Source organism: Panthera tigris, chromosome A2 (genome assembly GCF_018350195.1).
Source record: "Panthera tigris isolate Pti1 chromosome A2, P.tigris_Pti1_mat1.1, whole genome shotgun sequence".
Classification (NCBI taxonomy): domain Eukaryota; kingdom Metazoa; phylum Chordata; class Mammalia; order Carnivora; family Felidae; genus Panthera; species Panthera tigris.
Window position 1 is genome coordinate 67,722,366 of NC_056661.1, and position 72,089 is coordinate 67,794,454.

The following is a 72,089-nucleotide window of genomic DNA, read 5'->3' on the forward strand; positions in this document are numbered from 1 at the left end:
CTTTCCTCACAGTCTTCCTGTCCTCCAGTTCTGCTAGTTCTTTTATTTTTTGCTTGTTTGTTTGAATTTTTTCTTGGGATCCTATGCTGGCTCAAAATTTAGATCAGTAAAGAAATAGTGAGAAGAAGTAAGTCAATGTTTTCTTAATTTTCAAGAATTTTAATTGTTTTCTCTTCCATTTCTCATTTTGGTTTTTGGATCTTCTTCTTTTTTTTTTTTCCTTAATGTAGTTAAAGCATTACCAATTTTGTTTGTTTTTTTTTAAACTGGTCATTAATTTCAATGTTATATTTTTATTTATTCTGGTCTCTATTTTATCTGTTCCTGATTTTTCTTTATTTCCTTCCTCTACTAAATTTCAGATAAGCTTCTTCTTTTTCTAGCTCCTTGTGATGTAATGTTGTTTATTTTATTTTTTTCTTAATTCAAACATTTATAGCATAAAAAAATAAAAATAGAATTACCCTATGATCTCGTAGTTCCACCACTGGGTATTTACCCAAAGAAAACAAAAATGATAATTCAAAAAGATATATGCACCGTGTTTATTGCAGCATTATTTACAATAGCCAAGATATGAAAGCAACCCAAGTGTTCATTGATAGATGAAAGGATAAAGAAGATATATAAATATAAATATAAATATAAATATAAATATAAATACATATATATACATATATATGCGCATATATATGTATATATACATATATATGCGCATATATATGTATATTTACATATATATGCGCATATATATGTATATATACATATATATGCGCATATATATATGTATGTATATATATAATGGAATATTAATCAGCCATAAAAATGAATGAAAGGATAAAGAAGATATATAAATATAAATACAAATACAAACACATATATATACATATACATATGTATATATATGTATATATGTATATATATGTATATATATAATGGAATATTACTCAGCCATAAAAATGAATGAAATCTTGCCATTTGCAAAAACATGGAGGGATCTAGAGGGTATAATGCTAAGTACAATAAGTCAGTCAGAGAAAGATAAATACCATATGATTTCACTCATATGTGAAATTTAAGAAACAAAACAAATGAACAAATTTCAAAAAGAGACGAACAAAAAACCAGACTCTTAAATATAGAGAACAAAGTGGTAGTCACCAGAGGGGAGGCAGGTGCAGAGATGGGTGAAAGAGGTGACAGGGATTAAGAGTATACTTACCTTTATGAGCCCTGAGAAATGTATAGAATTGTTGAATCATTATATTGTACACCTGAAATTAATATAACACAGTATGCTAATTATTCCCCAATATATTGCTACTTCACCATCGTTAGTCTCTGATGTGAATTAAGTGTAATCCTGTATGGGCTTGGTATAAATTGTGTTAAAAATCACTTCTGCCTTGAAAACATAGATAGACACTTCTCTAAAGAAGACATCCGGATGGCCAACAGGCACATGAAAACATGTTCAACGTCGCTCCTCATCAGGGAAATACAAATCAAAACCACACTCAGATATCACCTCACTCCAGTCAGAGTGGCCAAAATGAACAAATCAGGAGACTATAGATGCTGGCGAGGATGTGGAGAAACGGGAACCCTCTTGCACTGTTGGTGGGAATGCAAATTGGTGCAGCCACTCTGGAAAGCAGTGTGGAGGTTCCTCAGAAAATTAAAAATAGACCTACCCTATGACCCAGCAATAGCACTGCTAGGAATTTACCCAAGGGATACAGGAGTACTGATGCATAGGGGCACTTGTACCCCAATGTTTATAGCAGCACTCTCAACAATAGCCAAATTATGGAAAGAGCCTAAATGTCCATCAACCGATGAATGGATAAAGAAATTGTGGTTTATATACACAATGGAATACTACGTGGCAATGAGAAAGAATGAAATATGGCCTTTTGTAGCAACGTGGATGGAACTGGAGAGTGTGATGCTAAGTGAAATAAGCCATACAGAGAAAGACAGATACCATATGGTTTCACTCTTATGTGGATCCTGAGAAACTTAACAGAAACCCATGGGGGAGGGGAAGGAAAAAAAAAAAAAAAAAGAGGTTAGAGTGGGAGAGAGCCAAAGCATAAGAGACTGTTAAAAACTGAGAACAAACTGAGGGTTGATGGGGGGTGGGAGGGAGGGGAGGGTGGGGGATGGGTATTGAAGAGGGCACCTTTTGGGATGAGCACTGGGTGTTGTATGGAAACCAATTTGACAATAAATTTCATATATTGGGAAAAAAATCACTTCTGCCTTAATGGTATGCATAATAATGAGACACGCTGATTTAAAAGAAGGGAATGTGATCCCAGATTATAAATATATCAGTGCGAAACATAAAATTATTCTAATATAAATCCTTTATTGTACAGGTCAAATCTGAAACCTTATCTATCCACAAACATGTCATTGGTGACTAGCATGTCTCTTGCATTCTGGTTCATTATTTCCATAGAGCATTCAAGACCATTTAAAAATTGTAATCTTATTTTCTTCCATAACTTTAAATCGCCCTCATTCCTAAATATACTCTATTACTTCAAGCTCAATTCCTGTCTCAATCAATGTCTTCCTGGCCACTTTTATCTCCATGTTTCCTTCTACAATGGGTATAGCTTCAACCACAGAACTAGAACAACATAAAGCACACAAACATTTATCTTAGCAAGATTTATATCTAACCATTGTTAGTATAAATAGTGAATCACAAAGAAAAAGACAGCCCATTTTTTTTACTTGGTCCTGTGGATCAGGATTTATTGTGAAATTGATACTGCATGAAAATGGTTTAAGTCCTTAAGAATGTTGCACAAAAAAGTGATCATCCATTCATTTATTCATTAAAAATGAATATATGTTTAACCTCTGAGCATCTACTTTGTGACAGGCAATGAAATTCAATGAAACTGACAATGGGAGACAGATGATAAAAGAATTTAAAGTGATTATAATAATTCTTTTCTTACTCTTATCAGTTTCTGAAATTATTAAGGCATGCAATAAGCTCAAAGTATTATAAAATCATATTGGGCACAGATAATAAATAGTATAAATGATTAGCAAAATCATAATCTGAAAACATTATGAGTAAATTTTCTGTGGTATTAAGGGTGGCATTAAACTATTAATATTGCATTTTTTTGGAGAAATCATCTCAAATAACCTAACAATGATACATCATTGGTCCACTGCATTCAGAAGGAGGCAAAACATAAATTTAACAGGTTTAAAGTGTTATTAGTATATGAAAAAATTATGTGATATTGATCCAACTAATAGTGTTTTGTGTTCTCTTAATATTTCAATAGCAAAATAAAATGTGTATTTATGTGACAGCAACAGGAAATCCCATTCATTGCTAATGAGAAAGCAAAATGGGACCTCTTTGACAATTTCTTATAAAACAAAATCTACACTTAGAACACATTCTTGCCATGTCATTGTTAAGTATTTGCCCAAGTAAACTGAAAGCTTGTTTCTTCAAAAGCCTGCACATGAATGTTTAGAGCTACTTGATCCACAATCACCAAAAGTGAAGATCTCTTTCGTAGGTAAATGGATTAACAAACTTTCGTATAGCCCTACATTGGAATACTATTCAAATAAAAAGGAAGAAACTACTGACTCACTCAAGAACATGGGTGAGCACTGAATGCATTTGGCTAAGTGGGAAAAAGCTAAACCCCAAAGGCAACATATGGCATAAGTAAATTAGTAGGACATGAAGAGAAAGTCTAATTAACAAGGGTGAAAAATAGATTAGTGGTGTTAAGGGTGAGTGGACTAATTTAGAGAAGGAACCATACAGGAACATCTTTAGGGTAAAAATACTGTTCTATATGCTAGATATGCGACTTTATGCATTTTTTTAAACTTACAAAAATGTGCACCACAAATAGTGACCATTACTATGTGTATCTTTTTTGTAAATCAACTACTGGGGATCTGAAGGTAGAGTGCACTCAGCAAGTAATAAACCTAAGTGCATTAAAATGTCACTGAAGGGGGTAGGGAAAGAGAGGGTGACCTAAGTACCTTTGGAAAGCTGTTTTGACTAGATACTGTAAGGCTAAGAATAAAAGGGATGGTTCATTAGCTCTGTACTGCAATAAATGGGTTTCTCACAGGGATGTGGTTACCGATTCTGAAACTATTTTATGTACACACCAGTGTTGAACAAGTACATAAATGAATTACAGATAAAAGGACCCAGGTTCCTCACTGTCAGAGCAAGAAGTTACTGACGAACAAGCAAAGACGAATTGAATGAATCCTGTGGTGCTGGTTTAGCTTTGGAAATATCGGTGTGAGCTCATTTATCCTAATATATATTCAGATCAACTCCTACATAAATACATACAGATAGGAATGTATGCAGGGATTTTTATACATACAGATGTCTCTTAATTCTGTCTGCTGAGAGGGCCTATAAGCAGTGAGCCCCCAGGACCAATGAGCACCCCTAGTGTCCAAGTCTTGGTTTCTAAATGCCATTCTCTGAAAAAAGTAACAGGGGAATTTGGAAAAATGTCTGAGACAGAAATGCAGGAGTGGAGAAATGCAAGATGAACCAAAAAGTAGGGATGTTTCCATCCACCCAAAAAGAAGGATGGAGGCAGGGGCATTTCTAAAAGACAGAGACACCAACCTGAAAGATCCCTCAATGACCTAGGCTGGAACAAATTGAGCAAAGAAATAAATAAGCATTGTATTACAAGGCGAAGAGTAAAATCAATATCCATATGTTCATATTATTATAAATAAATTATTGAAGAAACAAATAAATGTGATAAAGCACCGGTCTTCACAGAAAAATTCCAAATAATAAATGTGAATACACCCTCCTGCAGAGAGTGGAGCTTAATTTTTCTCCCCTGGAGTGTGAGTTTCACTTAGTGATTCTCTTCCAAAGATTCTGTTCCAAGAGTGATTTCTGTTTAGAGAGTGAACAATCGTAACGTTATGATGGAGACTCCTAACACACACCTTGAGTGATCAAGGTTATCATCCTGGGATGCCATGGATTCCGGGTTTGATGTAAGGAGAACATCCCACCTCTGTGACACCCTTTCCAGCAATCTGTAGCCCTAGTTTACCCATGATAAAACACCAAGGAGACCCAAACTGATGGACATTCTATAGCATGCCTGATTAGTACTCTAGAAAATTCCAAAGCTCATGGAAACAAGGAAAAGATTGAGAAACTTTCACATAGGGAAGGAGACTGAGATGCGATGACCGAATTTCATGTGTTATCCTGATTGGATCCTGAAATAGAAAAAGGGTATTAATGGTAAAACTGGTAAAAATCCAAACAGGTTCTGTAGTTTTGATAATAGTATCGTGCCGATGCTAATTTCTTTTTCTTGGTAATTGTGTCACGGTTATATAAAATGCTAACCTAAGGCTATATGAGAACTCTCTGTACAATGTTTGCAATTCTTCTCTAAACCTTACATTATTCGAAAATAAAAAAGCTTAAAAAATGTATAGTTCTTATCACACAAATACCATACATTTTAATTTGCAGAACTTTAGCTGTGTAGTATGGAAATGACCTGAGAGTTGATTATCATCCTGCAAGTTCAGGGTTTCAAGTTGAGTTTATTTTATGCATTAAAATCTGAAGAAAGCAACTATTAAATATTAATCAAAACTCACCTCTGACCTATGTCATAACTTAACATAACGTTTTGAGTTTAGAAGGAAACTTAAATGTAACCAATCAATATTTGAATTCCTTGCTTAACATTATAAAGATCTTCTCCTTGAATACTCCCAGACATGCATATGTTTTATTATCAGACACTTGGTTCATAAAATCTTTTTACTGAGCTAACACACATATCAATTTCAGTTTTTACCAAGCACACGATTCTCAGCCTTTTATTTTGGCAGAAAATAAATCTAATTAAATAGCTTTAGCCCTGGTATCTTCACATTACCAGAGTAGGTAATCCCCTTTTTCTTGTTTTAAGAAACCTTGTTGCTCTTTTAACTGTATTCACAAATCTTTATATCTTACTCTTAAAATCTTAGAAGTTAAACTGAATGTATTATATGTGATATGATATGATCAGCGAAGATTTAAGAGGCACCAAAATTTCTTCTCTGTATAATTTTGTTAAACATAACCTAATTCTATAGGCTCACCACACTATTGAAATATATTGATTTATCTTCACCTTACTTTCACACATTTCTTAGAAGTATTCTTTTAAAAAACTATTTGCTTTAAGAGATTGAGAGAGAGAGAGAGAGAGAGAGAGAGAGCATGCACATGCTAGTGGATGTTAGTGGTGGAGGGACAGAGAGAGAGGAAGAGAAAGAAAGAATCCCAAATTGTGATTCAGGGGGATGTAGGGTTCGAACTCACAAACCATGAGATCATGCCCTGAACTGAAACGACCAGTCAGATGCTCAACTGACTGAACCACCCAGGCACCCCAGTAAGTATTCCTGATCCCATACTTTTTTTAATGTTTATTTATTTTTGAGAGAGAGAGAGACAGAGACAGAGAGTATGAACAGGAGAGGGACAGAAGAGAGGTAGACACAGAATCTGAAGCAGGATCCAGGCTCTGAGCTATCAGCGCAGAGCCCAATGTGGGGCTCAAACTCAGGAACTGAGAGATCTATGTCAAAATCGGACGCTTAACCGACTGAGCCACCCAGGCACCCTGAACCCATTCTTTTGAATTTGGTTTTCTGGAGAAGTCAAAGTGTAGACTCTTAAATATATATTCTTTCCAAGGTCCTTAGCTGAATCGCAATTAAAGATAAGAGTTGATGAAGGACAGAACTTCAAAATACAATTTGTGCAATTCCCCTCCAGGTAAATGTCTGCTGTTGTTAAAATTTATTTAAGAAAGAACGCATTGATCAATATATGTAGCATAGATACCTCCCTTTTGTTCATGACTTGAAGAGAAATCTTACCCAACTTCTTAGTGAAACTGAACTTAGTTTGTATATCAAATATGTGCCTATCTAGTGCCAATTACAAAATTTCAAAAAATATAAACTAATGCACTTCAGATTAGAATCTACATTTGTTCCTGGTGATGGGCAATGTCTCTTTACATACAAATAGGTAGATAGATGATGGTAGATAGATAAACAGATAGATAGATACATAAATAGATCTAAAAATGTAATTTTAGAAATTAAAACTAGAATATAAACCATAGATTACATCAAACTGGCTGCTTTATAATTTGTGCACTCTGACTTCTATCTTGTAAAAATATCTAATTAATTTTGTCTTCTTTAGGCTTAAATTATACATTATATGATTCTTAGGATCATTGATACTATTTCAGAAATATACTCCTATGAAATTATTTCCTTCTAAATCTTATATTAGGACTGAAGAGTCTTAAATTTTTTCAAGATGACTATATATGCATCTTATAGACAAAGATATCAATATAGATATACAGAGATTAGATAGATTATATATATATATATATATATATATAATACATATATAATAACGTAATAACATAATAACAAGAAAAGTTCAGGATACAGACACACACAGAAAAGACCACCGTATGAAGATACAAGGTGAGGACAAGGAGAGAAGCCTCAGAAGAAACCAACCCTGATGACTTCTTGATCTTAGCGTTCGTAGCTCCCAAAACTGAGACAAAAAAATTCTGCTGGGTAAGCTACCCAGTCTATGGTACGTTGTTATGATATCCCTATAAAACTAATACTATTGTATATGGAACTAAATTTATTTAGTTCTCATTTCAAGGAAGACAAGTTTGGTTGAGAATTGCCATGTATGTGTTTCATGCAGTTTAAAATAAATGCAACTACATACACATATATCTGAGGCTGTTGAGGAAATCACATAAAGTTCTAATTCCCTGTCAATTGGGAGCAGATCACGAATCTCATAGTGATATTGGGGAGTAGCCCCCAAATTGGACAGACCGTATTATTACTTCAGCCCTACTCTGGTCTGACACCAGATGGCCCCTGCTGAGGGGACTCTTATTACTAATCAAAGACTACATGTGAGAGTTTTTAAGCATTTGAAAAAAAAAATGTGTTTTTTTAAGCACTTTTTATTTTTTAAGCAATTTTTTTTAATCCGGCCTTTAACAATTAAATTTTTTGAGTGGCTTTATTTTCAATATATTTTGCACAGTCTTGGCTCTAGAATATTACTTACAATAATAAGAATAAGAGAATGGTTTTCTTGGTTCCTCTAACCTCTGTATTTCAATTTAACTTTTAACTTGTCTCTTTCGAGTCTTCATTCTCTGCCATAGTGTTTCAATGCTGCGGTGGGAATTTAGGCTTTTTTTTTTTTTTTACCTCCTTTGCAGTATAATTTTGTGTTTGAAGTCTGAGCTGAAAATGAATATGCCATCACCTATATCAAGACATGTCCTTGTGACATCAAGTGTCAATCAAAGATTCTTAGGAATCTCAGATTACCTTAACTTGTGTCAGTTCCTTAGACTATTTTCTTTTCAGATATTGGCTTAATATCCACTTTGCGGAACCAAAGATGTTTGTTTATAAAAATTGTATATTTTCACAGTGAGGAATTTAAAGCATAGGTCAATTGCCATTGTCATAACCACAGAACTTCTTTGAAAGGTTATGAAACTCTTTTATATTTTAATAATTTAAATAGTAAAACACATAGCCTGTCCCCTATTAAAAGGGCCAGGCCATACATCACTCAGGTTTAAAGTTTTACTTATATGCTACTATAGACCTCACTCAACCGCCACCCAATGAATCTTAACGGCAAGAATTACCAACCATATCAGCTGCATTACATGAAGACTGTATGTGTCTGTGTGTCTGTGTTCCTTTTCAACTTTTTTTTTTATCTCCCCATGAGAATATTTTCTACCTTGGTAGAAGCAGCCTCACGTATTCTTCCTCAGCTATGTACTGAAATACAAGAGGCAATTCGTAATTAAAAGTCTATTTACGCCAAAAATGTTGAACCATTACAGTTGGGCGTTGTGGGGAGCTACCAGCTGACCTGTCCTCCCTCTGAGTCTGATAACACATCACAACCACCTCAGTGTCACGAGAATTTTATTCTAGATTTATAATCCTCTCTCATCTTTTCATAGGAGATGCTCAAGAGGCTCAATAACCCCAAAATGCCCTATGTAGAGGTGTTTAAAAACCACATGATTATATCTAAGTACATATACGTACTTATTTCCATGATTTCAAAGGAACCACGCAGTCAATTACATTCAGAAAAGACACAACTCAAGTGCAGTAGTGTTCTGGCCTATTGTTTTATCTAGAGGAGTTTCAAGTTTACAAGGATTTTTTTTTTTTTAACGTTTATTTCTTTTTGAGAGAGACGGAGTGTGAGCAGAGAGAGAGGGAGACGCAGAATCCAAAGCTGAGCTGTCAGCACAGAGCCCAACAGGGCGTTTGAACCCATGAACCGTGAGATCATGACCTGAGCTATGGTGAGACGCTTAACCATCTGAGCCACCCAGGTGCCCCCCAAGTTTACAAGGATTTAATTCTAACGGAACCTCCTCAGAATCTGCTATTATCAATTGGAGCTTGTAGTGCCTTTAGAAGGCAGGGTTTTTATTTGTCTGTGTACAGTTGGCTTACTTTTTTTCCTTATCCAAAAGGGATCACACGGAAATAAGTGGTTTGAAACCTCAACCAGCTGTCCTCGAACACCCTTTATGAGAATGGGTTTGGGAAATTTTGCTTTATTCTTGGATTTAAAAAGAATGACTAATTCCTGGAAAACTCAAATTCCTTATTTGAGATTTCGTGCAAAATTATAAGCATAGTTGGTAGAAACCAAGACCTTTTGTGGGATTCTTGACCTTTTTGATTTTAGCATGAGCAATTTTGACGCCCTAAGTCATAAGTTCCCCTCTGCTGAGAATCCTACTGTGTCTATTGCCGCCTCATAAACTATTCTACAATGTGTGCCTTATTATTTGCTGTTTTAATGCTTCTTTAGTTCACATACTTTATCTGCCTCAAAGCATTGTTGCTTAGTTTACACTATCTAGCCTTCCGAAACATGAGTAAATTATTTGTCTCCCTAACAAATTCAAGATTCTTTCCCCTTAATTAATATGTCTCAATATGTCTGTCTGAGCTCACAATTCTGAGGAATTTAAGGTTGCCGAAGAGAGTTGTAAGCATTTCAAAGTTTACCTATAAGCTGGGGTCAAAGCAACCTATCTGTGAAAATTGTGTGCCTGCGCGTGTTGAGAGAGCGCAGTTTGGCTGAACATCACCCAGGGTGCTTGGAACTGGATGAATGGATACCAGAAGCACTGACAATCATTTGCATTTGAACATGACTCTGTTTACATGAAACTGAGGCACTGATAGCATAGAATGCATGTTAATAATCTTAATACTTAGCATTTATTGCATCTGTACAGTGCACCAGGCTCTGTTTTTACACTTTACATTAAGTATAGGTCTGTATCTTTACAATAATAACACAAAAGAGGTAGAGTAAAATCTTAGTTTGCAAGCATAATTCATTCCAGAAACATGCTTGGGATCCAAAGCACTTGTATATCAAAGCGAGTTTGCCGATAAGAAATAGTGGAAACTCAGATGCTATGTGCCACAACCCCAAAGTATTCATATAAAAGTGATTACAATACCATGATATAATACAAGATAATAAAGAAATTACAAAATGTAAAGAAGAATAAACAAAATAACCTGCAATTACCTTTGAAAACCTTTGTGGCTAGTGTGAGAGAGACAAGAGAGAGGAGGGTTATTGGGTAGGCAGGCTTTCACTTTCACTAACAGCATCACTGCTATCTGTTGGCTCAATGGAATCTTTTTCTGCATGGGTGTCGTTGCATATGCTTCCATGGATGCTGACTACAGTACAGTATTAATAAACTCTTGTCATACACTGTATTTAATATAACGGGCAATAAGACCGCAAAAGAAAGTGTTTATGTCTGTAGGCAGCCTGACTTAAAATGAAGCAAAGCATTCCTAAGCTTATTCTTGTATGGGAAAGCAAAGAACTATCCGTAGGTGCTTTGAAGTGATCCAAAACACATTAGTGAAAGTTGTAGGTGCCTTCCAATATTCTGAAAAATTACTGATTTCTTCCAAACACATGGCCTGAGACGGAGCATATATGCATGGGAGATGATCACCCACAATCCTGCAGAGAGAGAGAGAGAGAGAGAGAGAGAGAGAGAGAGAAGAACGATTGGCTCAGTTGTGATCTTGTGACATTCGGGGTCACGTACTACTCATATTGCAAGACATATCTTGTTTATCAAGTTAAAATTTATTAGAAATGTTTACTCCTCTTGAGGAACACTCATAGAACAACGTACTCGCAATGCAAGGCTTTACTGTACTTCCTGTTAGCCCATTTTCAGATGAGAACACTCCATTTTGAAAGCCTATTTGCTTCATTCCTCACCGGTAGAAAGTATCAAGCCTCAGATTTGAACCCTGGATTTTCCGATGCAAAAAAACAAAAACAAAAACAAAAAAACAAAAATACATACTTGAACCAATGCACTTTAGGGATGCAAGAAAGTATGCCCCTCACGTCTCCTACTGTGGAGAGGACAGTTGACTGATGACCCATGCTGCTGTGCTCTGAGTCTATCACCGCATTCCTACAGGCTGCTGTCCACCTGTGTGTGGCAGGTAAGCTAGGGCAGGCGCAGTCCTGTGAGCCCTGGTACTCTTCCAAGGGGAGGCTTTGGTGGGAAGACTCTAATCAGTCTTGCCAAACTTTCTTGGAACTGCCCTGCCATCTGACTGTTCATATTCCACCTTCTTTCTTTTCCCTCTACTCTGTGAGATTTAACTAATAACCAGGCAGGTGGCTCTCCCCGCCTTGTCTAGCCCTGTCTTCATTTTTACTCACAGGCTGTCTTAGTCACCTTGGGCACCTATAACAAAATATCATAGACTGGGTGGTTCAAACAGCAGACCTTTATGTCCCGCAGCTCTGGAGGCTGGGAGGTCCCCTATCCAGGAAGATCCAGTGTCTGGTGAGGATCCTCTTTCTGGGTTGCAGAGGGCTGCCTTCTCACTGTGTGCTCACGTGGGCTTTTCCTGGTGTGTGTGTGTGTGTGTGTGTGTGTGTGTGTGTGTAGAGAGAAAGAGAAAGAGAGAGGGCACATTCAAGAGAGATATCAGTCTTCCTCTTCTTATAGGAACCCTGATCCCATCCTGAGGATCTTAGCCTCATGACCCAATCTAAACCCAATTACATCTCCAAACTCCATCTCCAAATGTTACGTCGGACATTAGGGCTTCAACATATAAATTTGGGAAGACACAAATATTCAGTCCATCGCATTGTGTCCCTGACTTTCCACAAGTAAAATATATGCATTCCATTCCCACATCCCCAGAAATGTTAACTCATTCCAGCATCAACCTTAAAGTCCAAAGGCAACCTGCGTCCAAAGGCGCATCTGAATTTCATCCAAATCAAATATGGGTGAGAAACAAGGTATGATTCCCCCTGAGCCAAAATTTCTCACCATCTACGAACCTGTGAAAGCAAAAGAGTTATCTGCTTCCAAAATACAATAGTGGGGCAGGCTTAGGGTAGACATTCCTATTCCAAAAGGGAGAAGTAGGAAGGAGATACAGGATCCAGGACATCCAAAACCTAACACAATATGCCCATCAGACCTTAGCACTCATATACGGTCCTCTTTCATTTATGCTCTACCCTACAGGTCCACGGGGGTAGCAGCATCACCCCATAGCTCATATTTATCATTTCCTTCTGAGATGTCATCAGAATAGCCTCTAACATCCATATTTTTAGCAAGATTTTGTACAGGATTTATTTCTGTCTTCTCTAAGAAGATAGATGCTTTCTCTAGAGCTCTTCTGAGCCCCCCCTCCCCACTGCCCAGAATCATCTTAAATATCCATTATCATTCTGCCAGACATTTCCCAGAAATCTATGCTTTTTCCTAGCTGCACCTCAAAACTCCTCCTGCCTCCTTCTCGACTTTGCATTTAGTTCCAGAGCTTTTTCCAGCCGACTTCTCAGGACCAGCTACTAGTTTAGTCCAGGATGCTATAACAAAATAGTATAGAGTGGAGGCTTAAAAAAAAAAGACATTTATTTCTCTCACTTTTGGAGGCTGGCATGTCTAAGACCAAGTGCCAGGTGATTCAGTTCCTGGTGAGAGCCCTCTTCATAGCTTGCAGATGGCCATCTTCTTATTGTGTCCTCATATGACTGGTAAGAGAAGGAAAGAGAGACAGAGTGCCATCTGCCTTTTTTTTTTTTCCTCATAAGGACACTGATCTCATAATGAGGATGCCACTCATGACCTCATCTAAACCGAATTACCTCCCAAAGACCCCAAATACCATAATACTGGGGGGTTAGGGTTTCAACATAGGAAGAGGAGAGGCACAATTCAGCCATAACAGAGCTATATTCCTCATTACATTTCTTGGACATCTAATCACACACTGGTTTTTTGTTCTCAGAGGACCCTAAGCACAGCAATATATGGCTTTGGAGGGGAAATATGTAACATATATGATACATAGTTGTTGGTGAAGAGTTCATTACCTATACTTCCATGTGGAGTGTGTGAAAAGTCAGTGCCATGAAGATTCTAGGGGTCCGGAGCTGTCTTGACAGGTATGTTGTAGGTGTTTGCATATCACTGGCCATGAATAACTTTAGGCTTAGATAGAAAAGATGGTGTTGGAACTCACTGGGGGGCAGTTCAAAACCAGGAACTGCGATTAGTGAGTGAAAGGTTACTTACAGTTTTCTTCACTAAAGAGTTGGTGAAAAGGCAAAACTAGGATGGGCACCCACTATGAACAGGACCGCTTTACAGACACACATCAGGCATCTCTTGAGGACTCGTAGTCTAAGAAGGAACTTCTATTGCAGAGAGTACAGGTTGGTCTGTTAATCACCTAGAAAATGCTGTCATTACTAAGCATCAGTAGAAATCCTTGCTTTTGGACAGTCTAGTTCAAGCTTTTAATCAGGGAACTGAAATACATCCTATCTAGCTCCTAAGATGTACAAGTTAGAGAGCTAACAAAGGGACATTTGAAACTGTGAGTTAGGACCTAAGTGCTTGGGTTCTGACCCTATAGAAGGAAGAGTTGACGTCTAAATCTACAAATGCTGAGAGAATGTTCTTGAGGGAAAACCAGAAAAAAATAGATGAAATTATGGGATTGCATGGATATGGTGTGGCCCGGCTCCCCTTTCCTCTTTTAAGATTCTGTCACTTTGGCTATTTGGAACTTCTCTAAATTTGATTAAAGTGGTAAATCTCACACACAGAAAGTGAATCTGTTAAGTATATACTTATTTCCCTCCCTCTCTTCCTTCTTTCCTCCCTTCCTTCCTTCTCTTTCTTTCTTGCTTTCTTGCTTTCTTTCCTTCTTTCATCTATCTATCAACTATCATTTATCTATCTATACTTGGAAGAACAGTTCCAAGAGTTTTAGTCCATCAATAGATCCCAGGTTACTAACTGTAGGAGGAAATCAAAAAGCAGAGACTATGGTAGTGGAATGTTCGAGAGCTGACCCTATGTGCTGAAAAGCGATAGAACAGAGCAATAGATCATTGACACTACAATTGCTGAAGTTGAGACCTGCTATTAAATATGAAATGAATGGAGGTTGATCACATATGATTGGAGGCACCATGGTGTAAAAAATGCTGAGGAATCACGGTTAGTGAGAGAAAGACCAAGATCCTGGCTGGGGGCCACATGAGGGAAATGTCAAGTTTAGTGGACTGAAGAAAATTAAAGGAAGAGAGGCTCTAGTTGATGCTAAAAAAATCAGAGATTTACACAACAAGACTTTGTTTTTTGTACTTAGAATTCATACTTTATTCTAAGGAGATGGGAATTGGTAAAACAAGGTTTGTGGCAAAAGCGGTCAAATTAGGGACAAGACACCTGAGCTTGAATCCTGATTCACCATTTATTGCATGTAAGCCCTTGGAAAAGTCGCTAAATTCTCTGTGCCTCAGTTTCCTCATCTATAATATGGAGATAATAATAGCTTCCGGTAGATATAACTACTTTGAGGATTGGATGAGTTAATACTTCTTGGGTGCTGAGAACAGTACCAATGAGAATAAATATTAAAAAAATAGTTAGCTATTGCAATAACAAGTACAGATAAAGGCCTATATATAACTAATTATGTTATTATTAAGAAGGGTGGTTTTGATGTGTATGGAGTAAAGCAGAGAAATTCAAAAGATATGTGGGGAACACTCTCCTTAAATCTTATATTGGACAGCAAGGGTCCAAAAAAAGCAATTCATGTTGCTGGACAGCACAACCCGCTGATACCATTGCATCTGTTGAAGTATGGAACATTGAAGAAGGTCCAGGTTTGGACAGGTAATGTAAAAGTCACCTGCTAAAGTTTGGAGACACTGAATTTGATTTACAGCTGGGCACAAGCGGCACACTCTTTAAAAAGATGAACGAGAAACACCAAAAATACTCCTGAAGCAGTACATAGGTTTCTCCACGAAAATTAAGGGTTAAATGAACAAAATGGTCATGATGAAATCTTAGCTCATGGTTATGATTGAAGAGGTTGCTTTGCCTGGGGAAGTGGGAAACAACTCTTATCTGCCAATAAGTGATACAAAACATGGAAAAAATGAAGCTACTCCTATAACGAAAAAGAAACATTTCTGGAATAATTGCCCAAGCACAATCTGAGGAAAATAGGTAGTATCCACACATCAAACTACAGTGAAGAAAAGAGAAAAGAACATGTTCACTTGGGCATAAACTTTTTGTTTACTTTGTGCACCTCTCCATACAAGCATGCTGGGTTTTTTTTTTTGTTTTTTTGTTTTTTGTTTTTTTAATTTGTGGATTATTTCCATGGTAGATTAAAAGAACAAGGTGGTTCCCTGAGACTAGCATAATGCTATACTGCATTCATCAAGAAACCTTAAGCTCAGGCTGTTTATTACCTGCATCACCATGGGATAGCATCTTGAATATGATGGTAAGCTGAACGTTATCAAAATTAAAAGAGAAGTGAAAAAAAAAATCTTTAGCTGATGCCATGTGGAATGTATAACCATTTAAAGCACCACCAGTAAAGGAGAATCTTTTTATATCTGTTCGCAGAAGTCAAATGTGGGTTGATGCTGATTGCTTTCTCATCCCTGAAAATCTGTAGTCCTTGGTACCAGAGACTCTCCATTCACATGTAACAAAAAATATTTTTGAATTATTCGAGAAATGAGGCAAGAAAATCAGAGTTAGAATTTTGTTTCCATTTGGTAATTAATTCAGTGTGTGTGTAAATGTCATTCAAACCATCACTACAACTTTTTTTACTTTTGTACTGAAGTACATTTGACATACAATGTCGTGTTAGTTTCAGCTGTACGACATAGTGATTCCACAATGCTCACAGTAAGCATAGCCATCTGTGAACCATACGGTGGTGACACAAAACCACAAAACCTTTGACTATGTTCCCTATGATGTACCTTTCATGCCCGTGATTTATGAATTCCATAAAAGGAAGCCTGTATCTCCCACTCTGGCCCAATCATTTTGCCCATCTCCCCACTGTCATGCCCTCTGGCAACCATCAATTTGTTCTTTATTCTCTGTATTTAAGCATCTGTTTATGCTTGTTTTGTTTTGCTTTTTTTTAGATTCCATATATAAGTGAAATCACATTGAACTTGTCTTTGTCTGACTTATCCCTTTCCTTTTTTTACAGCTAAGTAATAGAATACATACACATAAATATGCCAGTTCTTTATCCTTAATATGTTGATGGACATTTAAGTTGTTTCCACATCTTAGATATTATAAATAATGCTGCAGTAAGCATGAGTGCATATATCTTTTTGAATTAGTGTTTTCATGTTCTTTAGGTAAATAGCCAAGAGTGGGGTTACTGGGTACTTCTGTTTTTAATTTTTGGGAAACCTCCATAAAATACTATAACAGTATTCCTCCCCACTGATGGTGCACAAGCGTTCCTTTTTCTCCGCATCTTTGCCCATACTCGTTATTTGCTGTATTTTGATTCTAGCCATTCTGACAGGTATAAGGTGCTATTTCATTGTAATTTCGATTTGCATTTCCCTGATGATGGGTGATGTTGAGCATCCCTTCATGTGTCTATTAGCCATCTATATTTTTTATTTGGAAAACTGTCTATTCATATCCTCTGACCATTTTTAATTGGCATATTTGGAGGCTTTTTGGTGTTGAGTTGTAAATTTTTCTTATATATTTTGGATATTAATCCCTTATCAGATACATCATTTGCCGATATCTTCTCCCATTCAGCAGGTTGCATTTCCACTCTTGATGGTTTCCTTCAATGTGCAAACGCTATTTTATTTTAAGATTGTCCTAGTAGTTTATTTTTGCTTTCGTTGCCCTTGCTCAAGAAGATATATCTTAAAAATGTTGCTAATGTCAACATCAAAGAAATTACTGCCTTCATTTATTCCAGGAGTTTTATGGTTTCATGTCTTACATTTAGGTCTTTCATCTATTTTGAGTTTATTTATTTATATATATGGTGTAAGAAATGTGTCAATTTCATTGTTTGCATGGAACTGTCCAGTTTTTTTGGTACCATTTATTGGAGACACAGTCTTTTCCCCATTATATATTTTCCCTCCTTTATTGAAGATTAATTGACCATACAAGTGTGGGTTTATTTCTAGGCTCTCTATTCTGTTAACCTATGTTTATTTTTGTGTGTCATATTCATTTGATCGTTATAGCTTTGCAGTATATCTTGATATCCGAATGTGATACCTCCAGCTTTGATTTTCTTTCTCAAGTTTGCTTTGGCTATTCATGGTCTTTTTAGTTCCATACAAGCTTTAGGATTTTTTGTTCTAGTTCTGTAAAAAATTCTGTTGTTATTTTGATAGGGCTTTCATTGAACCTGTAGATTCCTTTGGGTGATATAAACATTTTAGTAATTTTAATTCTTCCAATAGTCTTCCAAAGACTATCTTTCCATCTGTTTGTGTCATCTTCAATTTATTCCATCAATGTTTTAAATGTTTATTTATTCCTGAGAGAGATAGCATGTGGGGGAGGGGAAGAGAGAAGGAGACAGAGAATCTGAAGCAGGCTTGTCCCACACTGACAGCAGAGAGCCCAAAGCAGGGCTCAAACTCATGAACCATGAGATCATGACCTGAGCCAAAGTTGGATGCTCAACCTACCGAGCCACCCAGTTGCCCCTCGTTAATGTTTTGTACAATTTTAGAGTATAGGTCTTTCACCTCCTTGGTTAAATTGGTTCCTAGATATTTTGTTATTTTGGGGGTAATTGCAAATGAAACTGCTTTCTTAATTTGTTTCTCCTACTTTATTATTAGTGTATAGAAATGCAACTGATTTCAGTGTAATCTTGTATTCTATAATATTACTGAATTCATTCATTACTTCTAATAGTTTTCTGGTAGAGTCTTTAGGGTTTTCTACATATAGAATTATGTCATCTACAAATAGTGATAGTTTAACTTCTCCCTTTCCAATATGAATGATTTTATTTATGTTTTCTGTCTGATTACTGTGTTTAGGACTTCTAATACCATGTTGAATAAAAATGGCAAGAGTGGCCATCGTTGTCATGTTCCTGATCTTAGAGGAAAAACTCTCAGCTTTTCACCATTAAGTAAGATATTAGCTGCAAGTTTTCATAGATGATCTTTATTACTTGAGGCATGTTCTGTCTAAATCTTCTTTGTTGAGTTTTCATTATGAATGGTTATTGAATTTTTTTCAAATGCTTTCTTTGCATCTATTGTGATGGTCATATGATTTTTATTTATGATTTATGATTTTATTAATGTGTTGTATCACATTGGTTGGTTTGTGAATATTAAACCATCCTTGCATCCTCTGAATAAATCCCACTTGATCATGAGGAATGATCCTTTTAATATATTATGAAATGTGGTTAGCTAATATTTTGTGGAGGATTTTGGCAAGTATGTTCATTAGGGATGTTGGCCTATAGTTTCTTCTTTTGTGGTGTCTTTGGTATCAGAGTGATGCTGGCCTCATAGAATGTATTTGGAAGTTTTTCTTCTTCTTCTTCTTCTTCTTCTTCTTCTTCTTCTTCTTCTTCCTCTTTTATATTTTGAGAAAATAGGTATTAATTGTCCTTTAGACATTTGGAAGAATTCACCTGTGAATCCATCTGGACTTGGACTTCTGTTTGTTAGTATGGACACTGAAGCAAGACCCCCCACCAGCAAAAAGATTATGACTCACAGAAAGCTCAGATGTGATTAGAAGTTAGCATTAATTTTTAACTAAGGTATGTGCATTAGTTTTTGGACATTCACTATTACATACTTATCAGATTATAGTACAGTGTACATGTAATTGTTATATGCATTGGGAAATATATATATATATATATATATGTATATATATGTATGTGTGTGTGCATATATATATATATATATATGTAACTTACTCTATTCAATATTCACTTTATGTCAGTAACCTGTAACTGAATCCACAATATCTCTGAAGTATTCCTGTACTGCTTTAGTTTGTTCTGAAGCTCGATCAGTTCCAGCAATCATATTTTAATTTGTAAATTAATCTATGATTAACCAAATTTGATCTGTAAACAAGAAACTGACTTGTAAATGCACACTTATCTAAGAGATTGACAAAGTAAATATTGGTTTGTGAATTCATTTTTCTGATACATCACTTGATAACTAAAATAATGAACCCATGTCAAGTATTGTTCTCTTTATTCTCATAATTTGTATTCTGGATTTCAAACCTGGGAAGATTCTTTGAATAGTTTATCTAATTCATTCATGTGAACATAAGTGAAAATTAAGCTTTTTGTTTCATGACAAAAGTTGCAATTTATTAAATGCATTTTCAAGTACATTAATTCTGATTAGACTTTTAAAATCATTTCTCATGTAATTAAGTTGACAGCAGCTTATCCTGAGATGAATCAATTAGGACTTTCAACGACATACACAAGGCACTTCATCTACTCCCATATATGGAATATGGTCTGTCTCCCTTCACTCATTCTTGGTTAAATGACTAGCAGGATATTTTGCTGTAATTATTCTTCTATTTGAAAGAATGCCCCTTAATTAGGGACTTGGTGTACAATAAATCTACGTTGTTGGCAGAGTTTGATTCAGGAGGCAATGTGATAAAAAATTTAGATCTCCATTTGGGAAGTTTTTTGTTTGTTTGGTTGGTTGGTTTTTCATGTAGATGAGAAGTGGTTAGATATGGCAATCAGGTTCTTCCTTTAAGCCACAGTAGCATGCTAAAATTTGTAGATGAAATTCAAGTACCTGTCAAGCATGCTCATAATTACATTTTACTCTGTTTCTGAGGTTGTTATATCATGTTCTTATAGCCACTTATTAATACTTTTGTTTCATAATGGCACAAAAATTATGTTCTCATAGTTTTAGGTTGGGCAACTAGACTATAGAGCTCTCTTTTGATTCTGGAACAACAATAAAAATTAGCCATCATGTATAAAATTATAATTGAATTAAGTGATAGCTAAATCAATTATATATCTTACCAGAAAACTTTCATGGAAGGTGTCCTTCTGCCATTACTTCCTTTTTAAGTGTATTAGTTAATGGAGTTTTTTTTTTTTGTTTTTTTGTTTTTTTTTGTTTTTTTTTTTTTTTTAGCAAGTCCCTGTGTCATTAGCCCTGGCCACACTGGGCCATTTGGTGTTGGAATAATGCTTCTTTGTCCCCACTGATCAGTGCCTATAATGGTGTTCTGGACAAGAGCAACTTTGTTCACACTACTCAAAATTTTACCATTGTGCAAAGCGCCACTCCTCACTCCCATGTCCCCGGCCCTCTCATAACGATGAGAATAAAGAGTGACTATACCATTGGACATCTTCCATATCTGCTCTCCTGCCAGCTACAGGGAAGTCTTGAACTCTACATCTACTCCCTTTACCAGAATGCAGATTACTGATAACCTCATCTTCTCCTGGTTTATTCACAGTGTTTACTAAGAACACTGCAAAGATCAGTCACACTCATGTATTTCAGGGCATTAAGGAGAAAAATCGTAGTAAAGTCTGCTGCAAGTTCCCCCCATTTTTAGTATTCTTATTTTACACATCATTGGAGGTCATGGTTTTGGAAAGGCATTCAAACCAAAATGAAAAGAGAAAATAAAAAATAAATAAAATAGATACTTAATATGAGTTATTAAAGAAAAAACCTCACATTTAGACACTAATACACTGAATGGATATTTGATTATACTAAGGAATCATTGTCAGATTTTTAAGGGTGTTAATGATGTTTACAAAAAGAGTCTACATTTCAGATACACATATACAATATGTCCACAGAAATGAAAATGTGTATGGGTAACATTTGATGCAAAATAATCCAGAGGATAGAGATAAGAGGAGGATTTGGGAAAAAAATAAAATGAGATATTGCATGGTTAAATTTTTATAAATATAAATGCTTTAAAAAGAAAAAAAAAAGTGCTTAAATATAACCAGGCAAAGAGGGTATTAAAAGTAAAAATTTCAACCTAATTCTATTCATGAACTTAGAAATCTAATAATTAAACACAAAATAAAAACAAACATTATTAATCAATGTGTAAAAATCTTAGTGTATTACCTGTTATCTCTATTTTATGCTTCTACTTCTTTCCCTTTCTGTAAACCTTTCCCCTTTCTGTAAAATAATTTGACATGAAGTCAACTTTCTAACTCTCCTACCTTGGTAAGTTGACAGGGTGATATGTCAGATATGTTGCTAGATCACATGACTTCAAATGCCCAATTCCTGAATTTCTAAGTACATTTAAAATAAGATTCACACAAAAAAAATATATCTGCTATTTAATCTTTGAATTGGCTGAATGTATTTCCAAAAGATTCTTTTCATTTTATAAATTGGTTGAAAAGTATTTGACCTATTTTTAGAATTAGCTAATTTTTTATTTGAAACATCAGAGGATTTAAGACTTGCATTATTTCAATATTAGTGAAATTGCTCTTTTATTAATAAAATTAAGATAATATAGAGAGCAGAAATGTCAAATCAGACCCACAAGGATCAGAGTTTATCAAACTTTACTGCTAATTCAAAGGGTACGGATAAATATAAGATACAGAAGAAGCTTAGAGAAGTCTGGACTTTCTTGGTTTGAGGACCATGAACATACATGATTCAGATCTGCTGTGGGAACCAAGATTAACTGGAGGCTGGGCAGATGTTCTTCTGGTTCCATCACTGTGTTCATGCTGAGACTACACTTTTCTCCTGGGCTGTTCCCAGCCAAAGCCTGAGCATGGCCGGTGTACTAGTAAAGGTCTGTTCCTGAAAGATGGAAGGCACTTTTTTTTTGGGGGGGGTGGGGTAGCTTACCCAATGATTCCAACCATTATATTGAGTAAACATTTGTACTGCAGTCTGAGACCCTTTCCACTAAAGCCTCCTATCTTTCACAAATGTCAGACTTTCTTGGGAGTATGAAGATTCTCATTTATCTGACCTCTTCCTCTCTCTCTTTCATAGACATGTCCTTCAGTAAATCTCTTGCATATCTGATGTAGTATTCAGAAAACTTGAACTAACATGTATAAGTGGTCCAGGAATTATCTGAGGAAAGGGAGAATGGGTGATTCAGTGAAGGCTTTGTGACTCACTCTCCGTGCTGAGTAGACAAAGACGATGGTCACCCTGTACTGAAAGTGGACTTTGGACAGTTCTTGCACGAGGCACCAGGACAACTAATAATAGTCCACCAATGGTGACTTGGAAAAATATCCTGAAAGGGGAACACATTGACAGTTATGATGATTCAGGTATTTGATCAAATGGGGCAGCAATGCAAGGATATTGAAGTCATTGTTTACTGTTAAGTTTCACTGATACACTGCATAGAGCTAATGAGAAACTGATGACCACTGAGAGTTAAAGGCTAAGCACAAGATCAAGGAGACCTCTTTAGTACCTGCCAAAAAGGGTCTTATATCTGGCACACAATTGAGCAGAAAATTGATGAACTGATTGGGTCAGAAAGCTCCACAGATATAATGCTAAGGTAAGACACATCAGGTACTTGAAGGTTCTAGTTGGGAAAATTAACTAGGTTGGGACTCTTGAAACATAGGGTAAAGAGAGCTACCGGAGATTGAGATTCTCCTGAGAACACGGATTCTAAAACAACACGATTCTCCCCCACAGTCCTCAGAGCTTGCAGAAGCAGCACATTCTTTCTTAGTAAAAGCTAAGGCTTTCCTCATCTAAAAGTCACTGGAGAAGCTTCTGCCCTACAAAGCAACCAGTGGCCTCCTCAGAAATGGCCCCATCTCTTTTGCTGGCCGGCAGGACTATGACCAGGGTTAAGAGCCAGCATCAGATGGCTAGTAACATCCTGGGCCTATGAAGGGGGAAGATAGACTGTACACAATAGGAAAAACTTGCTGCTATAGTGGATTTGGGGAGACTTAAGGGGGACAACAGTCAAGACAAACTCACATGGAAATGCCTGAGTTATCCTGGCAGATGTTAGAGGAAAGATTAGAGACTGAGAGAATGAGAATTTTGGAATGGATCCATTACAATACGGAAAAATCACAAGTTTCATGTTCTAAGAGAGGGCCCAGAGGGTACACTGTTCATCAAAACCATCACAAGTGCTCTGGAGAGATGGACACCAGAATCACTAAGCAATTCAGTCATATCTGTCTTCTGCCTCACAGAGGTGGTAGCGGTTAAGGCAGTCCTACTTCAAGGCTCAAATATCCGTGGGGGAAATAAAACCCCAAAGTCGTTGAAGCCAAGTGGCAGTGCTTGGCTGGAATTGCAGGAAATTGCAATTATTGCAATGTCTAACAAGATTGCAGAAGCAGCCTAGGGTGCTTTGTTTGCTGAGCATTGTGGAGATGATTAATAGAACACAGCATCCTTAGGGGCAGAATAGAATAGTGGCCAGAAAGAGTGTTGTTTTTAATCTAAAATCAGACAACAAACAAAACAAAACAAAAAACAAAACAAAACAAAACAAAAACCAAGTAAGCATGAAAGAACCGGAAGGTGAACAGAACTAATCCAGTAAAGAGTCTTCATTTCTTGCTTAGTTCCTAGAGAGACCCAATTTCCAGATCCCATTGACTGAAAAGGTGGCCAATTTCCGCGGAGAAAGGACTCTGCAACATTGATTTCCTTAGTCCTTCCCCCAAAAGAATGGCCTATGGCTATGTTCTTGACTGAATGACCATTGCAGATAGGAAGAAACTTTGAATTTTGGAAGAATAATGAATGTGGATATGGGGGGAGCATTAATGTTTGAAGATACAAAGTATCATCATGGGACCAGGAGGTAAGTGGATAAAGGCTGTCTCACAGTGGGCCAATTGTACCTGTAGACTCATTCAATTGTTTCTTTCCCAGTTCTAAATCATGTAATTGATTATGACATATTTAATAGGCAGCATGATCTCCACATTGGGTCAGTTACCTGTGTAGTAAGAGATGTCATAGTGGCATAGGACACACAGAAACCTCTTACCTTGAACCCACACCAAGATAGAAAACCAAAAATATATTTCATCCCAACTGGGAAGAAGGGGCTGGATATTACCATTAAACACCTAAAGGATACAGGGGCAATGATTTCAACATATTTCCATTTATTTCATAGAATGGCTTTTGTGATAACTGGGATGGCTTCTGGACAAATGGCTGTAGATTACCACAGTTTAACCAAGAATTATCCCTGATCATACCTGCTATACTGGATAAGAGTATCATTTTCTCAGTTGTAACACAGGCAGCCATTGATTTAGTAAATACATTCTTTCCACTCTTATCACAAAAGAAGATCAGAGTTTGCATCCACATGGGATGAACAAGACTAATTTAACTACCTTGCTGTCTATGGTTGTCTATGATAATAACGATAGTAAGAGATTTATGGGATATGTAGATTTTAGAGAACATTATACTGGTCCCTACATCAGGGGTTGGAAAACTGCCACTTGTGGGGCAAATATGTCTGTTTTGTGAAATAAACAAACAAACAAAAAAGTTGTGTAGGGACACAGCCATAACTACTTATATTTTATCTATAGCTGCTTTCGTACTACTAAAGCAGAGTTGAGTAGCTGCAACAGACACGTCACAGAAATACTAAACATGTTTTCCAGAGTAAAACATATTATTTAATCATAATCTTCTAGCAAAAAGAAAAAAAGTACAGTGCCCGAGAAGTCAGCCATCTTGAGTCCTGGAGGCAACACATGCCACATCAACGAATTCTGTCCCAGTGGATAAGCAATGTGTTATGAGAGACGGCAAGCTCTGAAACATACTAAAAACAAGAAAGGATTTTGTAGCAGCTCCAAGATATGGTACAAGGGGCCTTGCCATTTAGACATTATGATCCAATAAGTCTTAGAGTATTGGAGACTTTAGTGTGGGAAGTAGGGAAGTTGCATTGTGACTCTTATAGCAAGCACGAAGGAGAAAATCACAACATAAGACCACAAAATTCTGTAGGAAGGCTATGCTCTTTACAACAGAGAGTTTTAAGCCTTTCTGAAAAATAGTTCCTGACAAAATATGAATCGTCTCTTCAACAAATGGCATTGGAGAAAATTGGATATTCACATGCAGAAGAATGAAGCTGGACCCTTAACTCACACCATATACAAAAATCAACTCAAAATGTTTTAAAGACTTAAATATAACACCTGAAATTATAAATTAGTAGAAGAAATCATGGGGAAAAATTTGTCATTGGTCTTGGAAATTATTTTTTTAGCAACATGAAGCCAATAGCAAGCAAAAATAGACAAGCGGGACTACATCAGACTAAAAACCTTCTGCAGAACAAAAGAAACAACCAATAGAGTGAAAACACAACCAGTGGAAAGGGATAAAATATTTGTGTACCATATATCTGGTAAGGATATATTACACAAAATATTGAAGGAACTCAAGGGGTGCCTGGGTGGCTTAGTCAGTTGAAAGGACTTTGGCTCAGGTCATAATCTCACAGTTCTTGAGTTTGAGTCCCGTGTCGGACTCTGTGCTGACAGCTCAGAGCCTGGAGCCTGCTTCAGATTCTATGTCTCCATCTCTCTCTCTGCCCCTTCCCTGCTCATGCTCTGTCTCTCTCTGTCTCAAAAATAAATAAAACATTAAAAAACATTTTTTAAAAAAATTAAAAACAAAAATAAAAATAAATAAATAAAAAACAAAGTGCTGAATGGGAAAAATCTGCAGCCCAGAATATCTATCCAGCAAGGATATCATTCAGAATAGAAGGAGAGATAAAGAGTTTCTCCAACAAAAACCAAAGGAGTTTGTGACCATTAAACCAGCTCTGCAAGAAAAACTAAAGGGACTCTTTGAGTGCAAAGGAGAAACAAAGACAAGAAAAGATCAAAGAGCATCTCCAGAAAAAAATGACAAAACTAGTATTAACTGTAAATAAATACATATCTACCAATAATTACCTTGAATGTAAATGGACTAAATATTCCAATCAAAAGACATAGGATGTCAAAATGGATAAAAAACAAACAAACAAACAAACAAACAAACAAAAAACAAGACTAATCTATAAACTGCCTACAAGAGACTCACTTTAGACCTACAGACACCTGCAATTGAAAGTGAGGGGCTAGAGAAACATTTATCACACAAGGGCATGTCTGAAGAAAGCCAGAGTAACAACACTTATATCAGACAAAATAGACTTTTAAACAGGCAGTATAAAAAGGAGGGTGGGGGTGGGGGAAAGACACTATATAATCATAAAGGGGACAATCCAACAAGAAGATATAACAAATGTAAAATATTTATGCACCAAACATGAAAGCACCCAAATACACAGAACAATTAATAACAAATCTAAAGGAATTAATCGTAATTATACAATAGTGGAGTACTTTAACACCTCAGTGGGCACATCATCTAACAAACAAATAAACAAGGAAACAATGGCTTTGAATGGCACACTGGAACAGATGGACTTAACAGATATATTCAGAATATCCCTCCCTCAAACAGCAGAATACACATTCAAGTGCACATGAAACACTCTCCAGGATAGATCACATATTAGGGCACAAAAGAGGTCTAAACAAATACAATAAGATCTAAGTCCTATCATGCACCTTTTCTAACACAATGCTATGAAACTAGTAGTCAACCACAAGAAAAAATATGGAAAGACCACAGATACATGGAGGTTAACAGCATGCTACTAAACAATAAATGAGTCAGCCAGGAAATAAAAGAAGAAATAATAAAATACATGGCATCAAATGAAAATGAATACACAATGGTCTAAAACCTTTGAAATGCATCAAAGGTAGTGCTGAGAGGAAGTATTAAGTAATAAAAGCTTCTCTAAGGAAGCAAGAAAAATCTCAAATAAACAACCTAACTTTATACCGAAAGGAGCTAGAAAAAGAACGATAAAAAAACCAAGCCTAAAGCCACCAAAAGGAAGGAAGTAATAAAGATTACAGCAGAAGTAAATGATATAGAAACTAAATTAAAAAAAAAAATAGAAGAGATCAATAAAACAAGGAGGTGATTCTTTGAAAAGATCAAAAAAATAATGATAATCCTCTAGCCAGACTTATCAAAAAGAAAAGAGAAAGGACTCAAATACATAAAATCACCAATGAGAGAGGAGAAATAACAACCAACACCACAGAAATACAAACAATTATGAGAATATTATCAAAAGCCATATGCCCACAAATTGGACAACCTGGATGAAATGGATAAATTCCTAGAAACATATGAACTATCAAACTGAAAGGGGAAGAAATAGAAAACTTGAACAGATGAATAACCTGCAAATAAATTGAGTTAGAAATTTAAAAACTCCCAACAAACAAAAGTCCAGGACCAGACGTTTCAGAGATGAGTTCTACCAGATTTAAAGAGTTAAAATATATTCTTCTCAAACTATTCCAAAAGACAGAAAAGGAAAGAAATCTCCAAATTCATTCTATGAGGCCAGAATTACCCTGATACCAAAACCGCTAAAGACACAACTGAAAAAGAGAACTGTAGGCCAATATTTCTGATGAAGAAACATGCAAATTCCTCAATAAAATACTGCAAATCAAATCCAACATTACATTAAAAAAAATCATTCACCACAGTCAAGCAGGATTAATTCTTGGATTGTAAGTATGTTTCAATATTTGCAAATCAATCCACGTGATACATCACATTAATAAAAGAAAGGATAAGAACCATATGATCATTTCAATAGATGCAGAAAAAGCATATGACAAAGTATAAAACCCGTTCATGATAAAAAAAAAAAACTCTCAACAAATAGTTTTAGTGGGAACATACCTCAACATACCAACCATCTATTTAAAAAAAAACAAAACACAGCTAATATTATCTTCATTGGGGAAAACTGAGAGCTCAAGACAGCAATATCCACTCTCATCACTTTTATTTAACATAGCACTTGAAGTCTTAGCCACAGGAATCAGACAACAAAAAGTAATAAAAGGCACTGAAATGAGAAAGAGAGAAGTAAAACTTATACTATTTACAGAAGACATGATACTGTATATAGAAAACCCACAAGACTCCGCCAAATAACTACTAGAATTGATACACAAATTCAGCGAAGTTACAGGACACAATATCAAGAGGCAGAAATCTGTTGCATTTCTACCCACCAATAATGAAACAGCAAAAAGAGAAAGCAAGGAATCCCATTCACAATTACACCAAAAACAATAAGATACTAAGAATAAACCCAACTCAAAAGGTGAAAAACATATACTCTGAAAGCCATAAAACACTGATGCAAGAAATTGAAGATGACACAAAGAAATGGGAAAAACCTTCCATGCTCATGGATTAGAAAAACAAATATTGTTAAAATGTTTACATCACCCAAGGCAGTCTACACATTTCATGTACTCGCTTTCAAAAAACCAAGACCATTTTTCACAGAGCTAGAACAAACAATCCTAAAATTTGTATGGAACCACAAAAGACCCTGAATAGCCAAACAACCTTGGCGGGGGAGGGGGGGGGGGACGGGAAGCAAAGAGGCATCACAATTCTAGACTTCAAGTTATATTACAAAACTGTAGTGATCAAGACAGTATGATACTGTCACAAAAATAGACAAATAGATAGAACAGAATAGAAAACCCAGAAATGAACCCAAAACTAAATGGTCAACTAATCTTCAAAAAAGCAGGAAGGATTATCAAAAGGTAAAGAGATAGTCTCTTCAACAAATGGTGTAGGGATAACTGGACAGTAACAGGCAAAAGAATGAAACTTCACCACTTTCTTACACCATCCACAAAACAAATTCAAAATGCATTAAAGACTTGACTGTGAGATGGGAAACCATGAAAATCCTGGAAGAGAACACAGGCAGTAACTTCTCTGACATTGGCCACAGAAACTTCTTACTAGGTGTATCTCCTGATGCAAGGGAAACTAAAGCAAAAATAAACTATTGGAACTTCAACAAAATAACAAGTTTCTGCACAGAGTGGAAATAATCAATAAGACTAAAAGGCAAGCTAAGGAATGGGAGAATGCATTTGCAAATGACGTATCTGATAAAGGGTTAGTATCCAAAATATATAAAGAGCTTATAACACTCAACACTAGAAAAACAAATAATGTAATTTAAAAATGGGCAAAGGACATGAATAGACATTTTTCCAAAAAACACATGCAGATGGTCAAAGACACATGAAAATATGCCAACATCACTGATCATGAGGGAAATGCAAATCAAAACTACAATGAGATATCATCTCACACCTGTCAGAATGACTAAAATTAATAACACAATAACACAAGGAACAACAAATGGTGCTAAGGATGCAGAGGAAGTGGAACCCTCTCACACTGTTGGTGGAAATGCAAAGTGAGGCAACCACTCTGGAAACAGTATGGAGTTTCTTCAGAAAGTTAAAAAAATAGACCTAACCTGGGGTGCCTGGGTGGCTCAGTCGGTTGAGCGTCCAACTTGGGTTCAGGTCATGATCTCGCAGTCCATGAGTTCGAGCCCCACGTCGGGCTCTGTGCTGACAGCTCAGAGCCTGGAGCCTGCCTAGATTCTGTGTCTCCCTCTCTCCCTGCCCTTCCACCTCTCATGCTCTGTCTCTCTCTGTCTCTCAGAAATGAATAAAGTTAAAAAAAAACTTTTTTTAAATAGATCTACCCTACCATCCAGCAATTTCCCTACTAGATATTTACCTAAAGAATACAAATATACTAATTCAAATCGATACAAGCACCCTAATGTGTATAACAGCATTATCTGCAATAGCCAAATTATGAAAAAAGCCCAAGCGTCCATCAACTGATAAATGGATAAAGAAGATGTGGTACATATTTACAAGGAACACTGCTCCTCAGCCATAAAAAAGAATCTTGGATTTGCAGTGACATGGAAAGAACTGGAGAATATTATGCTAAGTGAAATAAGCCAGTCAGAGAAAGACAAATACCATATGATTCCACTAGTCCGTGGAATTTAAGAAAACAAACAAGCAAAGGGGAAAATAAAAAGATGGACAAACCAAGAAACAGACTCTCACCTATAGAGAGTAAACCGATGGTTACAAGAGGTGAGGTGGATGGGGGAATGGGCCAAATGGGTGATGGGCATTAAGGAGAGCACTTGTGATGAGCATTGGGTATTATATACATTTTAATATAATATTTTACTTTCAGACATTTGTAATTTAGAAGATAAAATATGGAGGAAAATACAGTCACTTCACCTTAGAGTTCTTTTTATCATGTTTATTATTTATTTTGAGAGATAGAGTGCAAGCAGGGGAGAGGCAGAGAGGGAAGGAGAGAGAGAATCCCAAGCAGGCTCCGTGCTCAGTGTGGAGCACGATGTGGGGCTTCATCATATGACCACGAGATCATAGCCTGAGCCAATATCAAGAGCGCCCAGGACCCCCCGCCTTTGAGTTCTTAAGAGGACATATAAGAGGTTGTTCATTTCAGCTTTCTTTGTACTTTCAAGAAATTGAAGGTAAACTAAGAACATGTAAAACATAAATATATATATGGGAAGGAGTTTAATATTAGTCATGTTCCTCTTAAGGGACACACACACACACACACACACACACTGAGGTCATGTTCCAGTCTGAGTTCTAAAGCTTGAGACACCAGAAGAGCTAATGGTGTAAGTTACAGTCTGAATTTGAAAGCCTGAGGCAGAAGAAGACCAGTGTCTCAACTCAACAGTCAAGCATACAAAATTCCCTCTTAACTCAGTGTTGTTTGTTTGTTTCTTTTAATCAGGTCTTCGGCTGATTGGATGAACCCACCTACATTAGAGAGGGCAAAATGCTTTCGTCCATTTACTGATTAAAATTTAAATATCACCCACAAACATGCTTATAGATGGATTCAAAATAATGTTTAGCCAAATGTCTGAACACCCCATGGTCAACTTGATGTATAACATTAACCATTATACCCAGCATATTTGAAAATTCACATGTCCTAGAATACAGAAAGTCCACTGGTATATTTATAACCTAGAGAAACTTTGATACACACGAAGCAAACAATTCAAATATCTGTCCACACAACGGATAAATCCACTGAGATGTTGTCATATCATCGAATAGTATAGGCAGCAGAAATGAAAAGGGGGTTACCTCAATAAGTTGAATGAATTTCCAGTATAAATATGGTGAGAGGGAAAAAAAAAGTTACAAAATCATGCATACAATATGTCTCCAATTAAAACAAAATGACTGGCAAAATGACACACACAAAATGGGAGACAGAATAAAAATAAGAAAACGGTTATTAGCAAAGTAAGCTCAGGAACGACATTGCCTCTGTGAGAAACGGGAGGAGATGCAAATCAGGAGAGGCACAGAGCGATTGGATTCATGGAGTGTAATAAGCTGTTTCTTAACCTAAACGTTAGGAACATGATGTTCTTTTTATTGGTTTTTAAAATATGCATTTGTGTTTTCTAAGCCTTTATGAGCCTGTACTATGTTATAAATTACTTTTACAAAATAGCGTTTGGAAAACAGTGTTAGATTATTTGTAGCACTTTTTTTTTTTTAGAATCAAAAATTATGAAAAGTTCCGTGTAATTCCAATCTGTTTAAGGAATTTTTGTACCTAGCTGCCACTGTATGCAAGCTATCCAGTAACCAGAAAGAAATTAAGTTTCAACAGAAAACATATGCTTTTCAAATTCACAACCCAGACCCTCAGGTAACTCTTTCTGATGGTGGCCATCTGGTCTGCTGGAGGAAAAGAAAGAAAACAGTGGGATCTTCAGTATCGTTCCTCCAATTCAAACACCTACTGCTGAAATCACATTATTTCTCCAATCCTCATTACTGTAACATACTGTTCTCTTTCCATATCTATAATGTTAAAATATTAAATCTCATACAAAAGTGTGAAGAGAGTTTGTGCATTTACCCATAAGTCTAAAACAATCCACGGACTAGGACATGGTCCGATGCACATTGTTTTGGGAGAGAAGGAGAAAGAGGGGTCCTGTTATTTCACTGGTATTCCCAACTGCACTTCAAAATATGTGTCTATGCCTTTTCACAAGGGCTTTCTAGGTTATTATAAGCACCACGTATGACATAACAAGCATATACACGTTTTTGTTTTTGTTTTTGTTTTTGTTTTGTACCTTGAGTTGGTAATAGGGGTCTTAATGGAAATGGAAACACATGTTTAGAAATATACATTTTTTTTCTTTTTCTTAAGTTTATTTATTTTAAGAGAGAGAGAGAGAGAGAAAGGTGGGCAGGATCAGAGAGAGAGGGAGAGAGAGAATCCCAGGCAGGCTCCACACTGTCAAGGGCAGAGCCCGATGAGGAACCTGAACTCACAAACTGCAAGATCATGTCCTGAGCTGAAACCAAGAGTCGTATGCTTAACCGACAGAGCCACCCAGGCGCCCCAGTTTTTTTTTTTTTTAATCAGAGGTGATCTATAGAACACCTAGCAGAGCATTTTATTATATAGGTATAGTTCATTTTAAACTGTATACTTTATTATACATTTATGGATAACTCTCAGTATGTTCTATAATAGCTGTTACATATTGGTAAACATTCCTGAGGTCATAGTATATATGTTCAATCTTCTACATAAATATAATGTAAAGGTCTATTATAAGCTTTTCAGCTAAACTTGTGAGATCATGAGAAAGAAACGCTGTTTACTCAATTCAAATCAGGTCCACCAATTCCGTGGCACTCTTTCCATTGAGAGCCGGTGTCTGTGGTTTCTTGAACGGTAGAAAATGGGAAACGTGGGTCTGCGATTTTGTGCTCCTGGCCCCGAAGTATTAGGAAACATCAACCACCTCTCTTTCAGTGTAAAGTATACTGGCTTCGGCTCAGGTCATGATCTCACAGTTTGTGAGTTTGAGACCCGCATCAGGGCATCAAACGCATCAAAAGCCATTTCCATTACTGAGGAAAATCCACTCCTCAAATTTAGTGGCCTAAAATGGCAAACATCATTTCTTCTACTACCTAATCTGTAGTCTTCGTAGAGTTCCACACAATATACAGTATACTTCCTTGGATCCCAGACACCATACCAAACGGAACCCCAAGCCTCTATGGAAATAGCCATGGAGGTGCACAAAATCTCCCCACCCCAAGGCCTGGGCTGGGTTCCTCTGTATGGCAGTCAGCATCAACCATGGGTCAGCCTCCTTGATAACAGAAGCTTCACTTTCCACTTGACTGCCATAGGAAATGCTGCATGCAGCAGAGATGACCTATCCTTCCTGAACTCTACTAATGCAAGATGGCTGAGTTTATATTCTTTTATATTTATCTCTTTGGGGATAATACATAACCTTATTTAGAACGGCAATATAGAAAGAATCAAAGACAAGAGCTCCATTCTAGATCATGGACAAGAATAGACCTTAACACTAGCAACACAAATGGAGGCTGATGGCAGAGAAACAAACTGAGAACATAATGGATTTCAAAAGAGGGAAAAAAGTCCTAAGCAAACTATAGCTGACAACACTAATCGTTCCCTTAAAGTTGTGGCATGCTTTCAGATATCCTTTTGTTCGGCAAAATACCATGATGGACCCGTTTTATTCATTCATTCATTCATTTATTCAGTCAGTCAGTCAGTCTAGTCAGTCAGTCATTCAGTCATTCGCTTAGTCATTCACTCATTTAGAATTATACCATAGAGCTAATCACAAGGCTAATAGAGACTACTTTCTAGAGATCAAATTTCTAATAGCTGGACCTTAACGGTAGCTTGTAATCAAGGAGAGGGAGGTTAAAGGATAATGTAAATTCCAGGTATGTCTCCTTTGATGTGCCTTGTGCAACTATACTGCAGAAACTGGAAAACATAGATTGTGACTCTGCAGTAAAAGGTATCTTTGGCGAATTAGATCTGGTAAAATAGTTTTTCCTACACATTTTGGCCTAAGTCCTAAGAATAGTGGTGATGCTACTCCAGAAATAATTTGCACATCTGAAAAATAATTAGAAACCAACAAGAAGGAGTACCATTTCATGATGAAAACTTTCAGAAATCCCAAAATAATAAGTGCATATAGTTTACCATCTTACAGACCAGGAATTCTGTATAACTTCTATCAAAACCAACATTCTATGGTTCTATGTTCTCTTTAACCATTCTCATAATCTAACTGGCAATAGATATAATTCTCAAATGGCCCTGAAGTACGTGTCACATGGAAGAAAAATGGGCTTTGGTCATTAAAACTATATTTCATCAATAAATGATGCATAAAAGTGACAAATAATTTTCAATTTTTCTGCACATATTGCTTCATATAGAAATGAAATAATTGGATTATTCCTGCCAAGATATTGTTTGAAATATACTTCTAGTAAAAAAAAAAAAAGTTATTTATTTATTTTGAGAGAGAGAGAGAGAGAGAGCATGGGAGGGGCAGAGGAAGAGGGAGAGAGAGAGTATCCCAAGCAGACCTCACACTGTCAGCACAGGGCCGATGTGGTGCTCAAACTCACAAACTCTGAGATCATGACCTGAGACGAAATCAAGAGTCAGATACTTAAGCAACTGAGCCACCCGGGCGTGCCAAATATACTTTTTTTTACAAAGATATTTTGTCATCTATTTGGTTGATTGGACAAGTCCTGGAATGTCGAAGAATGAATCCCTTAGTTGAAAATACCTTTCACAATTCATAAAAACAAAACATCATGCCTTTTTTTTTTTTTTTGGTATGCCAGATCTTTCAAGTGCTGAGTTTACCCAACTACCTAAAAATTATTTACATTGCCTAAATTCAAATAAAAAATATGAAATGCACATCAAAATTATCTTGTCCACTGATTTTTTTAAAATAAAGGATACTTCTCCTTATCCTGGCAGAGATTTTTAGCATAGCCTCCGAAATAGTCTTTTTCAAACAGAAAGAAAGAAGAAAGAAAGAAAGAAAGAAAGAAAGAAAGAAAGAAAGAAAGAAAGGGAGAGAGAAAGAAAGACACATATTTTGTAGTATCTCTTGTCTTTTGCTTACTCATGGATAAGTATTTTTATTTTATAATATCTTTGAGGTAGGGATGGGATATACAAAGATACCTTACAATTATGTTTGCAGAAGTACATTTTCCAAGTACACTAATATCCTCTGGGTTTCGTGACCCCAGCTGTGGACTTCTACTTACTACTAGTAGTTAGTAATGCAGAGAACTATGTGAATAATGCATAGTACAGGTCCGCAGGGGACACACTGCTCTGGCTGGAGTCTTGCTACACTCTGGGTCTTAGCCACTGAGAGGCAATCTATTCCCCGCTTATCTGGGGGACCAGCTCCAGCTTCCATCATAAATTAGGCAGTGCTGGTGCTGTCACACAGGTGGAGCAAACAGCAGCAGACTTAAGCATGATTTTGCTCAAGAGGAATAAGGAAATATCACAGCAAATGCTCCAATGATACACACACACCTCTTCTACATTGTTGGACAAAGCCATCATAGGCTGTCACGGGTGCTTCCCTCCGGAAAGATAACTGCACAACCCACAAGATGTGAAATTGGAAAAGGAGATGGGAAATTGAAAGGTCGAGTGTCATATCTCTATAACAGTGGAAGTAAAATATGCTAAGCGGGCAGGGAAAGATATCCAGGTAAAGGATAGAAGGCCAAGGATGAAACAAAAGTAGTTTTGTGCAAACGGGAATACTTGATGAAGCAAAGTCTCCAGGGGTTAAGGAGAACAATATCCACTAAATACATGATGGGTGATCTCTCAAAAGAAAATCCTCAGACACGAGAGGTAAAAATTAAAGGACTAATAGGGTCTAGATAAATATAATAGTCCACAGAATTTGACACTGCTAGGCAAGTCAATTTCCAGGGGAAAGGACTGGATATATTGCACATCTCCTGTCTTTTCAAAGGAGGGAAATTTGATATGTATTTAGTACTCGTGTTTATTACCTGTTTTACTATTTTTTTAACGTTTATTTATTTTTGAGACAGAGAGAGAGCATGAATGGGGGAGGGTCAGAGAGAGAGGGAGACACAGAATCTGAAACAGGCTCCAGGTTCTGAGCTGTCAGCACAGCTCCCGACGCGGGGCTCGAACTCATGGACCACAAGATCATGACCTGAGCCGAAGTCGGACGCTCAACCGACTGAGCCACCCAGGAGCCCCCTGTTTTACTATTTTGAATGAAATATTTATCTTTTTATTTTGTAGATAAAAAAGCTAAACTGCTGTTCAATTAGAATTCTCTTCTTGTATGAATGGTAAAGTGGAACCAAAAAGAAGTTCAGAAAACTCAGAATCAGTGCCCCATGGGGGATCGATTTATCTTATAAAAGGAGTTAAAAAGGAATTGCATCAGAGACTATCTAAGGAATTTAGAAGGCATGCATTTTTACATGAACCATTTCCTTCAGTTTCATTTTGATGAAAGAGCAGAGACAGCGGATACTGGTATTTATTTCTTTAGGCTAATTAACATGGCAGTAAGAAGCAAGACAATGCCAAGGTAGCCTTGGGTCTTTCTGCCTTTCTACCTACTACCTTTCTACCAGATTTCATGTCATCTGATCGTAAGGAAATATTTCTGCAGTGATTTCATTTTACAGTCTGTGTATTCTGTCTGCTACCGACTTAAGCAATGCATCAGGAGAGAACAAACTGAGCAGACATAGATGGTTAACATTATACGGGAAACATTTCAGTTGGGTTTACTGCCAATCCATGGTTGAAAAACTGTGAGACTAAATGAAAGTATGAATGCTCTTATATACAGATAAATCGGAAGCAGATTTGGCTGTTACAAAAATAAAAGAATCTTAATCATGTTCTCGGCCATGGGGAGGGTCACTCTACTACTGTGTGAAAGGGGGTCATGAGAGTCAGAAAGAATTTTACCCATATGTCTATGACTAAACAATGAACACGAACTAACCAGAGCAAAGAAAACAACTGGCAAAGAATAATTGATTAATCAATATCATATGTTATTTTATACTCTGAGTAATTAACGGTTTTAACTCTTATCAAAGTACTAAAATTACAAGCATTCAATGAATATCGCTTGAATCATATAATTAATGTGCTGAATAAATCCACTCTTTTTTGAGTTTTTATCTTCCAGTTAGTTAACATAGAGTGTAATATTAGTTTCAGGTGTATAATATATTAAATATCATTTTAAGGATTGCCCTGGCTAGATTTTATGCAGCATTATATAAAGGGATTAGGCTGTCAAAAATTGCATTCCAAAATGGCAATTTTCACAAAGTTAATGCCTAAGTTTCCAAATATGTCAAAATTATAAGAATAACATCGAATCCCTTTTCAATTCCATTCATTCACAATCACAATATAATCTTTTAATATTTTTTAATTTAAAAACAATATTTGACTTTTTTTTTTATACTACACTGGCAGTATAGAAAGTGATTTTAGGACTATAATTAGTCTGCTGAGGCTGCCAGAACAAAAACCTGTATACATTGATTAATTTCGAGATAAATATTGAGTAAGTAATCATAGTCGGGGTAGATTATGGTATCAGTGGGAATAGTAAATAGGTTCCTCTTTTACTACTTACTATTTAGGACTTAAAAATCCTCAGGGTTTTGGAAGCACCTTCTCAAAAGTCACGATCACCCTGGCAAAAATCATAAAGCCAATTTTTTTTCAGAATTTCAAAAATTAACCAAAGACCTGCAACAAAAACGTGTGAATACCAATAACAGCCAATAACAGCCAGCTTAGTGATGCTTTAACTAGCCTAATTTCCACACCCATACCTCTAGTTCTCCAGTAGCCTTGAAAATCAACAGCCATATAATCATTGTGAAAACCAGCAGCCTTAATAGTCAATTGAGGGAACAGAATATATTTGGAGATATTCGCATTGATGGTTATAGTTATTAGATCTGTCTGGCCTTTCCTCCCAAACCCCCAACTACAAGACTTTTATTTATGTGACGCGCTTCAGAGTGCATTCAAGTGCAGGTACCCTTTACTCAGAGGTGTTTACAAAAAAAAAAAAATATATATTGGTAATTCTTTAATATCATAACTGTCTGAGGCAGAAATGACAGTTGTGTCATAAAAGAAGCTGACCCTCAAACTTATAAGAATAAACTGGGAAATGAGCTACCCATAGGGGACTTGGAGACACTCCAACGTATTACTGGGGATCCAGGACTTCACGTATATGGGTTGGGCTGTGCCTTGGAAAACCCTGAGAAGGACCTAAACTCTCGCTTGTAGCTAAATTCCAGTGTCTGCACAAGCAGAGATTTGAGTGACAATAGAAGATAAAGGACTTTACAGATTGGGTTGTGGAATGTTACTAAATGGCCAACAAAGACAACACATAGCAACAACAAACCCTATAGTGTGGGAGAAGAGCTCTGATGTCCAGAGTTGCCGTATTAAATGCAAAGTCATCATATAAAAAATCGCAATGTATGCAAAGACATAAAAATGTACGGTCTGTACCTGGAGGCTGGGGTGCCGTGAAGGGAAGTCAATATCAACTGTACTCGAAGAAATGAAAATGTCAGACTTGTTAGACAAGGACTTCACATCAGTGCTTTTAAATATGCCCAAATGGGGGCGCCGGGGTGGCTCTGTTGGTTAAGCGTCTGACTGGATTTTGGCTCAGGTCATGATCTCACCGCTTGTGGATTTGAGCCCTGTGCTGAAAGTGGGGAGCCTGCTTGAGGTTCTCTCTCTCCCTCTCTCTCTGACCCTCCCCGTGTGTGCTCTCTCTCTCACTCAAAATGAATAAACATAATAAATAAATAAATAAATAAATAAATTCAGGAAACATGTCAAAAGATTAAAAGAAGGTATGAAAATGATGTGTCACCAGCTAAGGAATAGCCATGAAGTCACAGAAAATTATCACAAGGAACCCAATAAAAATTCTGGAATTGAAATAATAATCACAAACGAATTTTAGGAGAGAGGCTTAGCAGGTAGATGGGAGCTGAAGGAAGAAACAACCAATTTCTTCGAAAAGAGGTCAAGTGATATGGTATTACCCTGTCTGAAGAGCAGAAAGAAAAATAATGCAAACAAAATTACACAGCCTGGGAGGCATCAGCATACCATGCCAACCTCTGCATAGTGGAAGCTACGGAAAGACGGCAGAGAGACAAAGGGAAAGACAGAACATTTGAAGAAATATTGGCAAAAACTTTCCAGATTTGATAAAAGATATGACCCTCCACCTCCAAGAAGCTCAGCAAATTCCACACGAGATGAACACAGAGATTCATGCCCATGCGCACCACAAACAAGCCATTGAAAGACAAATCAATAGAGAACCGTGGAAACAAGAAAGAATGACTCATCACGTAAAGCTCAGAAATTAAAAATAAAGGGGGGATCTGTGATACAATTATCGGCTGATTTCTCATCAAAAACTATGGGGGATATTTTCAAAAAATAATATGAATCACAAATTCTCTGTTCCACAAAGCCATTCTGTAGAAATAAAGGTGGTTCGGGGCACCTGGGTGGCTCAGTCGGTTCACTTCCACTCAGGTCATGATCTCGTGATCCATGAGTTCGAGCCCCGCATCCGGCTCTGTGCTGACGGCTCAGCACCTGGAGCCTGCTTCAGACTCTGTGTCTCCCCCCTTCTCTGCCCCACCCCCAGTTGCTCTCTGTCTCTCTGTCCCTCTCAAAAATAAAAATAAAAAAATTAAAAACAAAGGAAATAAAGGTGGTTTAGAGAATTTAAATTTAGTGTGATTTTTGATATAATTGCATTTGTTTATTTATTTATTTTGAGATATATATATATATAGAGAGAGAGAGAGAGAGAGAGAGAGAGAGCACAAGCAAGGAAAGAACACAGGGTGATGAAGAGAGAGAGAATACCAAGCAGGCTCCATACTGTTAGCACAGAGCCCCATGCAGGGCTGGAACTCACAAACCATAAGATCATGACCTGACCTGAAATCGAGATGCTTGAATGACCAAGCCACCCAGGTACTCCATGTACGTTTGTATGTGTGTGTGTATATCTCTATATATACACACACACACAATAAGATATTACTAGCCATAAAAGATCATGAGATCTTGCCATTTGTGTACTATGGATGGACTAAGAAAATATTATGCTAAATAAAATAAACCAAAGACAAATACATGATGATCTTACTTAATTGTGAAATCTAAAAAAAACAAAACAAAACAAAACAAATAAGCAAACGCATAAACCAAACAGACTCTTAAATACAGAGAACAAACCAGTGGTTCCCAGAGGGGTGGTGGGTAGGGGAATGGGCAAAATAAGTAAAAAAATATTAAGAGATACCAACTTTCAATTACAAAATAAATGAGTCACAGAGATGAAAAGGACAGCATAGGGAATTTAGTCAATAAAATTGTAACAGCATTGTGTGGTGACAGATACTTATTGTGGTGAGCATTGAGCAATGTATAAAATTGTCCAACTATGATTGCCTGAAACTAATATAACATTCTATGTCAACTAGACTTCAATTAAAAAATAGGCAGGGGTGTGGGGGGAGAAGGCAGGGCGGGGGTAGGTCCCCATCTGTAATGGTGAATTGTATGCATCACCTTGGCTAGTTGTTTGGTCCAAAACTAGCATAAAGGTTCCTGTGAAGCTATTTTGGAGATGTAATTAACATTTACACACACCTGACTTTAAGGCATAGAGACTAATCTTGACAAGGTGGGTGGGCTTCATCTAATCAGTTGAAGGCCTTATGAGCAAAAAGAGAGGTTTCCCAAAGAACAAGGAATTCTTCCTGAAGAATGTAACATAGAGATCTTGCTGGGGCGCCTGGGTGGCTCAGTGGGTTGAGCGTCTGGCTTCAGCTCAGGTCATGATTTCGCGGTTTGTGAGTTCGAGCCCCACATCGGGCTCTGTGCTGACAGCTCAGAGCCTGGAGCCTGTTTTGGATTCTGTGTCTCCCTCTCTCTCTGCTCCTCCCCCCACTCGTGCTCTGTCACTCTCTCTCAAAAACAAATAAACATTAAAAAAAAGGTTTTTTTAACATAGAGATCTTGCTGAGTTTCCAGACGCCAGCCTGTCCTACATATCTCAGATTTTCCAGCCCCTCCACAACTACGTGACTCAATACATATTTATTTTTGTTTTCTTTCCCATCCTATTGGTTCTTTTTCTGGAGAAACCTGACTGATGCACCATACCTAAACCTCACTCTGGAAACTCTTTTAAGATAGTTAACTGAGGCAATCCTAGGACTCACCTCATTTGTTTCTCTTCTCAGAGATTCCTCTCCTTGTCTCCGAAGGTCTCATGTCTTTAAAACCATTGTTTCATAAATATTGTCACATTCTGTTTGTTTTGGGCGAGAGGGTCAACCAGTTCCTATTATTCCTTCTTGCCTGGAAGTGGAGGTTTTTAGCAAAGTCCTTGATTATCACTGTAAGATAGCTTCATTCATTCGGGGCCAAGTAGACACTTGAATCTGACTTTTTTTTCTCTTTTCAACCCTTCGTGAGTCCTCTGTTTCCTCTCTACTGAGTGCTATTGACTTCTGCTCCACTGAAGGGTCCCAATTTCCTCTGAGCTGCAATTTCCTTCCAAATATTTGCTATTTTAAATTTCCCCTTGAGTTCATCCTCCATTAATTGACCCCATAATTCTTATTTCCAGTGTCACCCTTGTTCCCACATTTTCTCTTGGGAAGAATCTATTTTTAAAAATTACAAACCCACATGCCTAAATGACTTTCCTATCTGGTTCCTAGGATTTACAGACTTGGATTACAGATATATTCCTCTTTACATACACACACATCTCTCAGCAGGAAGTGATATTTACCTTAGAGTACATGTCAGGGGGGAAAGAAGAAGGAATGGAATGCCTTGTTGTTTTTGGCATTAACTCACAAATAACCTCAGGTAGCTCATTTTAATCATCTGTCTTCGTGTCCTAAATTCTTTTTTACCTTTATAGACCATTACAAAGAAGTTTTCTATTATCTATCTATCTATCTATCTATCATCTATCTATCTATCCATCTATCATCTATCATCTATTATCTCTCTATTTATCTATCTATCTATCTATCTATCTATCATCTATCTACCTATCATTTATCTATCATCTATTTATCTAGTAATCCCATATCTGTATTTATTAAAGTGTCTATATTTAAATAACTAAATGAAGAATTTTAGCTTTCACTTAAAAAAAATCTATGTTGGGGTGCCTGGGTGGCTCAGTTGGTTAAGCATCCAACTCTTGATTAGCTCAGGTCATGATCTCACAGCTGGTGGGTTCAAGCCCCACATGTGGTGGGATTAGGATTCTCTCCTGAGATTAAACCCTTTGAAGGGATTCTCTTGTGATTCTCTCTCTTTCTCTGCCTCCCCTAACTCCACTTGCTCTCTATCTCTCTCTCAAAATAAACAAAAATAAACTTTAAAAAAGGCTTTAATAATAATAATCATCCTTATCTATTGAGGTGGGGAGTTTTGGGGAGAAGTTCAAGAACATCTGAACAAAAAGAAAGAGAAAAAAAGAGACCCTTCTACCTAACAGGTCAGAGAAAAACATTGTGCGAACCAGCCTGACGCCCTTTTGGACAAATCCACCATGATGACCACTCTGTGACCTGAAGCCTTCTGGAGCACAGCACCCTGTACACACATTCTTTTTGTTTTTATCACACCCTTAAGTACACCCTCAGGGCATGATGACCTTGGTCTTCTCTGGAGATAATGACTAAGATTCGCAAATGTTTCCTCCCGATTCGTCTCCAGAGCTATAAAAACAGGTCTTATGGGAGGTGGCCTTGCAGGATCTACTTATCTTGCTGTTGACCAAGGCACACTTCTGTGTGTAAGTCCCCTTAATGAGCCATGTCTTAGCAAGCTGGACTTGTCAACCTTTTCCTGTGGTTTTATGTCTCCTTTGGCCTTTGGGGGTCATTTTGCATCCCCTTCCCTTTCATGGAACAATGTTACAGCCAAATTCTGCTTAAAACCTGTTCTTGGAATTTTTATAAGGGTTTTGATTTTTAAGTAAATATGTTTTGATTAACTTAGGTAGACCTACTGGGTTATGTTAAGCATTCATTCTCCAACCTGTTAAAGTGTTTGATGATTCTCGATTATTCCCTTTTATGTTAAGCATTCATTCTCCAACCTGTTAAAGTGTTTTATAGCCTCGATTATTCCCTGCCATGTTAGAGTTAATGGTATGTTTTGTCATGCCTAACAAAACTGACTTACTTGTCAACTCAGTGGTAGCCACCAGCTTCCAGGTAACTTTTCAAGGGTAAGATATTGAGGTCAGCTTTGAATAACTTGAGGAAATGAGAGCAAGTGAGGAGAGAAATGTTGGGTCAGACCTTACATTTAAAAATATTGTTCACTGAGAAAAACATCATCATCATGAAGATGAAAGCAACCACAAGCATTTATGAAATGTCTAGAAAACTACTATGAGGTAACCCTAAGGTCAATGGAATGCATTAGAATGTCTGCTTCTAAAGAAAGAAAAAGAAAAAAAAAAAAGAAAGAGAAAGAAAGAAAGAAAGAAAGAAAGAAAGAAAAAGAAAATGTTTAGCCAGAAAAGGAAGACATGATATTAAGTTTCTGCATGTAGCATTTTAAAGAGATATAGTTTATTTAAATTATTTCCCCTGGGTCTCTCCAAGACGAACACTATATTGTTTATCAAGTTCTAAATGGAGTTTTTGTTTTGTTTTGTTTTTTGTTTTTTTTAATCTCTCATGTTTCTTTCATAATAAATGTATAACAGTACTAAGGATATTTATGTGCTCTCTGTGTATCCCCTTGGTTACAGTACATGGGGTCTTAAGTACAATGAATAAACTCATTGTACTGATGTCCTTTGGATGGTACTGACAGCATAATTTTATGTTTGTTTTCAACACAACCATTTTCAGTATTTACCACGAGGATACATATAATAGTATACACCACAATGGTGAATATATGGTCAAAACTGAACCTCAAATATAACTTTATATTCATGGGAAATTTTGATGTTTTATGGTGATTCCCTTCATCACAATGGTAACCAGAACACTTAGCGCATATACAGTGAGTTGAAATGTGTCCCCAGAACATAACTGTCTACACGGAATTTCAGAATGCCATCTTGGAAACAGGGTCCTTGCAGAGGTAGTTAGTAAAGATAAGGTTATACTGGATGAGGAGGGGCCTGCATCTAATGACGGGTATCCTTTAAGAGCAGGAAAGGGCCCACAGAGATGCACCCAGGAAAGAAGGCATGTGACAATGGTGGCAGAAATTGCAGTGAAGGAACCACAAGGCAGAGAATGGCAGAGACTGCTCGCAAACACCAGAAGCTAGGAGAGAGACACAGAGCAGACATTCCCCCAGAACCTCCATAATCAACAAACGCTGCCCACAGCTTGATTGTAGACTTCTGGCCTCTTAATCTATGAGAGAATAAATTTCTGTTGTTGTAAAGTCATCCAGTTCATGGTTAGTCATTATGGCATCCCTGGGGAACTAATACAGCATTATTCCAATCATCTTTAAAGATTGGTTAAGTTGAGGCACCTGGGTGGCTCAGTCGGTTAAGTGTCCCACTTGGGCTCAGGTCATGATCTCCCCATCAGTGACTTCAAGCCTCGCATCAGGCTTTCTGCTGACAGCTCAGAGCCTGGAGCCTGCTTCGGATTCTGTGTCTCCCTCTGTTTCTCTGCCACTCCCTCTCTCTCGCTCTGCCTCTCTCTCAAAAATAAACATTAAAAATTGTTAAAAGATTAGTTAATTTTACTCTTTTTTTCTAGAAACTTTGTATAATCTAATTTTTAAATCAAGATAACATAAAGGATATTAAAAATAATCTACGTTGTGTAATTGTTTTTGAAAAGTTCTTTCCAAACATCACTGTTCAGTGTAATATTTTTCTAACGGGAAAATATGTCATAGAGGATCATTTTAATTCATCAGGGTTTTTCAGTGTCTCACTCTTGAAAAGATAGGATACTCTATCTTCCAGTCAAATGCACAATTTCAGTGCAGTGTCAGTGATGGGGCACCTCCCAAGCACCCCCTCCAGGATGAAACACTCACTCCATAGCTGCTGGAATGGTGGAACACAGGCAGCTCTCAGTGGAGTCCCTTTCCTAGGTTTCCCGTTGGCTGGAGAGAGTCACTTTTTTTCAGGGTCATCCTTCATTCCTGAGGGCAGTCCACATAGAATGGCCAATGTAAAGGAACAAAGGCCAGCTCCCTTGTCCCAGATGGGACAGAACCGAAGTATCTTGTTAGCTTTAGAGCTCCTCATGGGGAAGGATTGGCTAAAGTCACTGTGGGAGTTCAACTTCTCTGCTCAATTCTGCTTCCTTACCTCCCCAGGACATGTTCATCCCGCTTCACTCCTCAATACATTTCTTGCACACAAACATCAGCCTCAGTGTTTAACTTCTAGGAAACCCAACGGTAAGATCTGGGGCTGAGGAGAAACACTTTCAGAACCTACCTTGGCCACCGATTCTATCCCATTTAGAAAAATTTAATAAGATTTCCTACTGTATCTGTGTCCCTTCCAAAATGAGAAGATTGTGCTCATTGTTATTTGATTGTATCCCCTCTAACCCTAAACTACTGAGAAATTCTGTCAATAATCCACGCATTTGTCCCTAGATAATATAAGCTCAATATAATGGCATATATGTGTGTATATATATTTGGGAAGACAAAAAATTATTAACTTTCAATTTCAAAGCTATGATCAAACTTATGCAACTTGCCTCACCGGCAGTGTGAGCACATGACTAGTACGTAATTAACACAAAACAAAACTTACCTTTTCTCTCCTGACCCCCCATGTTAATTTAAAGATAATGAAATAAAAAAGGAAATGGAGAAGGAGAGAAACAGAAGGAACTTCTTGTTCACACATTCACTTTTAGACTGTATGTTTTGAGACTGTAAACATCCAGACTAATATTAGTTATAGCATATAAAAATGCATTTTGAAAAATGTTATGGCCTCAACTTTTCCTTCCAACTTATTACAAGTCTTCCTGAGTAAAGTCTTCCTGCCTTTCAACCAGACATTTGCTTCATTTGAATGAGCAAATGAAGGAATTTGGTGCAACCCTGGTGCTTAAAAGAAATAGCTACCTGTGCATGAGAGTTGTGTAACACGTACTAACACCCAGTTAGTGTTAGGACACCATCTTAAAGGTGACCTTGATTTATTTAGCTGATTAGTCAGTAGATACTTTATAAAAGTTCAATATTCTGAAGATTTATCAGAAAAGGAAACTTTTAATGTCCTTAATGGGGTCATTAGTGATATTATTGAATGAAATTAAACTGAAGGACAATCTCAACAAACCCCTTTAAAAAAAAATCTAATAGCATACCCCTGGGAAAGTTAATAGCTAGTGTAAATTGGTGCTTATTTCCTTTATCTCATTTACTTTATCTGGTTTAAATAGATAACAGATGATTACGTTGAATATAAATTAGAAGCACTGCCTACTTTCTAAACTTGACTCCTATAAAAATAAATGTATAGACCTTTATAAACTCAAGGAGAATTTTTATGGACAGTCAATAGTGCTTTTAAAAAGTTGATTTTTTTTTCATGGGTAATAAGATCATTTAACATTTTTTTCATAACTAACATTTTTTAGTGTGAAATGACACCAGAGAATTTATGATTTAGTCATTGATTCCAATTGCAATTTGTGAATAATTATTCCAGATGACGGGGTATGGCTTGGAACTTTCAAATCATCAGGAAGGAAAATATCATCCAAAGAGATAGCTTATCAAATAATAGAGCAGAATATACATTCATATGCTGTCCCCTAGATGAAGGCATTTTGTAAAGTGGTGAAAAGAACTCTAGAGAAAGGTCAGGGTTTGCGGATTTTCACCCAGACTTTGCAAAGCACTAGGGAACATAATCTGCTAAAGCTTACCCTGCTTTTTTTCTTGGTTGAGAGATAATTATATATGACTTTCCCTCTGTAGGGTTCATGTAACAATCAAATTAGATTGCATATGTGAACATAATACAAAAGCTATAAAATAATATATAAACAAAGGTGTTTGAGAGACATTACTATTTTGATTGCATATTGCTTTTCTAAGCACCAGGAAGAATTATTGGGTTGTGACAATCTCTTGTTTCTTGCTAAAGTAAATGAAGAAAGCATATGATACTTTGTCTTATAACTAGGACCTATTATGTGGAAATCAACTTTAAAAACTTTATAATAAATATGCGGAAAAAATTGAAGATTATGATGTCTAATGATATATCCAATATAAATTTCTCATGACATATACTAAAAAACAAAAAACAAAACACACACACACACACACACACACACACACACAAAGAAACAGGGTTGCCTGTGTGGCTCAGTCAAACAAGCTTCAGACTCTTGGTTTGGGCTCAAGTCATGATCTCACAGTTCATGAGTTCAGGCCCCACTTTGGGCTCTGGGTTGGTAGCACAGAGCCTGCTTAGGATTCTCTCTCTACCTCTCTCTGCACCTTCCCAGCTGGTGCTCAATAATACACAGTCTCTCAAAATAAACAAAGAAACGTTTAAAAAAATAAATAAAAAAAAACCAAAGCACCAAAAAAACCTATCTTATATATTTATAGGCAAGAATAAATGTAATTTAGAAAGACAATAACATTTATACAGACAAAAGCACAAAATATTGATAACAGAAATTAAAGAGCTAAATAAATTGAGATATTCTATATCCAAGGTTGGAAAACTCAGTATTGTTAAGACACCATTCTCTCCCCAATTTATCAACAAATATGAAAGAATCCCTATCAAAATCTCTCTGTATATTTTTTTGTATATGTTGAAAGTCAATCCAAAAATTCATATGGAAATGAAAGGTCCAGAAGACAAAAGAGTTTTAGAAAAGATGAACAAAGTTGGGAGACTTCCATTACCAAATTTCAAAACTTACTCTAAAGTTATAGTGATCAAAAGACTGTGGTATTGGTAAAGAATAGGCTAGGTCAAGGGGACAGAATTCAGAGTCCCGAAATTTATTGTAGCAATCATGGTCCATCACTTTTCAACAAAAGTGCCAATACAATTCAATGAGGAAAAGAATTGTCTTTTTAACAAATGATACCAGGACAAATGGATATACACATAGAAAAAAGAAAAAGAAAAGCAAATGAAGAAAGAAGAAGAAAAATTGGAGGAAGTGGAGGAGAGAAAATCTTCATACTATATACAAAAAAAATAATTCAAAATACATTATAGATCTAAATATAAGATCCCATAATATAGAGCTTCTTGGAGAAAGTTTGAGAAAATCTATATATGTGACACTTAATGCATAATGCTAGAAAACATCAGGTTGTACTGTGATTAGTTGAGGGAGCATTAGGCATATGAAAGGGCGGCCAGCTATGAATCAAAAATTGTAGAGACTGGAGCCTGGGTGGCTAAGTCGGTTAAGCCACCGACTCTCAGTTTCGGCTCAGGTCATGATCTCCAGGTTTTATGAGTTGGAACCCCTTATCGGGCTCTGCACTGACAGTGCAGACCCTGCTTGGGATTCTCTCTCTCTCTCTCTCTCTCCCTCTGTCTCTGCCCCTCCCCTACTCACACCATCTCTGTATCTCTCAAAATAAATAAATACACTTCTAAAAGTTTTTGGAGAAATTCGTGAGCATCAGAACCATCTCAAGTGAAGTGCATTGGGCACTTGGGTGGCTCAGTCGGTTAAGCATCTGACTTTGGCTCAGGTCATGATGTCTCCTTACGCTGTCTGTGGGTTCAAGCCCCGAGTCCAGCTCTGTGCTGACAGCTCAGAGCCTGGAGCCTGCTTCGGATTCTGTGTCTCCCTCTCTCTGCGCCTCCCCCATGCTCTGTCTGTCTGTCTCTCTCTCAAAATAATAAACAAACATTTTAAAAGTTACAAAAATAAAAATTAAAAAAAAACCCTGGAATTGTTTAAGATGCAGTGGATGGACACTACATGTAGTGAGTTTCCCTACACTGGAGGTGTGAAAATAATTCAGTCATTGTTTCGAGCATTGTATTTAACTAGAGGAAGAGAGACACAATTCCATTCCCTAATCTGGAGGAGCTCCTAGTTTAATGCTAATGTAGGCAAGTTGAAGGAAAATTTTAAGAGGTATGATGTAAGTTCAAGACCAAGGGTGAGTGTGACAGCCCCTGATGGCAAATAGCAAGACCAAGGGTGAGTGTGACAGCCCCTGATGGCAAATAGCAGACATGGAGGTCAAGGAAGGCCTCCTAAAATAGGTTACAACTGACCTGAATTTTTAAGAATGAACACAGCTTACCCAGTGAAAGAAAAAAAGGTGGGGTTTTACAAACAAACAGAGGTACAGGGTCATAGACACCCTCAAATTCACCACATCTATTAAATACCACGTGCTAAACACCATCATAGATGCTAGAAATACAACAGTAGACACAACAATATATATGTAAGTTATATAAGTAAAGTTTATTTGAAAACAAATACTAAGCAGGAATAAAGCAAGGAAGGGACATAGGGAACATAGTGAGGGGATGAGTCACCATTTTATTGGGGTAAACTAAGACGATCCCACTGAAGAGGTGATGTTGAGTAAAGACCTCAAGGTAAAAGGGGGCATGGTGTTTTAGGAGAAATGCAGCTTAGATAGAGGAGAAAGCAAAGGCAAAAGTCCTGAGGCAGGAGTGAACCTGGTATTTCCAAGGGTGAGGAGCCCAGTGTGGCTAGATGAGATTTAAGTAAAGTGTTGGAGAAGAGCTCAATGAACTAATGATTTCATCTAAGAGGTCAGATCATGTTGGCCTTATCGAAGCTTCGAGGAAATAAAACAAGATAGCTCATCCAGGGCATTTTATCAATTTAGGGTATCCAGAAATTATAGAAAAAGGGTCAGAAATTACAAGAGCTAACGTTCGAGGGTCCTGAAAAGCCCTGAATAAGGTGTCCGTGTGTCCACATTTGCTCAGAATAGTTTCCGGGACTCCTGTCATCCCGGTATAATTTTTGATAGTGTTGTTTCCTTTTTCAAAACTGTCACGATTTGGAGACTGGAGGTTATGGTCCCCCCACACAGGAAGGAGCATCCTTTTCTCCTTGTAAGAGATAAAGAGGAAGGAAGGCGGGGGCGGGGGGGGGGGTTGAGAAAGAGCACATAAACACCACCACTCTGTTCAGGGCCAGGAAAGTGGCTAGAAGACCACTTTTATCATTAGAGGGGTTGGCAGAAGGGTTTAGTTACTGCAGGATACGTGGCCAATGAGTTGAGGGGAGAATCCAGTCACAAAGAAGTGATATACTCAAGTTTGATCGTCGTATTATCCATTGTAGCTTCCATTCCTCCAGAGAGCCTCACGGAGTATGGCTGTGCTGTCACGTGTTAGTGAATCTAAATGCACACCGACTTTTTTTTCTCCCTTACAAAAGAATCATCTTTCCTCTAAAGGAGTGTGCCTTCCTACCTGCTTTCACATAACAAGTGGGCAGCAATTCTGACCACAAAATCCGCAACGTTCGGTAACTATTAGATGATTTGGTTGAAAATGTGGGCATGCTGCACAAATACAAAGCATCCTACTCAAAAGTGCTTAAATCTGCTGAAGGCCACTGAGGTGGAGCATAATTCACTATTAACATTACAGTCGTAGGCCGCAGCGTCCGTTATGTAAGTAACTTCCATCTCATAAAAAATTCACAAGCAATAATACTACTGTAATTCTAGGAAACTCCATCGACAGCTGAATCAACTAAAGAACCGAAGTGTCTGGCTTCTAAAGCAATTTTAAAATCAAATAAATCTTAATTTTGGTTTTTAATAAACTTTAGATTTGAAACGGCTATAACTCTTGTGCAGGGTGAGGGGAGGGGTTAGCATTAATTAAGCACCTATAGTATGTCAGGCAACATTTGACTGTTAATCTAATTTTATTCTCCCAATGATCTCAGCGTATAAGTTTTAACTAATTTACAAATGATGAAAGTGAGCCTCAGAGTGGTTAAGTAATTTGCCCAAAGTTGCTTAAATAGAAAGTGGCACAAACTTAGTGCAAAGCAGTTTTGCCACACTCCAAAGCCCACATTCATTTCTCCAAAACCCATTCTCTGTCACTGCTTGCAACAAATATCCCATCCTCTAGTCAACAGATAAGTAATTAAAAATAAACAACAAGAACAACAGAAATGGAAGATGTATTTTAATTAAATGCATTGGTGTTGTCTATGTATTGAGGGCTGTTTGGGCCCTGTGCCGGAGATGATGGACATATTTCACAGAATAAATCGGTAAGAATACTAAGTGACACTGACATCTTCTTTACCGTATTTGAGATGTGTGTTTTCTAAATTAACTCACGTGATCTTCTTAACGATTCTATAAGGTAGATAATAATACTGGCACCATTTGCAAGTGAAGGAAATGAGGCATTGTGATGCAGAGACCTGTTTGGAAGTGGTTCAGGTTGACACCTGCGTTGCCCTGGAAACCCATTAGCTGGAACCCCTTTGTCTCAGGAGTGGAACTGCCCTGGAGCTCAGCTACTTCCTGTGGGGTGTGTTTATCTCTTCTCCCAGCAGGGGGTACTCTAACACTCCCAACATTTTCAAGGTCTATGGGGGCCAAGCCCATGAGGTTCTCAGAAAACTACTTGGTTAAGTAGTGCCCCAAAACTACCTTAATTAGCAGTAAGCAGTTAATTCCTCTGCAGCAAGACCACTTTCTCGCACTCGTTCTGTGAGAAAATGAGATCCATCAGGGTGCAAATGTTCCACTGGAAAGTCGACCATAGCTCATGTCTCTGTGGGAGGAGGGAAAACAGAAAACCCATTTATTCTAATCTCTGTTGACTCAACTTCAGAATTTTACTGTTTCCTCAATACAACTTGTTGTTATTTACTTATTCTTCTGCTCTTTAAAAATCAACCATATGTCATTGCATAATTTATTCTGAACCCAGTGGTGTGACCGTTGGTGATGGCTTGCTTGTCCAACAGCCATGGGATCATCTGGTTAAGCGGTTGAGCAGGGACTCATATCCAAGTTTCTACCACAATCAAACTGTATGTGTTAATTAAGGCCAAATTAAAATAAGCATTAAAAATGGCAAGTATATCTCTATTGGACTCTTATGTTTTGTTGTTGGAGATGATATTGACAGGTATTAACGGAACAAGAGAGATGAGGATTCAGAGCAGAAGGGAACTTAAAATGTGACAAGTTTGAATGAGACCAGAGGCAGAATTTTTTATAGCCAAGACACATGACTATAACACCAAATTTTCTAGAAGAGAGACGTTGACATCTGACAGTTGATCATTAAGGCAATCGAGGCAGATGATGGCTCAGGAGTTAGGTAGACCTGGGTGAGAATCGTTGCTTCAATTCTATGTAATTGTATGAATTTGGTCAGCTTTTACTTAGCGAAGCTTTACTTATTTCCCAAATGGGACAGATAATAATGTTATTTCATAGGGTGGATAGGTGGATTAAAGAGAAACAAGGCTTGCAAAATATCTGAAAAAATGTCTGGCACATCACATACACGCAAGTATTTCTAGCTAGTAAATGTCTTCCATGTAAACATTTTTATTTTATTCACAGAAAATCTAGGCATTATAGAATTCAGTATAAGAATGTTGACTAATTAACAACTCAGGTCAAAGGAGATGAAATTAATTTTGCACTTAAACTTGCATGTAAATGTTTCTTAGTATTTAATTGTAAATATTCTGCAGCAAACTAAAAAGTCTGGAAGGCAGCATTTAAGTGCACTTTCAGGTGTAAATAATAGCACAACCTGGATGACGTAATTAAAACAAAGTAATAGTTGATTTAGACAATGTTCCACTTAACAAAATTCAGAAGAAAATATACTTCAAAATATATGCCACGAATGTTGCAAAATGTAATAGCTTCCTCAAACTGTAGATTGAAATTATCATTTTTAGCGAATGCATAAGTTGTTTCTTATAGGAGAATGCCATGTGGTTTCATTTCCCAAGCCATGATTTCATTAATAATGGTTTCAGTTAGATGTAAGTTTCTACTAACTTGAGAAACAAGGTGTTTCTCGTCTGTAAATTAGAAAGCTTGTCTTGGTCTGTACTGTGCTGTGAAAATTGTTTCAAAGGGAATAACATACCTAAACATGAATGACCTTGGAAACGATAATTGGAAATTTCACTGTCTACTCGGGATGAGACAACACTACCGATGTTTAAGAGATATAGAAAATGGATGTGATATCAATGTATTATTTGAGATTATTTTACTATAGTACATAGTTTTGTGCAACATGAAAAAAGATAATATTGAGCTTTTATTTGGAACACAATATATTTATTTGTAATTTCTATATATTGGAGGTATTATTAGACTAGTCTTCTATTTGTTTCCATAATTGATTGTATTCAAAGAGCTCTATAGATTCCATGGAAATGAAAGTCAGTAAAAACAAAACATTCAGCAAATTGTTCTATTTTGGTTATTACTCTATGGGAAAATTGTCTTCTTAATCTCATAGATTTTTTAGATAGAAATATATGACTTATTGCATATAAAAATTTATATGAGTATGGATTTTCTTTGTTATTGGTTCTCAAATGCAACTAATGCCTTTTCCAAATGAAAAGTTTTATGCATAGAAAAGATTACACATTTAGCACACATAAAAGTTTTATAAATTTATTTTTTATTGATCTGAAAATGGTAAGAGATTGTATTTAGCACCATTATCAATTGAATAAATAGACTAAATGCAGAAGAACATGTTACGATCTATTCACACGGCTTAGTAGAAGGAGCAAAGATAGGCCTCTAACCCTTAAAATGAGATATGCTTTGCTGCTCACACTATAATTTTGTGTCACTACTTCCATTATATTTAAAACCCTACTCTGAAATCTCTTAATAATGATGGAACTTATTCAAAACAAAGTGTCTTTTAAACTACAATTTTCTAGGGTGCCTGGGTGGCTCATTCCGTTAAACGGCCAACTTTGGCTCAGGTCATGATTTCATGGTTTATGAGTTTGAGCCCCACTTCGGGCTCTGTGCTGATGGCTCAGAGCCTGGAGCTTTGGATTCGGTGCCTCCCTCTCTCTCTCCCTCTCTCTCTTTCTCTCTCTGTCTCTTTCTCAAAAATAAATAAACATTAAAAAAATTCAAGCCTCAATTTTCTAATCTCAGAACATATAAATAAAATACAGCCATCTGATTTTTAGCAACTCAATTTGTTCTGAGGACTAATTAAAACAATATGTGGAAAATACATTTAATAAACTATGAAGCTCAATACTATAGGTGTTGATGAAGCATTAGTTCACAGAATTGCTTCTCCCTTCATTTTTCGTGAAAGTAATCATGAATTACTCCTTCAAATAAAATTATATGAGTAACTTGCCCATATAAAAGAAGGATAAACATTTTTGACCGCTAGTTTTATGATCCAGTCGATCATATCAAATTGCAATCTTCATAGGCTCATTTCCTGCAGCCACACACACACTAAGCCAATGTTACTGATCAGCTACCCAGTCACTTTAAATAAATAAACATCTTTGATTTAACAACTTTATCCCTGCTGCTGTTTATCAGAGTAAATGTCCACTTCTCTTTTCTGTATTGTACATTTAAACTTGAGCCATTCTCCAAGTCTAATAAACTGTGTGCAGAATCACCAAGCCAGCCATTTTGGCGACTCTAGTAGACAAATTGGAGCACTCAGAGACCCATATGCTGGACCGTAAAATAGCATGATAGTTGAAGTATTTGGAAATGGTCTGAAGTTGGCAACAAAAAATCGAATTCTGCCGGTAAGTTTTTTTGTTTATTTTTTATTGCTTAGTATTCATAATCTATTTCGCCCCTTAACTAGTAAGCTCACTGAGGGCGCAAGTCTATTTTATTTACCCACTGCATCCTCATTGGCTAGCACCCCCACCTTTCTGCCACAAGGTATAAGTACAAAACTTAATTTTTGCTTTAACACATTTAGAACATATATCATATTTCTGCTTAATAAAGCATTACCTTTATGAAGGAGCCCATATGTGTTATGAAGATTGGATATAATTTGCATTCTCAAACTGCTTCTGTTACAAAATATGTAAATATAAACAACAAAAGGGTGCTGATCTTTTTAAATAAAACTGTAAAACTTTAAAAAGAAATATAAGAGATCATTTGAATTAATGAGAATACATTCAATTTCTTATGAATTCAGACTCAACAGTGCAAGTGTCTCTTTTATAAGAATTTGTCTACATATTTTATAAATTTGATAGATTGTTTATCTAAAAAATAAATATAAACAGCCAAGAAAATACTAAAATCAAGAGCTAATGATGAGAAGTTAGTCCCATCACATATTGAAATGAATTATAAAATCATAATAACAAAAACTTGTGGTACAGAAGAAAGGACAAGAAAGCCTAAAGATAGCTCCAAATGATAAGAGGATTTAACACAATGCAGCATTTATTATCAGCAGAAAATTGTCTTTATTTGTTTTCTTGATAAATGCTGGTGAAATACTAGCTACCAATTTGGAAATAATCTATATCTACACCTCAAAGGAAATCCCAGGGAGTCCAATAATCTAAACAGAATAAAATGGAGCCATTAAAATAATCAGGTAAAACTTAGAAGACTTTTTTAAAAAGCAACATTGTTGATAGCATAAAAACTTTTAAAAGCTTTCATACACTTCTAATAAATAGAGGGAAAGATTTTCAACCTCATATCTGAACTAAATTTCGAATAGCTGTTTTTCACTCATTGAGATAAGAAATATATCTGCATTGTTGCCTACACGGATAGTCCTCAACGTACGATGGGGTTATGTCTTGATAAACCCATCCTGAGTTGAAAATATCCTAAAGTCAAAATGCATTCAATGCACTTAACCAATCGAACATCATAGTTTAGCCTAGCCTACCTTAAATGTGCTCAGAACACTTATGTAAGCCTACAGTTTGGCAAAATCTCTAACACAAAGACTATTTTATAATAGTTTTAAATAGCTCATGTATCTTATTGCATAGTGTACTAAAAGTGCAAAGCAGTGGTTATATGGGTACCGAATGATTGTAAGTGTAAGGGTTCTAACACTTACGATCTTGTGGCTGCCTGGGAGCTGCTCCCTGTGTCCCGCATCCACAAGAGAGTATCTTTCTGCAAATTACTAACCTGGGAAAAGATCCAAATTCCAAATTCCAAGCACAGTTTCTACTGAATGTGTATTGCTTTTGCACCATTGTAAGATCAAAAAAAAAAATTAAGTAGAACCGTCATACATCAGGGAGTGTCTGTACAAGGATTACACAGAAAGCATTTCTATGACTAAAAAGTACTGGATAAAAGCCTAAAATCTCTCAGCAGATTCTAAAAAGATAATTTGTAATACCTCCATACTGTAGAATTTTAACATTTATTTATTTTTGAGACAGAGAGAGACAGAGCATGAACGGGGGAGGGTCAGAGAGAGAGGGAGACACAGAATCTGAAACGGGCTCCAGGCTCTGAGCAGTCAGCACAGAGCCCGATGCGGGGCTCGAACTCACGGACCATGAGATCGTGACCTGAGCCGAAGTAGGCCGCTTAACCGACTGAGCCACCCAGGCGCCCCCATACTGTAGAATTTTAAGTAAGAATTTAAAAAGCTCAATATATTCTGAGTACGGTTTGTGATAACAACTAAGTGATGTGTTCCAGATTTCTTTGTGTTATATCCCAAGAATGTTATAAAATACTTGAAGTTGTAAGAGTGATAGCTCACCATTTAGTATGCCATATTAAAATAAGAATTTACTTTTCTGGGAAATAAGAAAAAAAAAATCTCCCTCCGTTATATACTTTTATTTTTTAATAATTCATTTTAATAACTTAAAACTTTAATCACAATTTGCCAACCAGTAATCAACAAAGCCTTCCATAATTCAAATATACTTTAGATTTTTAACACATGTTCTCTAAAACTTGCAATCTAGCAAGAAGTATTTTTTCAAAAAGATTATATTGTGGAATAAAACAGTACTCATAAAAAACACAAATCAGCCAGTGAGTTTTCACAGTGTGGGGAAGAGATTGCCATTGGGGTTTAGACGGTATGGGCACTTTTGCATAGTTGAAAATTTTCGAGTTGTGTGCTGGGAGCCCTATTTCAATTTAGTTTGGGAGGAAACTAGTCACTTTACTAATTTAAAATCTTTTTTTAATTTTTCAGGGAATGTGGTTCTTTCCAGCTATTAAGTGAGTATGTGAGGAAAGAATGGGAGAAGGCAATATGGCTATTTTCTAAACCATTTTTTTTAACCTGATTGAAATCTTAGACCATCCCAAACAACAACAAATAACAACAACCTCAAAATGCATTGAATACTTAAAGGTAAGGTTTGAATGTCATGTAAGACTTAAAACTATAAAACTTCTAGAACAAAACATCGGGGAACAGATTCATGACATTGGTCTTACTAGTTCCTTGGATATAGCACCAAAAATACAGGCAACAAAAGCGAAAATGGACAAATGGCACTACATCAAACTAGAAACCTTCACAACAAAGGAAACAATTAACAAGTAAAAAAGCAACCTATAGAACAAGAGAAAATATTTGCAAACCATTCATCTGATAAAGAGTTCATTTCTAAAATATATAACTCTTCTGCTGTCGATAGCAAAACAAACAAACAAAAACCAAGCAATCCAACTGAAAATTGGACAAAGAACTTGAAGACATTTCACTAAAAAGACATGCAGATGGCCAGCAGGTGCTCAAGATTACCAATAATCAGAAAAATTAAAATCAAAACCACAATGAGATATCACTGTATGCCTGTTAAAATAGCTATTGTAAAGGAAGGAAGAAGGAAGGAAGGAAGGAAGGAAGGAAGGAAGGAAGGAAGGAAGGAAAACAAGTGTTGGTGAGGATGTGGAGAAAGGGAAACCTTCGTGCACTGTTGATGCAGATATAAATTTGTGTAGCTACTATGGAAGACAGTATGGAGGTTCCTCAAAAAAAAAAAAAAAATACTACTATAGGATCCAGAGATCCCATCTCTGAGTATTTATCCAAAATAAATAGAAACAACCTAAATGTCCATTAAATAATACATGAATAAATAAAATGTGGTACATAAATACAATTAAATATTACCCAGCCTTAAAAAAGAACTAAATGTCAAGGACGAGACATCCTGATAAAGGACTATTATCCAAAATATACAAAAACCTCCTCAAACTCAGTGATTAAGAACAATGAATCTAATTTTAAAAATGGGCCAAAGACATTAACAGACGTTTCACCAAAGAAGACATGCAAATGGGAAATAAGCCTAGGAAAGATGTTCCACATCATATATCATCAGGGAAATGCCAAATAAGACAACAATGAGAGAACACAACACATCTATTCCAATGGCTAAATTCTGGAACAGTTACCACACCAAATGCTGACAAGGATGTAAAGCAGTAGCAACTCTCTTTCCTTGCCAGTGGGAATGAAAAAATGATACCGAAGATAGTTTAGAAGATAGTTTGGCTATTTCTTACAAAACGAATCGTATTCTTACCGTACAAGGAATATGGAGGAAACCTAAACACACGTTACTAAGTGTAAAAGACCAACTGAAAAAGGCTACATACTATGTGATTCTGATTATATAACATTCTGGAAAAGACAGAACTCTGCGGACCTTAAAATGTTCAGTTGTTTCCATGGGATGGTGGGGGAGGATTGAGTAGGCAGATCACAGAGGATTTTTGGAACAGTGAAAGTACTTCACACGATAGAGATGGATTACATGTCATTGTACATTTGTCCAAACTCACAGAATGTACCCCGCCAAGAGTAGACCGTAATGTAAACTGTGAATTTGCAGTGATTACGATCTGTCAATATAGGCTCATCAATTATCTCAAATGCACCACTCTGGTGAGAAATGTTGATTAAAGGGAGAGACCATGCACATAAAAGAGTGGTAGGTATATGGGAAATCTCTGTACTGTCCTCAATTTTATGATAAAGTTAAAACTGCTCTAAAAATAAGCAAACAAACAAACGAACAAATAAATGAAAAGAAGAGCAAAATTCTGCCACAGCGACAGCATGCATTAACCTGGAGGACACTATGGTAAGTGAAATAAACCGTCACAGAAGGACACGGGGCGCCGGGCTGGCTCAGTGGGCTGAGCGCCCAACCCCAGATCAGGTCATGGGCTCAGGTCCTGATCTCACTGTTCCTGGTTGGGGCCCCACGTCAGGCTCTGTGCTGACGGTTCAGATCCTGGAGGCTGCTTCGGATTCTGTGTCCCCCTCTCTCACTCTGCCCCTCCCACGCTCATGCTCTGACTCTCTGTCTCTCAAGAATGAATAAATGTTAAAAAAAACAAAAAAAAACACACAAAAAAAAAACAAAAAAAAAACCTGTACCAGAAGGGCGAATGGTGTATAATTCCATTAATTTGAGGAATCTACAATAGCTAAATTTATAGAAGCAGAGGGTAGATTTCAAAATCTATTACACAACATAGTTAAAATAGTTGATAGTATGTTAAAAATGTAAAAGGATAAACATATATATATTTTTCATTTTGAAGAACTTTTAACATGTCTTTGCCAAGTGTCACTTGGTAATAACATTTATCATATAGCTTCTGAAAATTTCAAACACTTTAGAAAAATAACATTTCTTGAAAAATGCCCTTGGAAAATTGAAGTACACACACTATCATATTTATGTAAAAACCAGATATGACATATACATCATGTTATGTAAACACGTATGTAACTTAGCATACCTATGTATTTAGTATTTCTAAATCAAAGTCCTTTCATTTTCCTCCATTTCTTTCCTGTTTTAGTTTTCTTCACAGAGCTCATCCAATATATTACATAATTTAAAATTTGCTTATTTATTTAAAAATTTTTAATGTTTATTTTTGAGAGAGAGAGAGAGAGAGAGAGAGAGAGACAGAGCACGACTGGGGGAGGGACAGAGAGAGAGGGAGACATAGAATATGAAGCAGGCTCCAGGCTCCGAGCCGTCAGCACAGAGCCTGACTTGGGGTTCGAACTCACCAACCGTGAGATCATGACCCAAAGTCGATGCTTAACTGACTAAGCCACCCTGGCACCCTTAAATATTCCATTATTTATTGACTATCTCCCTCTACGACATTAGAAATTCCACAGGAGCAGAGATTTTGCCTACAATTAAGTATTTGTTTAGTAAATATTTGTTCAATCAAAAATGGGCATTTAAAACTAAATTAATCTGGTCGATAAATATATTTTGTGTCCTCACAATATTCCCTTGATGCTCAGCTTCTGTAAGTTTTCTCAGGAATGGAACATAAATGGTTTCCAATTTCTAAATTCTTTGTCTACTAAGATTTTTAGATACAGTTATCCAAAAGTCTTCCTAAAAATAATGATGATAATATTTTTAACTTCCTCACAGAGATACTATGAGGATTTATGCTTTAAGTTTTAAAAACAAAGACAAATCATTTCCTTCACTATGTCGGGTGGTCATTCATAATGTGCTTAGTATAATGCAGGAGAATAGAGAATATAATAATGACTGTAACAGTTATTGAAGCAAACTGGGTTATTTGTAGGTTAATTCAAAGATAGAAAAATATTAGCTCCGGGCTGACACAAAATTGTAAGAAATTGTTTGAAATGAAAAAGACCATTATAGATCACCTGTCACACAAAATACTCTACCATGTTGATATTTCAGGGTAGGGGCAATATGAACATCACTTGCTTCTTTTTCGTAAGTGACATCTCTAGACACTAGTGCGTCCCTGTTAACCGTAAAATTTTGCTGAGTCATTGAAACTCTCTGTCCTCAGTACCCTCAGTTGTAAAAGGGGGATAAAAGTATGCTCACCTCATCGGTTTGAAAAGGATCATCTGTATTAATTATGTAAAGAAGTCTGGCATACAGGTAACCCTGTAAAATAATTATTAATTTTATTCTTAGTTTGTGTTGGTTATAAAAGTTGGAAATATGAAGCCTCTTTACTACCAAGAAATATTGCAGCACAGTAAGCACTAAATAAATGCTGCTTTAAATGTCTATAAGAAGACACTATTTATTAATTTTAGAAAATCATAAGACTACCGATAAGTTTAAGAAGAAAGGTGGACAAAGATAAACCACTAAGAACCTATGGATCGACAAATAACCATGAAATAGAATTGAAAATAGGTATTTTTTTTTAAGTTTACTCATTCATCTTGAGAAAGAGAGAGAGAGATAGGGCACACAAGTGGGGGAGGGGCAGAGAGAGAGAGAGAGAGAGAGAATCCCAAAGAGCTTCCACACTATCAGTGCAAAGCCTCATATGGGCTTGAACTCACAAACCCTAAGATCGTGACCTGAGCTGAAGCTGGTCACTTAACCGACTGAGCCCTGCAGTTGCCCCAAACATAGTCATTTTTTATCAACATGTTTCTCCAAGATTGGTTGGTTTATCTTCTAGGATTTGTTTCACATAGTATAACATTACCTAAATATACTGTAATCTATTCATCAATGGGGCTATTAAATGATATTCAAGTTATTTCCAATCTTCAACCATTATAAAGAAGGTTGCTATGAACATATCTGTACATATGGAAATGCACAAATAAAGGAAGTGTATTAAAGTAGCAAAAAGTAAGAAACAGCTAAAAAACATGGAAAAATCATGAAACAAGATGACAGAGTAAAAGCATTATTTAATTATGAGAATGCATTTAAATAGATTCAAATGTTCCATCCTTACTAAATAGCAGAATTATCAGATTGTATTAAAACTCAAATTTTTTAACTTTATATACAGTCAACTAGAGAGATTGCACGTGTTTAAAAGATGTAACAAGCAAAGTATGTAAGGTAAGACATCTTGAAACATTCAATGAGGCACAGAGGATATATATTAACGTTTATAAACACAACTGACAAGGCATAAAAGTCATGATTTTTTTTTTTACCAAATGTACACATTACAAAATAAACACATTTCAATTCAACACCTAATCTTGATTAAATTTTTTTTTTAATGTTTATTTATTTTTGAGAGAGAGAGAGACAGAGACAGAAACAGAGCATGTAAGCAGGGCACAGGCAGAGAGAGAGAGGGACACCCAGAATCTGAAGCAGGCTTCAGGCTCTGAGCTGTCAGCACAGCACAGTGGCTCCAACTCACAAACCACGAGATCATGACCTGAGCTGAAGTTGGACGTTTAATCGACCGAGCCACCCAGGCGCCCCTCTAATCCTGATTTTAAATGAAATCTTGAATCGAAATGTATTAAGCTTTAGAAACCTGAAAGTTGACGAACTGTGAAAATAAATTAGCATTTTAAAATGTAATGGCTTTCCTATGGTCAAGTACCAGCCAGTAGAATGAGACAGACAGACAGATAAATGGTGGAAGGGTGGATGGAGAGACAAAGTAACATTTCATAGCAATAGGGTCAGATGGCTTAGTTAATTAATGGCACGTAGCTAAGTGCTTAACATTTTGGAAATGCATTCAATTAGATTTTTAGTATATTTCAAAATCACTTAAAAATAAATGTAAAATTTAATATACAAATGATAAAACTATGAAAGGAATTGATGTATATTTATGTATCCTTGATAAAGCAAGGATTTTTTTGACATGACAAAGTCATATGGAAAAATTTGAGACATGATAATGTTTGAAATTGAATAGAATGCTAGAAAATTATCAGAAGGGAGAAGAAAGAGAAGATGAAAGGAAGAGGAAAAGAGGAGAAATGCAAAGGTAAGATAGGAATAAGAATAGCAAACATGGATTTCTAAATATAAAAACAAGCAACATAATACTCCCTAGGACTTTCTATTACCTCCTGTAATTCATTTACAGATTCAGCCACACATCTATTCAACAATGAATTCAAGATTATTTCTGAGCTCCCGGTGCAGTACTGGCCTAGCTTCCAGATTCTGAAAGTGAAAAACAAAAGAAAATAAAAAAGATCCCTGATTTTCTTGTTTAAAAATTGTCACACTTATCACACTGTTCTGTTAACTGTTTGTTGTTGTTGTTGTTGTGTCTTCCTTTCTTGTATTATTATTTTTTAGAAACACGTTGCTTAGTGTTACAAGCATCTTCAATTCAGATATCTTTATTTCATTTCTTTAAGTGTTTTATTTATTTTTGAAACGGGGGGGGGGGGGGGAGGAAAACAGGAGTGGGGGTGGGGCAGAGAGAGAAGAGGACAGAGGATCCAAAGTGGGCTCCTTGCCGATGGCAGAGAGCCAATGCAGGGCTTGAGCTCACAAACTGTGATATCATGACCTGAGCCAAAGTCAAACGCTTAACCACCTGAGCCACCCAGGTGCCCTATAATTCAGATATCTTTAATGGAAGGCAAATAGTAATAAAGTTAACTGTTTAACTCAGTCGGTGGCTCACTCAGTTAATCATCTGACTCTTGATTTCTAGGCTCAAGTCATGATCCCAAGGTTGAGAGATCAGCCCCAGATTGAGCCCCGCACTGGGCGTGGTGCCTACTTGAGTTTCTCTCTCTCCTCTATCCCTCCCCTATTCATGTGCTCTCTCTCTCTCTCTCTCTCTCTCTCTCTCAAAAAAATAAATAAATAAAAAGTTGACTGTTTGAATCCTTGAACACTTAGGCCTCTAGCCCCCCCCCCCCCATAGTTTAATCATTTAAAACATTGTCAAACAAGTTAGATAGTACCCCAGGTGACCCTTGAACAACATGTTTGACCTGCATGGGTCCATTTATATGTGGACTTTTTTTCCCATAAATACAGTACTGTTAATGTATTTTCTCTTCCTTATGATTTTCTTAATAACATTTTATTTTTTCCAATTTACTTCAGTAAAAGAACACATAATATAAAAATATATGTTTTTTTTTAATGTTTTATTTATTTTTGCGAGAAAGAGAGGGAGTGTGAGCAGGGGAGGGGCAGAAAGAGAGGAAGGCACAGAATCCGAAGCAGGCTCCAGGCTCCGAGTTGTCAGCACAGAGCCCGACACGGGGCTCGAGCCCACGAACTGTGAGATCATGACCCGAGCCGAAGATGGGTGCTTAACTGACTGAGCCACCCAGGCGCCCCTAAAAAATATATGTTAATCAACTGTTTATGTTTTTGGTAAGCCTTCTGGTCAGCGATAGGCTACTAGTATTTAAGTTTTAGAAGAGTCAAAAATTATACATGGATTTTTGACTGTGTCCATACCCCTAACCCCCAGGTTGCTCAAGGGTCAACTGTGCTTTATTTATTTCTACATTAAACAATTTTGAGTTACGTTAGTTTTGAGTGCACAACATAGTGATTTGATGTCTGTGTACATTAGGCTATATTCACAAATGTAGCTACTGTCTGTCACCATACCATGCTTTTATGATATTATTGATTATACTCAACATGCTATGGCTTTTATTTCTGTGACTTATTCATTCCATAACTGGAAGCCTGTATCTCCCACTTCCCTTCATACATTTTGCCCCTCCCCTCGACCCCTTGGCATCTCTGGTCACCATTAGTTTGTTCTCTGTATTTATAGGTTTGATTTTCCTTCTTGTTTGTTTATTCATTTGTTCTATTTTTTTTTTTTTTTTGAGTCACATATGAGTAAAATCATATGGCATTCCTCTTTCTCAGTCTGACTTATGGATCTTGGCTATTATAAATATGCTGCAATAAACACAGGAGTGCCTATATCTTTTCTCATTAGTCTTTTCATGTTCTTTAGGTAAATAGCTGCAGTGGAATTACTGAATCATAGAGGATTTCTATTTTTAGTTTTCTAAGAAACATCTATAAAGTTTTCCACAGTGGTTGTACCAATTTACATCCCCACTGACAGTGCAAAAAAAAAAATTCCTTTTTCTCCATATCCTCACAATTTGAGAAAGACTAAAGCTGGAGATATCATAATTCTCGATTTTGAGATATACCACTACGCTGTAATAATCAAAACAGTATGGCACAGACACAAAAATAGACACAGAGTTCATTGGAACAGAATAGAGAGCCCAGAAATAAACTTTTTGGAGGCAAAAATATACAATGGGGGAAATACAGTCTCTTCAACAAATGGGGCTGAGAGATCTGGAAATCTATAGACATGGAATGAAATGGGACCACTTTCTAACACCATACACGAAAATAGACTCCAAATGGACTGAAGACTTAAGTGTGAGACCTGAAACCATAAATATCCTAGAAGAGAACACAGGCAGCAGTTTCCCTGACATCATCCATAGCTATACCTTTCTAGGTATGTTTCCTAAGGTAAGGAAACAAAAGCAAAAATAAAGCATTGGGGCTACATCAAAATTTTCAAAAAGCTTTTGCACAGTAAAGGAATTCATCAACCAAACAAAACAGCAACTTACTGAACAGGACAGGATATATCTGATAAATGATGTATCTGATAAAGGGTTAATATTCAAGATATATACATAACTTATACAATCCAATACAACCAAAAAACAATCAAAAAAAGCCCAAACAAGACAAAACAAAACAATCCGGTTAAAAAATGTCCAGAAGGCTTGAATAGACATTTTTCCAAAGAAGACATCCAGAGGGGCAACACATACACAAAAAGATGCTCAACATCCCTCACCATCAGTGAAATGAAAATTAGAACCACCATGAGATATCACCTCACACCTGTCAGAATGGCTACAATGGAAAAGAAAAGAAATAACAAGTGTTGCTGAGGATGTGGAAGGCAAGGAACACCTGCTACGTGTTTTTGAGGAACTCCTGTGCTGTTGGAGCCATTAGGCAGGGAGGGTATCTTCTCCATCATTGTAGCTCCACCATTGTTCCCAGAAAGGAGCCGAAACAGCAGTTTGGGCAGCCACTAAATATTTTCTGGATTAACGAATAGATACAATGAGGGTAGGAGAAAAGTAAAAACAAGTTTTGTTGTTCACAGCGTGGAAAGCAAGGGAATATTCAAAATGGAGGCCTATTCGAATATTAAAAGGATTGCTACAAAAAAGTATTTATAGATATGGAAAGATACAGAAAAATACTGGTTGGGAAATTGATTAGTGCAGAGTTACATTGTATTATTGACAAGAAAACTATCCATGGTGGGGTTGTGAACATAGGCCCTGTTATTTTCACTGTAGTGGCTTGCCTTGGTGTGCTCAATTGTTGATTTTTTTTTATCTATTTACTTCTATTTTCTAAGTTCTCAACAATTATTAAATAGAAATTGTGAACTGAAAATAAAAGCATATTTTTTAACTCTTTAAAATATAAAGGCAAAAATTATTAAAATAAATAAATAAAATTTTAAAAATAAAAAATAAAAAAAAAAAACCCAGCAAAAACGACCTGTATTCCACAACCTTTGTAAATATTGGGATGACCCAAGCTTTTAGAGAATTTTCCCTTCTGTATGTCTTTTCACTAATCATGATTTTAAAAATATTTTTTACGTTACTGTTTTTCACTCTTTTGTCTGTGTTTCTCAACAGTATCACCCCCAGTTTTAAATTAGGCTTCCATGAGGGCGCCTGGGTGGCTCAGGTGGTTAAGCATCCCACTTCTGCTCAGGTCATGATCTCACCGTTTGTGAGTTCGAGCCCTGTGTCAGGCTCTGTGCTGAAAACTCAGAGCCTTGATTAAGCCTGCTTCAGATTCTGTGTCTCTGTCTCTCTCTGCTCCTCCCCTGCTCGTCCTCTGTGTCTCTCTCTGTCCAAAATTAATAAACATTAAAACATATTTAAATTAAGTTTCCATCATTTTAATTATTCTATATACACATCAAGGAGAAATTTAACATAGAAAACTGTGAAGAATTTTTAAAACATGCATGCTTTCACAATTCAATTAATAGCTATATAGGCATACATGTTCTCAAAGGTGGTTATTACTTACTTAGTTCCTTGGCTAGTTTGTTTTTTAGTGTGACCGACATACAATGTTACATTAGTTTTAGGTGCACACACAGAGATTTTGGTAAAAATGTTTTATACCATATTTCAAATGACTTGTAGTATTATTGATTGATATCTGCTATTAAAAATCATATAACTGGACTTTAGTTTGGTCATACTGTTTCTCCTGCACATCCTAACTGTGTTTAGGTTTTCCTGTCTTAGGCTGGGAAGATTTATAATATTTACTGTCCTCATGGAAACTGCATCCTTCTAGTAGTTATGCAGACTTAATTCTAGAGTGAAGCAGACTCAGTACTTTTCATCTTCCCCTTTCTGCAACAACTTTTCCATTTCTGACATTTCTCTTATGCTTTATCTAGTACTGGCTCATTTTGTTTTTTCCATTTCGCCACTTTTGTTGTTGTCGTTTTGTTGTTGTTGTTGTTGTTGTTGCTTCTTTGGTTTGCTTTGGTTTGAATTGGAACTGGGTGCCGTTTTCCCAGATCAATTTGGTTACTGTTGCTTGATTGTTTTTGTTTTTGTTTTTGTTTTCCCTCTGATGATCTCTGACTGTTGTGTTGTGTGTACATAGCAATCTGGGTATAAATATCATTATTTTCCACTTTATTTCCTGGTGAATGCAATTCTCTGCTTTTCTGGAATTATTTAGCGCTGTGAGGAATCCTGAGGCAAGAATGAGCTCTTTTCTGTATCCTCTCCCCATGGCTGACTTGCTTCTATCTCCCATGAAAGTGCCTGGAGGTCTGGTTCATTAACATCCTCCTTGCCCAGCAAGAGACCAGTCCTGCCCCTGGGGGTATATTTCCTTCAGTTCACTGTAGATTTGGCAAAGATGGATCTCTGAAAATGCATCCTGCCTTCACTGAAAGCCCCCTCTGTTGCATTGGCTTTATTATTTTCTCTAACCTGCTGAACCAGTCCTCAGTCTTTTTTTTTTTTTTTTTTTTTTTGTCCCATGATTTGGTTGATATTAATGGGAAGTCTTAAATTTTAGACCCATTTTCTTGTCCCAATATTTCATCTGGAAAGTGAAAGACCAGGTGATGTTCCTTTGAATATCCCAGGCCTTGCCTTGTCTTGACACCTTTTAAATTTCATGGCTTGAATTTTTACCGCTGTTTGTTTGTCTTTTATTATTTTCAAATAATAGATACCAATTTGATTTTTTTTCTCCCAATATCTTATGATTTATATTTTTAAACTAAGCATGCGGTTGAAATGCAGGAAGGTTAAACTCTTTTGTATTTTATAACAAAGAAACAAGTATGAAAATAAGATATTTGCAGGTAAGATGATTCACATTAGAATTCAGCAAAGTTTTGCTATTAAGGGCTAGGTAGTAAATAATTTTTAGCTAATAGTATATTGGCATTTTATGCTCTGTACAAATATATCACAATGCAGGACATTATTATTTGTATATTTATAGAACAGTAACACTTTATTTAGGGTACCTGGATGTCTCAGTCATTTAAGGATCTGACTCTTGATTTCAACTCAAGGCATGATCTCATGGTTTGGGAGATCGAACCCCACGTTAGGCTCCGTGCTAACATCGCAGAGCCTGTGTGGGATTCTCTCTCTCCCTGTCTTTCTGTCCTCCCCCCACCTGCCCCACTCATGCTTTCTCTCTCTCTCTCTCTCTCTCTCAAAATAATAAATAAACATTTTTTTAAAGATTTTATTTACAAACCCTTAAATTTGAATTCCATATACGTTCATATGTCACAAAGTATTATTAATCCTTGTTTGGTTTTGTTTTGTTTTGTTTCCAATCATTTAAAAAGCAATGATTACTTTGGGGGCTCCTTGGTGGCTCAGTCGGTTAAGTGTCTGACTTGGGCTCAGGTCATGATCTCGCAGTCTGTGAGTTCAAGCCCTGCGACGCGCTGTGTGCTGACAGCTGGGAGCCTGGAGCCTGCTTTGGATTCTGTGTCTCCCTCTCTTTCTGCCCCTCCCCCACTCATGCTCTATCTCTCTGTCTCTCAATAATAAACAAAGTTAAAAAACATTAAAAATAATAATAATACATTTTAAAAATAAAAATAAAATAAAAAGCAATGATTATTTTTAGCTGGTGCTGTGTTGGATTTGCTCCTGGGCTGCCATTTTTACCAAACCCCCTTACCAGTGACTACCGTTTGCAAATTTAATTGATATGGTTCTTCAACAGATGTTTTATGTCTTCATCAAACTGAAGATTAACACAGTCCTCACAACCAGTAACAATTTAAGATCTACACGAATACAAACATTGGGTATTTTCCTCAGAATTTCCCCACGGTTGAAGATCGGCACAGACATGTTTCGCGGACTTTCTGAAACAGGAGACATGTTGGAATGTTCAGGTAAATGCCTTGAAAAAGTTTCCTTTCAATGGAACCGACTTTTAAATGTGTTATCCAGAAGATAGAGTATCCCCTTGAGAGTTTTCCCTGCTGTCAGTTGTGGATGCTTCACTCTTATTTAATGTTCCCTGCTGAACCTTGAGAGATCTGAGAGGTTCGAATTATAGAGGCAGCCCTGTATCCATCTTGATCTTTTTTATAAGATTTGTAATGATATCTCTGGCGCTAGAATTTAATCTGTTTTTACAGCTTCCACGGCTAGTAGAAAACTCCCTTGTGACATTTTCAATGTGCGAAGTTCACTCAAGACATGACTTCTCTCTTCTGGTCATATTTTTATGGCAGAAGTGACAATTTATTGCACTCTCTCTCGTCTCAGTAGGACACATTTTTGTCACAAAAGAAGTGTTGCCAGGTCACTGTCTGCAGAGTGCTTCCAACACCAAAGGGCACAGGAGGAATAGTTACCGGCTCAGGACAGACTCAGGGCATCTCAGTCCAAGGGAAGCCCAAACTGGGTGGATGTGGAGACTGACCCCACGCGGCCCCCAATGCTGGCAGGGACCCAGATCTGGAGCAGGCTGGATGGTTTCTTTACCCATTACCCATCCCTGTTACCAGCAAGGTCCCCCAGTTCTCTTCTTTCACCTTTCTGGACATTTATTTATTTTTTTAATTTTTTTATTTTTAAAATTTTTTTAATGCTTTTTTTTTTATTTATTTTTGAGACAGAGAGAGGCAGAGCATGAGCAGGGGAGGGGCAGAGAGAGAGGGAGACACAGAATCTGAAGCAGGCTCCAGGCTCCGGGCTGTCAGCACAGAGCCCGACGCGGGGCTCGAACTCACGGACTGTAAGATCATGACCTGAGCCGAAGCTGGAGGCTTAACCGACTGAGCCACCCAGGCACCCCTTTCTGGACATTTAGATATTTATAGATTGTTAACATAATTTGACCCCACTCTTTTGAACCATATGGAACTTTTGAATCCTATTTCATTTTTACACAAAATGTCTTGTTCATTTCTTTTAATGTTTATTTATTTTTGAGAGAGAAAGAGAGAAAGAGAGAGAGTGAGGGGAGGGGAAGGGCAGAAAGAGAGGGAGACACAGAATCCGAAGCAGGCTCCAGGCTCTGAGCTGTCAGCACAGAGCCCAACCCGGGGCTCGAACTCACAAACTGTGAGATCATGACCTGAGCCGAAGTCAGAGGCTTAACCAACTAAGCCATCCAGGTGTCCCTTTCAATTTATTAATAATGCTTTAAAGACTCAAATACTTTTAAAATATATTTACATTGATTGATACATTCTTTTGGAATTCCTGAAATGTCTCCATACCTATAAAAGCTTTCACTATATAGGTACTAATCAAATATTATCCTAAATACTTCCATTTTTTTTTAATTTCCTTTTTTTTTTTTTTATCTTAAGTAAACTCTACACGTTAACATGGGGCTTGAACTCTCAACCTGAGATCAAGAGTCACAAGCTCTACTGACTGATACAGCCAGGTGTCTCAATGATTTCGGTTTTTATATTTTTTATTTTTATTTTTTTAACATTTATTTATTTTTGAGACAGAGAGAGACAGAGCATGAACGGGGGAGGGTCAGAGAGAGAGAGAGACACAGAATCTGAAACAGGCTCCAGGCTCTGAGCTGTCAGCACAGAGCCCGACGCGGGGCTCGAACTCACGGACCACGAGATCATGACCTGAGCTGAAGTCGGCCGCTTAACCGACTGAGCCACCCAGGAGCCCCATCAATGATTTCAGTTTTTAAATGAAGTTCTCCTGATAACAAAATCATTGCATGCTTATTGAAAACTATCAGAAGTGTCCAAAAGCCCGGTGGAGAAAGTGAAGAGAACTTATGCAGCCCCCAACCACAGCATGTGCCTGCCATATTTTGTGGTATATTCTTCAAGTCCTTGGTGTAATCATTTGGAATAACAGTGAACTTTGAAGACAAACTAGTTAATATGTGTGGCTGCTTAAATCTTCATCCCTGTAATTGCTAACGAAGAAAGGACATCCATTCACATAATTTGGCGCTATGTAATATGTTGCATCTTCGTCATATTTTGAGACTTTGGTTTAGTGGGGGCTTAATCATCTTCTAATTGGTGTGAACTTTTTGTGGTATTGATTTTAGCACCTTCCCACCTTATTTGGCAATTATTTTCCCAAGTCATCATTTTAGTTATACGTTTGTTGTGCTTGAAT